The following is a 72089-nucleotide window of genomic DNA, read 5'->3' as shown; positions in this document are numbered from 1 at the left end:
TGTCAATTAAAATCAATTCAGCCAACGCATATTCAAACACACCCTAAAACAACTGGGATACTAGGTGTTATGAATACACTATCTCTTACCTTATAATTTTTATCTGTGTAAAAGAAACAGTTTCATTAAGTATTTAAGCACGAAGATTTTATTATGTGGTTTCTTTAAATTTTATAATTAAAATAATATAATTATTTTTGTTGGTTTATTTAATAAATCCATTTTTTTTAATATAATAACAAAACTTGTTTTTATAGAAAAATTGAGTGAAGTTACTATCATATTTTACTTCTTTGAACTAAGTTTGTAAATTTGAATTTATGTCATGAAATAGGAAATTTTAACCTTTTTAAAGTTCAAATTTCATTTCATTTCCGTGCATTGTAAGTGTAAAAATATTTACATGGTCCATCAATTGAATTTTTTGTGTGGGTATAATTTGTTTAAAATATAGGATATGCATTCACAAGAGAAAATAACCATTTTGAATATTTTAAAAAAAAAAATAATTAGATAAGTTCAATATTTTAATGTTATTATATGTGTTTATTCTTTTCCTACTTCAGAATTCTCTTTGCAAGTGAATATTGATTATTGTACTAGCAAAAATAGAGACGCCTTCATAAATCTGAGATGAATTTTACTTTGTGATCTTTTGATTTGGGATCCTCTTGTTCTTTGTTTTTGGATGCGGACGTCAGTTGGTGCCTATAAAGATACTTCAACAACCAAGTCAACGATTGTCAGAATAACAATAAATGTAGTGATAAAATGAGCAATTTTTTACCTCGTGAATAATGTTTATTTTGTACTATTTTAGTAGGCATTTACATGAATGTACCTAGATTAGTCACACCAATGTTCTTAATCGTCTAGTTAATCCTATATGTTAGTTAATTAAGAGTAACCTTACTCGTGAGAAATTCTGAATGGTGTCAGTCTTGTTAATGTACAATAGTCCTCGTACTCAAGGTGAGGCTTAAGGTCTTTGTGAAATAAAGTATTATTGGTGCATGATACATCAACAGGTAGAGTTCATTTGATGTATATTCTTTTATTAGTTGACTTAAGTTATATCTCAAAATTTAGTTGGGTCTGATTGTCTTAAGATATCTATATTATGCATCAGACTTAAGAATTAACTTCTATACAAATAACATTGGTGGTTGCATATTACTTTTGTTGTGTTGGGCATCAGAACACATTACTTCCCTTTTGCCATCTATTGAGCCATTGTCTTCTAAAGAGATCGCAATACTAATGGGATTATCACTTGCCATAAGGTATATTTTATTATATGCACTTACTTTCCTTATTTAGAGATTGAATGAATGTTAACTTTTCCTATCAAAATAAACACACATGTTACTTTTGCAAGGTGAACTCATGCACCAATGCAAAGGCAACACCGCCTACTAGTACAATTTATATATATAGTAAGGAACATGTTAGACTAGTTGCACCCTAATATAGATGAATAACTGAATGATATTTATAACCAAACACTAAAACCAATTTTTTACTCTTATTAAAGATAATTTTTGTAGTTTTTGTGGACTTTATATACCAAGGACGACGTAGTTGCTTGATTACTTTTGAGGTTTATTGTCAAGTTGATATGGTAATGGAAGAATATGGTTTCAACAAACTATTTCTATAGACTCGCTAAACTTAAATTAGCTTCATAAAGAAGATATGAAAGGCAAAACATACATACATTGGTCTCAATACCTTGCAAGGTGGATAACAATGTGAAATGACAAACAAAATTGTTTAGTTAAATGTATTCATTTTATCGATAATGGGCATCGACATGACACCACACCATACATGGAATGTCACATTAACCATACCATTCGCTACATACCACTTCGACAAAATTCATCCAAGAAAGATGTATGTCGGATTCCTAACTAATTTTGTATATCACTTATACTTATCTATAATTTTTCTTTTTTATACAGTATGACACACCGTAAGAGCCTAGCCAACCCTACCCAAATAGTCATATTTAGCATGTTGGCTCTTATTCGAATCATTAACGATTTCATCACCACTTATTTGGTCAGTTTAGTCATGAACAACCTCCAACGTCCACTTATATGGATTACCTTCAACACATGTCTTCTCATTCTTTGTTCTAGCAAGTTCTTTTGATAAGGAACATTTTTCTTCTCAATCAAATATTTTTTTTGTCGACTAAATATGTTAGTAATTTCAACATTAACATCTCCACTTTCATATAATCTCACATTATCCATGCATTATTATTGGTCCATGTTGTTGCAAGGAACTTATAATGTTGAATAAAATAAAGAAGACGAAGATAATAACGATGATACTCTTATTAAACTTCTTGAATTTCCAGAAATAAAACTTAGAAAAAAAGAACAAGATCTGTTTATAGCATGCAGTTTCATAAATAAATTTTATCTCCAATATAACAATGTCGGTATTAAAATTTAATTTTATTTACTTATCATTCTTAAATTTCTTCTTAATTTTTTAATCAAAACTATAAAAGTGACTTTTTCTCGATCTGCATATAATTATAAATTATTGTAACTTAGATTACTTCATTTATAATATATGTTATTATTCTTAAAATTACATATTTTATTTATTAAATAAATAAATAATAATATTTAACACTTATTAACATTTTTAAAATTTTTTTATTAATTCAATTTATATATTTTGAAATCAATAATATAAATGGTTAATTATACAATTTCGTTCTCTATTTAATTGAAATAACTACAAATATATAAAATGCATTTAAAGTTTTTTTAGGGCTAACATTGTACCAACCGTACTTTAAATAAAAAAGATAACCAAAACGATTTAAAGTTAAACAAATTCGTTTTAACGGCCAACACCAAAGTCATGGTTACCAAACACAACTTTAGTTTCACTAGTAAAATGATTTATCGAAATCTGTAATTTTTTTAAAACTTACCCATATATATAAAATTACTTTAGAGTTACACCATTTAGGTAAATTTGTAAAGTTAAATTGATGTTCAATAGAAAATCTGAATTTTTAAATTGTTTGATTTGTTAACTTTAATTTTATTTTTATGTATTGCAAGTGTAAAAATATTTACGTGGCCAATCAATTTAAATCTATGGTTGGTACAGTTTTTTCAAATATAGGTTATCTATTGAAAATAACCACTTTGCATTTTTTAGAAATATGAATATTTACAAAGAAACATTGAATTGTTCTTTTCGTTGAAGTCTTTATTTTTAACTTACAACAAAAGATAGATTAAAATGTTATAGGTAACTGTGATGGGTGAGTATTGTTATTCCTTCTGTTTTATTTTATGTCCAACTGGTTTTCATGGTTTCAAAATATTTTAACCATTAAGCTGAAGGGGTTTTCTTCCAGCACCCACAATATTTCTTATACACCTCTAAAGATTTGTGGTGTTGCATTTATGTTTTTCTAAATTAAATTAAAATTAAAAAATAAATAAGATAAGAGTAAGAATAAAATAATGATGAATTGTCAGAGGTTGGTGGTTGACTGAACAAACGAATTAAATGACGATAAATGTTATATCATGATCTTTTGTCCTTTCACTATAAGTCGACTTTCTAAAATTGTCTCAACTCCTGAAAACTGTTATCACTTATGAAAATATCAAACATAAAAAATAAAAAAATTAGCATAAAAACTAAAAAAAATTAAAAACTAAAAGAAAAGCTACCCAATTTACAAAAGTCGACTTCCGGAAAAAGATAATCGTAATCGACTTTTAAAATCCATAATTTTTTAATTAGAGATTAAAATAATTATAAATTAAAATTATTAAAAATTAAAATAATTACAAAGTAAAATAATTACAAATTACAATTACAATTCTTACAAATTAAAAATAATTACCATTTTAGATTAAAAAATAAAAACATTAAAAAAATTTACATAAAAACTAAAAAAATATATAAAAAATTATTTAAAAAGTATAAGAAAAAACTAAACAGAAGTCGAATTCCGAACATTCACTTAATTGGAAGTCGACGTCTAAAACTCATCGATTTCACTTGTCTCCACGTTTAGAAACTGCCCTTCTTCCAAAAATATCAAACATTAAAGTAAAAAAATTAACATAAAATCTCAAAAAAACTACCCCCACTTACAAAAGTTACCTTTTGTAAAGAGAGATAACCGAAAGTTGACTTAATTGACTTCCAAAATTCAGAATTATTTTCACACCCCTAGTTTTCGAAAAAAAAAAAAGCACTACGAAAGTCCACTTTCATTTTTCGTTTTCTAAAGTTTCTCCTACGGAAGCCCACTTCCGGTTTGGGTTTCTAAAGTTGACTTATTTCTTGTTTATCAAATATGCATTCCTAAACTACATCAAAAGCATGGCAGCAAACCAAACACAAGAAATACATAAACAAAACAATAAAGAGGTAGAGGATTGTTACATGAAGGTGTGCGTGCGTGTGTGTGAGAGAGAGTTGGGATGAGGTATAGGTCAGAATGTGTGGAAAAGTAGTTAGTTAGTTCTTATTAAATAGGAGAGATAATGAGCTTCAAATTTTGAAAAAATTAAAGGGTTAAAACTCTTTTTGGTCATTTAATTTTGGAATTCGTTCATTTCGAAACTTTAGACCAATTTAGTCATTCATCGTTCGAAATATGTAGATTTAGTCATTTTAAAAAAAATTATTAAGTTTATTTGATATTTCAAACACATTTCATAATAGTATTTGACTCAATATTAAAGCAAAAATGTATCAAAAAATATAAACAATTCAAATATAATCCTAAAATACGTATGAAACATCAAATAAACCTAACAAAATTTGATTAAAAATACTAAATTCACATATTTTAAAAAATGAAGGACTAAATTAGTCCAAAATTTCAAACTGGACTAATTTCAAGATTCACTAAAAGTTAAGAAATTAAAAGCATATTTAACCCAAAATTAAATGTACTGGTCAAAGTCATAGGATTACTCGTTGAATTTCAAAAATACTTGGAGATGCAGAAAAAATATTGGGGGTGCAGAACGAAAATCCCTAAGCTGTATATTTTGGGTCCAGAGTGGAGGCCCTGTTCCTCAAACGGCCCACTAATCGGCTGTGTAGGACCATTGAGAGGCCCATATTCGAAGCCCGATAATATCCTTACAAGATGCACAAACATAGAAGAAGGAAAAGAAAAGAGGTAGTGCAGCGCTGAGTTTTGTGGGGGAAAGAAAGGGTTTTTCATTTCGCGACCACCGGCCGCAATCTTGTCTCTAGGGATTCCATTATCTCTGCCCTCACTTCAAAGCTTTTCTTTGGGCTTTCAGGTTCCTACTCATTTTCGATTATCTAATATCTATTCCTATTATTTTTCTATTTTTTTGTTTCTATTCGTTGATGTTTGTGCCTAATAAAAATTTCACTTGATTTTCCTTTATCTTGCTCCTCGATGTCCAAAATCGGTGCTGATTATTGTGTTTCTTCCTCCATTTCCAGCTATACGTTTCGATGTGTGTTTCTGGAATTCCTTTGTCGCGTCTGTACGGTGTGCTAGGTTTTGAAATTTAGGGCGAACTGATCGCTTTCTTAAAGCTGTTTAGAGCGCACAATAAGCTAATTAAAAGGAACACGTAGTTGCGTTTGGATCTGTGAGTTTTGTAATTTCTGTAGATTAAGCTTCCCCTCGGTTCTTGTGCTCGAGTTGATAAGATTCTCGTTGTGCATTAACGATGGAGGTTTTGATTTTTTGTTATGTTTAATTAGGTTGTACTACTTGCTTCTTTTTAGAATTCAACTGCTCAATCAGCAAGGGCTGTCTTCGCTTTCTTTATATCCACTTTTTCCTTTTTTCAACTATTGGTTTACAGCACTTGGGAGTTCAGGACATTCCCTAGTAGCACAAAGTGTGTAATGGGTTCCCTATATATATATATATATATATATAATGGGTGCTTTGATAAAGTTTCTAAAATTTTGTAAGAAATTGATTTCGTTAATACCTTCCTTAATTGTTCGCTTTTGTCTGCTCGTTTTTTGTATGTCTTCCTAATTCTCTACTCATCTACAAAATTTTATTTTATGTGTTGCAGCAATCATGGCGGATGAAACACAAAATGAACTGAAGGAGGAGATTCCAGAAGTGAGTTCTTTGACCCTAGTTATCTATAATTTAAAAAATGCTTTCTTGCTGTCTGGCTTCGTTTATTGCGCATTAGGCCTAAAAATCAGGTTTTTCCGCTTATTTGTTATGATGATCATGTGTTGCATATTTCGGTCGGTCAAGTTTGTTAGTTGAGATTTCTGTTTGTCGTGGCATAACCATCATCTGATACCTGAATTTATAAATCACAGATTGTACCTTTTGACCCTACCAAAAAGAAGAAGAAAAAGAAAATTACAATTGTAGATCCTGCTGATGACCCCGTGGAGAAATTGGCTGAGAAGACGGAAAACCTCACAGGTATGCAAAAATAATACAAGTAGTTTCCTCTTCTGGTTTTATTTTCAGTTCTATACGGCTATTGTGCATAGGTATGATTCTCATTTATTTTGCATTTGCAGTTTCTGATGGAGTTGAGGCTGCATTTACTGGTTTGAAAAAGAAAAAGAAGAAGCCTGTAAGTGATCCTATATTTATGCTTAATTTGGTCTTTTTGTTTCCCCTGTATAATTATGTGTCTTCAGAGATTGTTTTTCATGTATCTAGTTTTTTCCAGAAACAATTTGAAACCTGATGTTTTTTGATTATAGGTTGAAATGAGTAACTTGAATGATGAGAGCGGAGATGCAATTGAAGATTTGGATGGTGAGTAGCATATACCTTTGTAAATATTGTTTTTGTGAATTGTGGAGGAGTATATTTGCTCTAAATGTATGTCTTGAGGGGAGCTTATTGACCACTTAATATCTGGTAAACTTTTTCTTTTTAGATCATGCTGAAGACGATGAGGGGGAAATGGTTGCTCCTCAGGCTCGTTATCCTTGGGAAGGGAGCGATCGTGATTATGAATACGAGGAGGTTTGTCATATTTAAGTATTTTACTCCGACGCTGCTATATGACCTCTCAATTTAAATGTTAATGTGAAACTTTCTTTTATAATTTTTTTTTTCTTTGTCACTTTGTTCAAAAATATTTTAGTTGATTTTAATTTTCTTCCATAGTTCTAATTGTTTATTTTGTAGACCTGCCTTGTATTTCTCAACATTGTTTTAGTAGGTTGATATTAGGGTGTATTGATTATGCTTCAGATTCATTTATATGCTTGAAATTTTTATTATGGTAATATTCATTTTTGTAATGATGGTCTATGTGTGCTCTGTAGTACATCTGATTATAAAGGGATTTTTACCGTTTTATCTTTCTTGCATCCAAGAATGTCAGTTTTCTATAAACCGTGAACCATTGTGGAATTTTTTCTGATAGTCAAAGTATAAGTCCATAAAATATTGGCAAAAGCATTTATTGTACTCTGTTATGGCTTTACTTGGAAACTCCTTGTCTTTCGTACCCCTTTCCTTACATATCTTTTATGGATTCTGGATATTTCCGTGCAGCTTCTTGGCAGAGTGTTCAACATTCTTCGTGAGAATAATCCTGAACTTGCTGGAGATAGGCGAAGGACAGTAATGAGGCCTCCTCAGGTTCTTCGTGAAGGCACAAAGAAAACTGTGTTTGTGAATTTTATGGATCTGTGCAAAACGTATGTTAATATTTTATTCAAAATGCTTAGTAGTATAGAGTGACATGATGAAAGTTCACTAAACACTAGGCCTGGTTTCTGTCTGTCTATGTTCTGTAAATTTTAATGTTATTATTCACTCATTTAAACACGTACACACCATTTGTGATTTATGATAAGCTCTATGACTTTGTTGGGCTGGAGGAGGATCAGATACTGAATCCAAACCCAAGCCCACCATCGTCAGGTTTACTCTAGGAATAACAGAAAGTCCTTGTGAACTTCCATGTTGCAGTTATTGCAGAAAAAACTGCCATTCAGAGAAATTTATTGGAGGAGCTAGTTCTGTTTTTATGTATTGGATATATTGTATGTGTCAGTCTTTGAACTGAGAACTAGTTTCTGGAGGAGCTCTAGTATCCGGCATTCAATGAACACCCCTTTCAATTTCTGTTACAGAAGTGGTGTTCCCTCAGTATGGCAATACTGATATTTTATGTTAGTGTAATTTCATGGTAGGGGGGATGAATTTTAAAAGGCATGTATTTAAAACCTTTAGTTTTCATTTTTCTTCAAATTAACCTTTCATCTAAGGAATGCAAAATACTTATCCAATCTATTAATGCCTGGATATATAGGAGTGAGTCTTTCTACTAAATTGTTCATTATCTTCAGCTAATAAGGACTATTACCATTGTTTTCTTATTTCCTTTATTGATGTATGTCTTATAATAAGAAAAGATTTTACATTATATAAACTTCTGTTTTCTTAATGTACTTCTATGCAATCTTTTAGGATGCATCGGCAGCCTGACCATGTCATGGCCTTCTTGTTGGCTGAGTTGGGTACAAGTGGATCGCTTGACGGACAGCAGAGATTGGTTGTGAAGGGAAGGTTTGCACCAAAGAATTTTGAAGGAATTCTGCGACGATATGTCAGTAAGTACTCATTTTGAATTTCAATTATTTGTTGTGTTTCAAAAATGAAAGATTCGTATAGGTATGGAAGTTGTGTTGTGTTGGTGTTTTTTGCTGTTTTTTATCACATGCGGCCTAACAGGCAGGGGCTTTAAAACTCCCCATTCATATTTGTATCAGTTGAAGTTGACCATAATTTTGTTTTTGTCAGATGAGTATGTCATTTGCCTTGGATGCAAGAGCCCGGATACTATACTTACGAAGGAAAATCGTCTCTTCTTTCTCCGTTGTGAAAAGGTTAATTTTCTTTACCCGTTTGCCTTTTTTTCTTTTTCCTCTTCTAGTTTCACGCCAAGTTTCTTACCCACATAGCAACAATCATATTTCAAACATGATGGTTTCTTGTAGATGGTTAATTTTCTTTTATACTTTTAGCATTTTATAGAGTTTATAATGATTTGCGTAAACTTGGAAATCTATTTCATGTAGCGTGGGTGTGATGGTAGTTTTATAATATTCCAATTTTATTTTTTCACAACCAATAAGTGGACGTCCAATTGCACTTATGGATTTTGATTGCCACTTCATTCTATTTTTGGTCAATGATTCTTCATCATAATGCTTAAGGATATTTTTTACCCACCTCTGATCTTAATTTTTGGTAGAAGAAATTATGTTTATGCTATACTGAAAAAAGTTATTGTGTTGGTCACATTTTATACATTTTCTCATTAAATATCATAATCTGGTTTATTATTTACAGTGTGGATCAGGAAGATCGGTTGCTCCAATCAAGGCTGGTTTTGTTGCTCGTGTTGGCCGAAGGAACACGGGGACATAATTGGTCCTACTTTAATAAATGTAATTGGCTGAGGATATGAACCTTTTTATGAAAGTTTTGCCCATGTAATGATGTATCTCTTGTCCTACAATTGAGTTTGTTGCGGTAACGGTATCTTTAGAGTCAACATTGTTATATCTTGTGTCTTGGATGCAAGTATAATAATTCTTTAGTTGAAAAAGATTGTCATACATCGTGAATCTTCATTCCATTCAGAAAATCCCGAATGTTATTACCATTTAAGTTAATATTTTTCATTTTATATGCTTAGGATTATTTGCATACACCATGTAGTGGTCATGGTTCTGTCATAGAAAACCACCCAAAATCTCGACCAAAAGTAGTGAGTAACCGCCTGTCTGTATATAGTAATCGTCATGATTGTATCAAATCCCTTGTAAAACCGGAAAATCCAGAGTTCTTCCACTCATTAATTATTTACTATGTTTGAATGGAGAAAGTCTGCGAGTCAAACCGGTGGAAAGAATTATACTGTCCATTTTCGAACATAGAAACTTATGAAATAAAAATTTTCATTTTAGTGAATTGTGACACAGGCATCCGTCAGAGGTCAACTAGGACATGCATGGTATTTGTGCGACACGAATGTCTTCAATAGGGTTGTTTATGAGTTATTAACATGAGACATTGTTTTATTTTTCTTTTGTTCAGGGGTTAAACTACAATATCCTTACACATTCAAAAACTAAAGTAATGGTTTAACATACGCAAATTCTTAATTTGGTTCACATTTGAAGTTCCAAGTTCGTTTTTTTGGTTGCTTCTAATTTGTACTTAAATAAATGTTAGTCAACCATGATTCATCCTTGCATTTGTGCAATCTAACTTTTGGTAATTTATTGAAATTCAGGTACCTTGTAACAAACATTGAAATGTGGTTCCGTTTTAGAGGTGCTTTTAGTTTTTTTAATGAATTTTATCCTATATTGTGATGAGCCAACTTCTACTATCCTTTTATATTGATGGTTACAAGTTGACAATTGAGAGTTAGATTACGAGGCCTTTTTCTTCCTGCACCCCATTGATTTCTAATTGCACCTTTATACTACAAGCAAAAAGACTATAATATCTTCCATTGCTGTACCACATCATCACTGTTGTAGGATTGCTGTCATTGTGGCCGTCATCACTTAAAAAGTCAATTGATTTTTTTTTCTTTTCTGAAAATCATGATCTCAATTATATTTTATATGTTCCAGAAAATTTGTTTCGAAAAGTTTATCTTCGAAAGTTCATTTCATAAAACATTCCAAAAATTGTTCTAGGAAGAAATTTTATTCTAGAAAACTCATTCTGAAATGTATTTTATGTCTCAAAGAAATTTTTCTTAAATTTTTGCTTCGAAAATTATGTTAAAGAAATCATATTCCAAAAATGATATTCTCAAAATTTTGAAAAATTTGTTTTTGAAATAATTATTCCACAAATAATTCACAGCCCACCTTTAAAAAGATAAAATCCATTTTAAAAATGGTAGAATTTAAAATTATGGAAACATACGATAAAAAGCCAAAAATGAGTCCTCTGAATAATTCTCTCAAACTAAAAACAAAACGCTAATGGTAAAAGATTATAGGAGATAGTGAGTCATTAAATCCAAATTCCATTAACAAATAGCGTGTTTTTCTTAATCTCAACAACTAAAGTTAGTTATTGAATGAAAATAAATACTTAATAGTCCAAGTGCAAACTAAAACTCCCATCAAACTTCTTAAGCTGTAAATCAAGACATGGAGATCTTCTTTAAGAAGATTGTTCACCAAATTCTTGTTTACTCATGTCAATTTACATTGATGAATTTAAAACATCACATTTTAAATATTTATACCATGTTATAAAGATATATCTTTTTATAGTTTTTTTAATTATATATTTTATCTTTTCACAAATAAAAATAGTTTTCTTATTTAATAAAACATGAAATTGGTCGGCCATATAATCTATCTATTCAACCGTAACTATATAATTTTTCACTTGAAAATAATTACCTTATATATTTTTCACTATAAGAAAATTTTTAAATAATGACCAAATTTTAGTAAGTGATAATAATTAGTAACTATAGTAAACAATCTATATACTAGTTAATAATTATTGATTATTAAAATAGTCACTATTATGAATAAAAAGTTATAATTGATTACTGAATAGGTTTCTAAAATTAACTACCATGTTTTATCTATCAAAGGAAATTGGTCATTAAATTTTTTTATTTAGGTTTTGGCTATAAAATGACTTATTTTTTAAATTGGTCTCTAATTAACTAGCGACCAATTTAATGATTAATTATAATTTTTTATTTATAATTGTGATTATTTTAGTAATCAATAATTTTTAATTTTGTAAATTTTCATTTAAATTAATCATTATAGTGACTAACTATTCTTGATTACTAAAATTGGTTGGTTTCTAATTGAGAATTTTATTGTAATGTCATTTGAAATATCTTTTCACTATTAGTAGATGATTAAATAACTATCAAATTTAATGAAAAAATTAGAGCCTATTTTATAAGTTAAAAATTATTGGTATAAAAAATAACTTCCATTATAAGTAAAAATAGTAATTATTTTATGATTTAGAGACAAAATTGATTACATATCGAGTTTTTAACTATTTATTATTAGTAAATAATTAAAATAATTATAATTTTTTACTTATAATAGATCTATTAATAATTTTTAGTTTATAAAATAGTCTCTTTTTTTTATATAGTTACAAATTTATTAAATTTATATTATTTTAATAAAATAAAAAGTTTGATATATAAATGCAAATGCAGCATGTTCTGTTAGTTAAAAAGAAAGGAATGGAACTAAATTTTACTCAAATATTCTATAAACGAAAAAATTATTTAAGCCTAAAAAATCATTTAAATTATATTAGTTTTTTCATTGTACTACCGTTGTAATCATAAAGGAAAATAGTATAGAGAAACTATTTATTTCATGAAATATACCCGAATTTTTTTAGAGCTACAATTATAAATAATTTTATATTCAATCGTAAGCTGAAATTTGTTGATTTTTACTAATCACATTAAAAGTCATACTAAAATCATCTCTCATTAATTGGTAATACAAATTTTTACATTAATTATTAAACTCTTTCTTTGAAAGAAAAACTATTATTGTTTCTAATTAATTCACAATGCAAAATTTATTGTGTAAGAATCTTTAGTACCCTTCACTTGGACCAACATAGATTGGTATTTTAGGAATATACATAATACCAAGTAATCCTCCTTATAATTAAATTTGTGTGTTATATTTTTGCTTATGGGGCTATGCTATGCATTACACCACTACTTTATTTATTTGTATGGATTACACATGAAATCACAAGACTCAACATCATTCAACTAAATTGTTCATTCCCATAAGACTCAGAAAACTGTCACACACCAAATGTGGCGATGAAAGCCATTGTGGTTAGTGCTGAAACAAGGGGCATATAAACTCTCCCATACAAACTGCTGCCACTGTTTGGATTATGATTAGTAACGTTTGTATTGAAACCTGCATAATCAAAACTCATCTTTAGTTTAATTTATTCTATGACTCATAAATTTAATTGTGTTTTTTATCCTTTATATTAATTTTTATTTTCTTAAAAGTGTGTGTGAGAAAATTGATAAAAGAATTGTTACCAGAAAGCTGAGTAGCGCAAGCCCTGGAAGTAACATTCCAGACATAAGAGACGGGTTGCTTGGTCTGGAAGAAGAAGTTTGATTTGACATCTTTGATGCAAGTTAAGACATATAAAGTGTGGTCATAGCATCCATTGTTGCAAAAGTTCTTGATATCAGAATCCTGCACATTTATCACACCCTCCATTCCAATTGTGAATCCATCTTTTATCGTGCAATAATATGATGTCTGCACATAATAACCATCATTATCAGATATAAGTATAGTGGTTAATAACCATTAAGACGAATTTAACATATATAACTCATTAATTACATTCTGCATGCAGAAGTAAGCACTCCTCCAACTCTCGAATGGACTTAGATTTGCATTTTTCCTTGGTTCAGTCGTATCTGAAAGGTGGCACACACAAAAAGTCATGTTTCTTTCGTTGTCTCATGATTTTTTCTACAAAATATAATCACCAAAATTAACTGTAATTAGGATCACTATAAGAAAATACTTTCTTAGTAACTAAGTTTAGTGATCAAAATTTGTTAGTCGCTACAGTGATCAATTTAGATACCAATTTAAAAAATAAAAAATTGTTGGTTACTAAAATAGTTACTATTATAAATAAAAAATTATAATTAGTCACTAAATTAATCAGTAATTAATTAGAGACCAATTTAGAAACTAAGTTATTTTGGTAGCTAAAACTAAGATAGCTAATTTTCAGTGACCAATTTTCTTTGGTAGCCAAAACCATGGTAATTAATTTTAATGACCAATTTAGTAACCAATTATAATTTTTTATTCATAATAGTGACTATTTTAATAACCAATAATTTTTTATTTTGTGAATTGGTGTTAAAATTGGTCACAATAGTAACTAATAACTTTTGATCACTAAAATTAGTTACTAAAGAAGTATTTTCTTGTAGTGGATTAAGGTTTGTGAATGTAAGTGTTTGAGTACAAGGTTGTTATTTATAATAATCAAAATTAGATTAAATCATTTTCATGCAAATTGTAATTGGTATGAATTTTTTTTCAACAATTAAATTTTGATAACTTTTTTTTCTAATTTAGGATGATATTTTTTAAGTGATTTTCTATTTTTTCATTTATATGTAATTCAAAACCACTTAAAAAATATCACAGTAGGCTATAAGAGAAAAGTTGTCAAAATATCATTGTTCAATCAATTATGTATCATTATATCTCTAATCTAAAAGCTTAAAGCAATAAATTTACTGTTATTTTTTACACGATTTTCAACTTTCTTATCTTTCCTACACTTACACTTGGATAATCCAATATTTTGATAACCCATTTTAGAAATTGAATAAACCGTAAACAGTTCCTACCAAATGCATAAAGAAAGAAAAAGAAAGTGAAAGAAAAAAAAAATACTAACTTTCAGCACAGACGTGGGTGAGTAGGAGAAAAAATGTCCCCAGAGAAAAGCTGAGAAGGAAGCTGCTTTTTCCATTCATCATGATTCCTTAATGATGAAATTATTAGGGACACTTGTTTGAGCAGTTCTTTTACGAGGAAATTCTGGCATTGCATGATGTTGTATTTATATGTCTCAGATATATAAAACTTGTTTGGATCAAAACTAGGAAAAATGTTGTTATGCTCAGCATATGATAAGAATATGGTATCAAGCATCAAGAATCAAGCATTTGACACAAACAAGGTCAGGTTTGAAATTTTAGAAACATTGCAATATGAAGGTTTTGCCTGAAGACAGAAGAATGAAACATGGGTTTGGAAGTTTGTGTCGGAAATAAAGAGGTGGAATACAATGATTGCATCGTCCTAGGCTCATTGGTTTTGCAATGTGTGTGCCACTGTGGCATGGAACAACAAACTAAATCTTCAAACTTGTTCTTTCTTTCTTTACTGAGCCAACTGCATAATTAGCTGGTTATATTCTTATTTTAAAGTTTTGTAAAAAGTATATATTTAATTAGATTTATTTCCTTATATTTAGAGAAAAAAAAAGAGATTAGAATTTAATGTCTTTTTTATCCTAGTCTAAACTTTCTTCTTAGACGTCTTTATAATAAATCTCAATCAAAATTTAAGTTCTTATTCTAATTTGCATTTAATCTCCGAACTTTAATTTCATTTTCTCATTTTAATTTTGTTTACTTAGTAATAATACCAAAACTCAACACAACTTTTATGCAAATATATATATATATATATATATATATATATATATATATATATATATATATTACTATGATTAGATGTGGTTAGTTATTTTATTATATAATAATATAATAATAAATCTATATTCGGGTCTAGTTTTATAAAAAATCACATGTGGAAAAGTCAAATTGACAAATTTAACCAAAAAATAAACTAAATAAATTTATATCCACTTTAATTGTTAAACTAAACTCATTTACGGTTCACATGTTAATAATTTAATACTAACTAAAATTTTACTTTTCGATAATCGAATTTTGACCAAGTTTCTAACATGAGAGTGGATATGTTGAGATTTCGGTGATGAGGGAACAAAATTCTCAACATGAAATTAAAGTACAAATACATTATTTTTAATAATATTTTTTAAAACAGGTTTATTTTGAAAAAGAAATATCAAATTGGCAGCAACAAAATTTGTGGCTGAAAATAGGAAGTGGCCATAAAAAAATCTGAAAGATGAGAACATTGTTATTCAATGAGACTTGCAGTTTTAGTTAACAATAGATTAATAGGTAGGACTAAAAGGTGAGACTTATGGGTGACAGAAAATAAAAAAATAAAAAAAAAAGTTGTAGGAAGTTAAGCATTATCTACAATGTAATTGACTTCTCAAAATTCTGGTCCCTCAATCAAAAGTGCCTTTTATATTTTGGAGTTTCTTTTTATTTCTGCCATTAAAAAAGACAAAAATAAAAAGGAGAAGGGCTTTTACTTTTGGCCAGGAATAATGCAAAAATGCACACTCTCACAGTGACAGGTTTTCGACATATGCATGAATAATGCATATAAATGAATAATTCGTCCTACCCGATGTTGGGTCACTGTAGGGTGCCTTAAGGCTTTGTATAAAGTTCCTAACTCAAATTATGAGGCAATAGATTTTTCAAATGTTTACATTTTTTTTTGTAAAATTCTGTAATTTGAGAGTATATATACGTGAATATAGTGTGGTTGTCGTTGTTGATTGTTTTAAAAGGTTTTATTATTTGTTTTTGTTAAGAATTCAAATCTTCTGAGTCTCATATTGGTTATAAATCGAAAAAGTGAAGTACTTTATAAAGATAAAAACTTATAAATTTATAATTTTTAAGATTTTGGATTAAGAGTGAATATTTTATATAATTGGACTTAAGTTTTATTAGTGTATCTTCTCGTTAAAACCCTCTTTGTAAACCCAATAATTTTGAACTCTAAAAAAAAAAATTGTATTAAAATTTGAAATACTTTAAGTGTGTACATGAAATCAAATTGGGGTATGATGAGAATGATGAAGCAGTGGTTGAAGCTTAAAAAGAGGTTGGGTTTGAAGTTATGCATAACGCATGATTCATGGTTGATGTTGGAGTATTGGGTCGATGTGAGTGGTTCAAGCACTCAAGGCAAAAAGAAAGGTAAACGAGGCAACACAACTACATAAAGTTCCTAAATTAAATCATGGGGTAGTAATTTTATTTTATTATTTTAAATTGATTTGTCAGTAAAATTGAGTAATTTAAAGGCTCCAAATAAAGAATTTTTTAATATTATTTAAAAATGTTTGTTAATTATTTCACAATGAGGAAAAATATTTTGAGGATATAACAGTAATACAATAACACATTTAATTGTGAAGTAATTGTTTTAGTCACAAAATTAAACTATTTTTTTAAACCTGTTTTATCATTAAAAATATTATGAATAATAAATTTTAAAATTCTACTTATAACTTAATGATATAAACTATAATTTTAATAATTTAATTATTTTTTTTTTAAATTCATACTTCTGTAATGTTTTTTTTTTTCAATTTTCTCTCTTTTATATTTTTTTGGAGTGATTTCTTTTTCTTAATTAGGTTGAACAATTAGGAGGTGAATACGTGTAGATTATTTTGAGGTAATTAAAATTTGATTTGGATTAAATTTCTTTTTTCTTTCCAAAGATCTGTTTTGTCGTTTTTTTTTTATTCATCATGAGTGTTTTGGGTTTCATGTGCTCAATTAGCTTATAAAGTTGTTATATAAATTAATCCAAGTTTTCGTCAATATTATGATTTGTTAGGTGAAGTTTTCCATATCTTTCAAAAGAGATTTTAGTATTATTTTATCCTTTGTTTTATATAGGATTCTTATTACTTGGAGATAGGAATAACAAATTAAACCCACACCCACTAGTTTATTTAAATTTGACTCTACTTTGATCTTTGATAAAATATTTTCATGGAATAAAAAAAATATATGAATATTTATAATATGTGATTTTTTGAATTAGGTACTAGAACGATGTTGAATATGTATATATATTTCATCTCTGCTTTCATTTTACATTATTAAAATACCTTTAATTTATTAAATAACTTAAAATGTTTATTTTCAACTTTTAGTTTCATTTTATTTAATTTCTTTTATGTTTTTCACATATCTTTTTAAATCTATTTTATTTTACAGAAACGGAATGTATTTACAAGCATAGGAAACAGTGGTACCATATTAGGTAATTAAATCAACCACCAATAACTCTTTTCCCACTACATACAACTTTTATCATTTTTGTGTCTCCAAGTTAAATTAAAGTGTACATTAATTATACCGCGTTTTTTTGAAAATTTTTGAATCCTACTATGGTCCCTTACATTATTAAAGCCTATACACATTAATCTAATCCAACTTTCTGGTCATACTTTGGTTTATTTCTTAAATTGAGCAACGGTAGGTACCTCTAATGAAACAAGCGTGCCACCTTCAACATTCATTCCAACTCGTAATTAATGGTATCTCACTTTTCTTCTATTTTTAAGCCATGAATCGCACCATTCAGCTTTTCTAATGGGGAATTAAGAAAAAGATTGATTACCAATGCCAACCTCCAACTACAAGTAAACCTTAACCCAAAGTCCATTTTGCCCCCATGGGGGAGTGCATTTAGAAAAAAAAATTAATTAATTCAACTTTGATTTTCAACGCGGCTAGATGTGACATGAACAACACGAAGTATTTCTGAAAGGCAAAGAAAATGTTAAATAATAATAATCAACGTAGCGTTTGAACCAATTCAATATTCAAGAAGAAATACGTGTATGAAAAAAAATCATATAATTACTCGTAAGAAAAATATTAAAAAAAATAATAAAAGAAGAACATGTGCGAAGAGTGGAAGCTTAGTGGACATTAAATGGAACAACCCCTTCCTTTCCCTGCACTTTCTTTTGCCTTCAGTTCCCACTCTCTCTCTCTTCTTCTTATTATTAACAACACTTCACATTTCACAACACAAACGCATCTCTCTCTTCAAACTTCTCACTCTATTCCACCCTTTTTACCTTCTCTCTCCCTTTCTCTGTTCCCAGATCCATTGCTTTTTCTCACAGTTTCCGCAACTACTTCCAAACACGCTCTTCTCGCATGTAAGAACATTTCTGTCATGTTCCTCGGATTACTTTCCATAATTCATTTTCATTTTCTCTAATTCTTTTTATTATGTTTGGAATTCGGTTGTGTTTGTGTTTATTTGGTTCCAAAGGAAGGAAGTATTGAGATTATTACATGTCTGACATGACATTTTGGTCGTGTGGCGGAGGATTCTCGTATTCTGTCTCTATTCATCGTTATCCTACCGCGGCTGCAATTTGTTTCTTTCGTTCTCATTATTGTCCTGCGACACCCGACTAGTTTTTGGACTCTTCGGAAATTTGAATTTCTGAAAAATAGCGTAATTATCGTGAATAAATTTATTTATTTATTGTAAATAAATAAAATCCTTTTCTTCGTTGGTTTTTACTTTTAAATAAAAATTGGTCAGAGTGATATTTTTTGTTGTTGCGTGTGTAATGCCAAATTCAACTACCACGTTTAAATGAGGCGATTGCGCTGCACGACGCGTGGATATAGCTGTAGCCAGTTGTCTGTGATTTTCAGAGAGAGAAGATAAAAATTTTGAAACACACGGTCAAAATTTGACTATTTTATTCATTTATTTAATTCGCTATTTAATTTTGGTTTTTAAATTTCTCCGCGCGCTACTCACTGACATGGCCATGTGCTTCTCGTTTCTTCGTTGGCCGGTTTGATTTCACTGTTGGTATCGGTTTTCCCACTTTGGGCCTGTTCGGGGAGGGTGATGGCCCACGTAGTTGGGCCCATATTTGTGATTGTGTGGGAAAAGTTACAGCATTCATATCGTAGTACTATCACATTAAAGACTTCGTTGTCGTCATCTTTTCAAGCCATCTTAAGGCGTTACGCTAACTAATTATTCCATCTTTTGAACTTTGAATGCTGATGTTTATTTTCTTCTTTGGGGTTGTTGTTGATACCAGAGTTTCTCGTTCGGGCTAGAACTTGCTCTCGCAAATGGCAGCTTCTGGGGTAAGTATTCCGGAGCTTAATTTTTGAGCTATACATGTATGGTTGCTTCAGAAGAATGATGGGTTCATTGGTGCGCGTGTTAATGGTGTTTTTTTTTTCTTTTTTTTTTTATTTTCAGGTTCAATCTAGCAAGCAAATGAGGAGGTTGGAATCGAGGAAGTCCCATCCTTGGTGGTGGGATAGTCACATCAGTCCCAAGAATTCTAGGTGGCTTTCAGAGAACCTTGAGGGTATGTAATTGCAATGGTCTTTATAGTTAAATTGTTGCTCTGATACTTGTTATTATTAAATGCAAGTTCTATTTATATGAAGCATTTTTGGGGCAAAAGCTTCAGGAATTTGTGAGACGCATTCTCTGTTTTCATGCGGCAAGGTTTAATGCGTAATCAAAACTACATGTATTAAGATCAGTAGAACTAAAATTTCTATTAATTTTGCAGAAATTGAACAACATTGTAGCACGGGTTACGAATCAAACCAGTTACTTTAGACAACTAAAATCGAATTGGGGTGTAAGTAGGTAATTAGGTGTTCCGTTGATTCCTCCCGATCTCTTTGCTGCACTTGAAATCAGGATCAACAACTTTTAACTGGTGGTCTAGGTTAAGTTCAGGTCTTGGAGCAACATCCCCTTCCCAACATCCACTCCTTTACGAAAAGAAGAAATGAACAATGTTTTTCAATTTGACTTGGATCAGGTTAATTGGTGGTGTAGGGTTGTCTTTTATATTATTTACACTTTGATTCTACCTACTATACTTTTTAACACTGTTATACTTCTGTCCTTTTCCTATACCCACAAAATACCACTGCCTTCCTGATTGACAAGCTTTTCTATTTCTGCCTCTTCGTTAATCTGGCTATTTGACATTTCTGCCAACTGGGACCAGTACTAAACATCTACTAGAGAGCCATGAAACGTTATTTATTAGTTGATATGCCATATTCAAACTTTTTGCTTGGTTCTAATATTCCGTGTATTAGGCAGAAAAGCTACAAAAAAAAAATATTTTTGAAACTTCGGGAAAAAGTGTTTAGAATGATAAACAGTTCGACTGATTTGCTTCTATCTTTAAGTGGACTCTACTACTGTAATTTGAAATTATTATCTCCTATAAAGAGATTTAGCATCTCTAGTGTGAGTGAGAGAACTTTAGAGGAGGAACTTTGTAGCAACCTTATACTTCATAGTAGTTTGTACTGCATGAATTTATATATTTATCGTAATTTCAGCTATTTATTTTCTAATCAATGGTTATAATTCCACACTTCTCTCTCCACCCTCACTTTAGAGAAGCCAGACTTTGCTGTAAGATATCTATGGATATTAATTATCTTTTTGTTTTGGTGAATGGAATGCTAATTATTTATCTTTAATAGACCATATAACTCTACTGTCTACTTTCATACCCAACTCAACTGTGAAACATATACGAACTCCTGTTTTTCCTAAAGGGGCATTAGTGTTCGGGTTCTGTAAAATCATTCCCATCCAAAAGTTGTTTCCCACTAGAATGATTTAAGCTAATAAAAAAAGTATTTTTTAAAGATATTCATGTCTTATAATTGCATATGCCTTGGAATAATTTTTAAAGGATACCTACCAAATACCGAAAATGGAAATGATATATTTAAGAAATACCGTTCTCAGGAACATCTATCCTGGTTATCCCCAATAGTGTAATGTTATTTCTTGAAAAAAAATGTGACCTAAATGTCAATTTCCACTCTTTTATTCCTTCCATGAGTGCACCTCTTAAACAAGCTGAACGATTCTTCAAAGAATTCCGTTTTCTACACTTTTATGATGCCTGTTACTCTTGTTAATAAAGTTTGCTTTTAGACTGCCAAGGTTACATTCTTCTGCTGGCTAAACAGAGAGAGCTGTTGACTTTTGTCACTTAGTCTAAGCAAGGGCAAGTTAAATCTGGTGTAGTTGTTGTCGTTGTGATATGATCATCTCATCTTTCCCATGGTTTCCTGGATAAGAATTCTCTAGTTTTTTTTTTGGGGGAAGGGGTTTTGCATTTTGTTATGTATAAGTCAATCCATTTTTATCATAATGTCGTCCAAGAAAATGACATGATTTTCAACTTCAGAGATGGACCAGAGTGTGAAGCGCATGTTGAAGCTGATAGAAGAGGATGCGGATTCATTCGCCAAAAAGGCTGAAATGTATTATCAGAAGAGGCCAGAATTGGTTGCTCTGGTTGAGGAATTTTACCGTCGTTACCGGGCTCTGGCTGAACGTTATGATCATGTGACAGTAGAATTGCGAAAGAATATACCCTCTGATCTCCAATCCCAAGGTTCTGGTATTTCTGATGCTGGCTCCGAACCGACCTCTGCTTGGCCTTCTCCTACTCCAAAGAGAGGGGGTCGTCTTAAATCAAGTAACCGAGCTGCTGGATTTGATTACTTTCTTGGCTCAAGTGGAAATGGTTCTGATGCACAAAAAGATGGGGATGAATCCTCTACTTTGACAGATTCTGAGAACGAATCTGATGATTCGTCAGTTAATAATTATTCTGGTTTCTTACAGAATGGAAGTGATCTGGTGATAAACAGAAGAATAATAGAGTTGGAAACCGAGCTACGTGAGTTAAAAGGAAAGCTATGGATGCAGGAAGAGGAACATGCAGAGGTTTCATCTAGGGGATCAAGAAATGAGAATTCTGAAGATTTTTATACCAAAATCAATGCCTATGAACAAGAACTGATGAATGTTAATGACAAGTTAAGACTATCAGAAGAAGAAATTACTAAACTGAAAATTGAGCTAGAAAAATACGGACCCTTTAATGCTGAAAATATGGAGGCTGGTTTTGAGTTTTCATCACCTAAAGAACACATCAGTGATGGAGGGGAAGCCCTGGAGCACAAGACGATAGAGGTTGAAGGAAGTGTCGATGGTGTGGATAAGGCATTGTCTGAGAAAAATGCTGAGATTGAGTCGCTTGCAAGGGAGCTAAGAATTACCAAAGAAAATCTCAAAGCTTCAGAAACACAAATTACTTCACTGAAGTTTGAGGCCAATAAATCGTCTGAAAGAATTCAGCAGTTGTTGAATCAGCTTGATTTGGCTACTAAAGACATTGCAACTTGGAAAAACAAATTCAACAGTGAGAAAAGAGAGAGCACCAAACTCAATGAAAGACTTGCAAGGTTAAGGACTAGTCTATCTGACCGAGACCAAGAGGTCAGGGATTTGAAAACAGCAGTATCTGATGCTGAGCAGAAAATCTTCCCGGAGAAAGCTCAATTGAAGTCTGAAATGTCAAAGATGCTGGAGGAACGGACTCATTTAGAAGAACATATCAGAGACTGGGAATGTCGAGGTCGTTCATTTGAAGAGGAAATCAGAAAGATCCAGTCTGAAAAAATAGAGATGGAGGAGACACTCAGGATTGAGATTCAGCTGTTGAAGGCGTACATTGAGCAGAGAGAGAACAACATAAAAGATCTCAACACTAGCCTTGATACTCTAAAACTAGAGAAAGATAAGCTCCATGTTGAAGTTGGTTTGCTTAAGGAAGAGGTGAACTCCAAAGATGTTAGGATTGAACACCTAAGCAACCATTTGAACCAGCTACACATGGAACATGTACAACTGATTTCTGGAATGGAGGAGGCACATAAACAAGTGGAAGAGCTAAAATCAAAAGCTAAGCAATTTGAGGAAGAGATTGATAGGCAGAAAACTGTGATCTTAGACGGAGCGGAAGAGAAACGGGAGGTCATAAGGCAGCTATGTTTCTCACTCGAGCACTACAGAAATAGCTATGATATGCTTAGACAGCACGTTATAGGGCAAAAACGGCTTCCCGTTTTGGCTGCCTGATGAATGAATATGAAGGTAATCTTGTATATTGTTTTGGCTATCTTCATTTCTCTGTCTTGGAATGTTTTTCTTATGCTTATGGCTCTAGTGTATACGAGTCAGAATCATGTGTAATATTATGGAGAAGTGATGACATGTTAGATACACTACACATTGCTGATGGCACTGCTAAGTTTCATCGATTTTTGTAAGACGCTGTGCCATAGGACCCTTCCTTAAGGGTTCATGAGAGATTGAAAATTTGCTTAGTTTGGTCTAATATTTGTATAATCCATCCGTCTGGTCTGATGTGAATGGTTGTGCAACGTTCTTTATTTTATTTTTTTCAAAGTTGTTACGAGATGAAATTCTCTTACAGTAATATATAATGTTGTTGGTAATATAAAAAAGGAAGCTTTATTATAATTGGGTTTTAGATTTTTGATTTTGAATTTCAACTGTCCCCTTCCCTAATGCCGCAATTAAATGTCGTCATGTTGGATTCGGACTAGTCTTTAAAGAATTTTTGTCTTCACAATGGGTGGGAGCGTATTCTGTATATATTTTAGTATTGCGGTATACTTTTTTAAGTTTTTTATTACGTCATTTGTATTATAAAGTTACGATATTTATTATTATTATTATTATTATTATTATTTATTTATTTATTTTGTTTAGTTCCATGGACATGTACTCATAATGTCAAGTATTTATACTATTACCTGATAATAGTTCATTGTCGTCGGCAACTTTAGGAAATTATGTAAAAGTTAAAACTTTATGTTTCTTTTAGTAATCATTATAATTATATTTTGAATGGAAGCAGACGATGATATTATACTTAGGTTGTTGTATACTTCATCATGGATTGAATATGTTTCATTTTAAAAAAACAATTTGATATGATTAGAATCACAATTTATATTATTAGAATCACAATTTATATTATGTACATATGTAAAAAATAAACATGTTGAAAATGTTTATTTAATATCTGTTATTTAAATTAGTTTTTTTAATATTGTTCACATAAAAAATATATTTATTTGTTATTTGCATTTAAAAAGTTAAAATTATAATATTGTTTATATTTGATATTATATTATATTTTGTTTGCAAGTTACTATTTTAATCTTTTATGAAAGAAGTGACTATCTAAGAACGGTAAGAATTGAAAATTGATTAGATTTAAAAATTTATCGAAGATAATCACAATGTTGATCAGCTTCTTGAAAGTTTCACCATGACTCAAAGCAAAATGTAAAACAAAAAAACAAAACAACAAAAATAAAAGTGAAATCATGCTTTAAAACACTACACAAATAAAATAAATAACAATTTTTTTCATATAACGTCTCTTATATTTATTTTTTTCAAAACCCCAAAATTCTATAAATATTAAAGTTATTTCACAAGTCACTATATCACTCTTCTATGACAAAAGTTATGATCTAAAAATAATAGAAATGTAAATTTAATTAGAAGAGTTGGAAAGTTTTGAAAGAAAATTACATTGTTAATCCAACACTTGAAAATTCCATAATAACTCAAATAAAAATTTAAAAGAAAAAAGTAAAAAAAGACAAAGAAAACAAATGATCTTTACTAAAATCATAATCCTAAAATCACAATTTGAAAAGAAAATAGGAAAGAAATAAGAAGATTTGAGCCATAAAAGTGTTAAGTTTAATAACAGAGTCTAAAATAAAAAGGTTGAAAGAATACAAAATAAGGAATCCTCAATAAATTATTAGGTAATACTAACATGATATATTTATGGGTAAAGATAACAAACTTTATGTGATTGAATATGTAAATTATCTCAAAGTTTTCAAAGTTCATGTGAAAAATAAAAATATTAATTTACATATTTGATGAAAAAGAAATTGATAACAAATAAAGATACAAACGGCGACTCAAAGTAAAAAAAAAAGAAGACAAATATCTTTTAAACATGTTTGATGTTGAAGAGAAGTTAGATGAAAAAAGAAATCAGTATCATTAAATTCATAATAGAAGAAATACGATAAAAATATCAAGATTGAACTAAGATTTGATAAAAAAAAAAGTAAGAGAAAACAAAAATGAATACAAGAAAAAAAAGGAAATAAAGCAAGAAAAATCAAATTTAAAATTTAAATAAATATATATAAAAGGAGGTAGGAATGTAAATATTTATTTACTATCTTTTATTTAAATTAATTTTAAAAAAATATTTATTTTTTAAATATATTTTCAGGAGATAATTTTGTTATTTTGATTTAGAAAGTTGAAACTGCTATATTACTAACATTTAACATTTTTTTACATTTTTCTCTCAATAAATATAATATATATTAGATACATATATGAAATAAATCACAAAACCCATCCTAATAATATACTTATTATATTATATTTATAAGGAACTTTATATTTACAAGATACATTTCAAAATCGCGAAATCTTAAAACATTTAATTAAATATTGATAGTTTCCTCAATTAAAATAGCATGATTAAAATTCACGAAAAGAAAAAAAATGGACGGCGAAGGCAGTGAAAAAGAAATAGGCGAAGGACGAAACAAAAGTTAAAAATACAATCTTAATTTATATATTTTGTTTTGCCGATCGTAGACAACAATTGTGGAACAAAGAAATTCGTAAACAAAAAATAATACATAAAAGTAAATTGAAAAAGAATATATATATAACAAATATCCATTAAATGTGCTAAAATAAAATACTCAGAAACATGTCCCTTAAACAAAATTACATATTAAAATATATGTATATGTTCAGAATTAAAAAACTTGAATATAAGAAAACCTTAATAAAATCCAGCACCCTGTTGTGGGTTTACTACCTCATTCCCATACAGCCAAAAACTAAAGCAACAAGAATCAATATGGGAAGCATATACATTAGAAATACTGATTTAAAAAGTAGCAGAATAGCAAAAATAATCAGAGGAAAAAACAATTCTAATGGAAAATTCCCTGAAGCTTGACTCTTCTGTAAACCATTTCCTTCACCTTCACCTTCTCCCTTTGGATCAAAATCACTATTATTACCCTGCAAAAATATTACAAATAATAATATTAAAATTATTTTTTATATGAAAACATAAACTTTCACATATAATAAAAAAATGTCTTTTCCTTCTTTAACTAGGTCATTAGGACACTAATCAACATTTATCAAAGATGCTTTAGAGTCTCTTACCTTGCTACAAGGGCTAAGTGCTGTTGTTGCTACCACCACCGTCAATAATAGAATTAAAACAATTGTGCATTTTGCAAAAGCCATGGTGTTATCTATATAAAATAAATAAATAAAAACAATTAAAACCAACAAGAAAAGGTACAAGAAATAGATGAATTATGCGATGGTGAATGCATTAATAAGCTAACCTCTTATAATATAGAAAAATCAATTTTTACGCATGATGTTGATAGTAAAAACTTTATAATGATCTTAACATGATTGAAAATTATAAGAAAACACATTGAAATCATATAAATGTAAAATTTAAAAAGAACTAACCTTCTCCTTTCTTCTGGATGTTTCAAATTCTTGTTCTGTAAATAGAGATGTTCGTGTGATGAAGAGAAGAGTATGAATTTTGAATGAAAACATAGAATATGTGTCGAATTTATAGAATTCTACACTAGTAAAGTTTTGATCATTTTGGAAATAAATGTGAGAATCATACACCAAATAATCTACAATATATTTGATAGTGGATTGCATCAGTATTAAAAAGGGTCATATATTCAATTGGGTGAAGAGAAAATCTAAATTGTATATACTCATTTCACATGTTATAAAAAAAAATAATGAAAATTCGAATATAAGGAAATTTGGTAACATTTCCCAAACATTATAAAAAATATAATGAACATTTTAATTGAGAAAATTTTGTATTGAGATTTGTTAATTTTCTACTTAGTCTATTTATTCAATTATCACTTAAAATAATACATGAATCATAGTAATATGTCTGTCACAAATCTCAATACATTTGAATTAGTTTTAATAATGAACCCATTTCAATTGCTGCCAAAAAAAATTAAGATTATTATTTACAAGTATTTGGTAATAATTTATGGAAGAAATTGTTGATCTATTTATAAATTATTACATATACAGATTTGTTAGTAAATTTTATTTTAATTATAAATGCTTTTTACTATTTTGATCCATATCTACATATATAGAATTTACCGATTTTTCAGTTTATAAGCTTAAATTAATTATTTAAAGAATAAATTTGTACTAATGTAAATGAATATTTACATACAAATATAAAAGTTTTAAACCCTTCTATATTTATTAAAAAACACATAAAAAGTAATAAGAAAAAATCAAGTAAAAATATATAAAATTAAAATAAAGTATTGTCAAAAATATAATAATGAAAATGTTAGTTGAGAAAATTTGTATTGATATTTTTTATTGATAGTGTATTGAATTAGTTTTAAAAAAGAACCCATTTCGATTGTTGCCAAAAAAAAATTATTATTTACCAATATTTGCTAATAATTTCTAGAAGAAATTGTTGATCTATTTACGAATTACATATACACATCTGTTAGTAAAATTTATTTTACTTATTTTTCACGATTTTGATTCATATGTAAATAAGAATTTACCGAATTTTCAGTTTATAAATTAATGATTTAAGGAATAAATTTGTACTAATGCAAATTAATACACACAATACAAATATAAAAGTTTAAAAGCCTTCCATATTTCTTAAAGAAAAAAGAAACATAAAAAATATTAAGAAATAAACAAAGTAAAAATATATAAAACTAAAATAAAGAATTGTCAAAAATAAAATTAAAAATTTAATTGAGAAAATTTTGTATTGATATTTGTTATTTTTCCACTTAGTCTATTATTCAATTATTACTTAAAATAATATATAAATCATAGTAATATGTCTTTCGCAAATCTCAATACATTTGATAATGTATTGAATTAGTTTTAAAAATAAACCCATTTCAACTGTTGCAAAAAAAAAAAAAGATTATTATTTACAAATATTTGCTAATAATTTCTAGAAGAAATTGTTGATCTATTTACGAATTATTACATATACAAATCTGTTAGTAAATTCTATTCTACTTATAAATGTTTTTTCACGTATATCTGTTAATAAATTTTATTTTACTTTTAAATGCTTTTTCACGATTTTGATCCATATGTAAATATATAGAAGTTACTGAATTTTTCATTTTATAGGCCTAAATTAATTATTTAAGGAATAAATTTGTACTGATGCAAATGAATATTTACATATAAATATAAAAGTTTAAAACCCTTCCATATTTATTAAAAAGAATATAAAATAATAAGAAAAAAAACAAGTAAAAATATGTAAAATTAAAATAAAGTATTGCCAAAAATATAATTAAAAATTTAATTGAGAAAAATTTGTATTGATATTTGTTATTTTTTCAATCAGTCTACTTATTCAATTATCACTTAAAATAATATATGAATCATAGTAATATGTCTGTCGCAGATCTCAAAAAAAAGAAAATTAAGAGTGTTATTTACAAATATTTGCTAATAATTTCTAGGAGAAATTTTTGATCTATTTACGAATTATTACATATACAGATTTGTTAGTAAATTTTATTTTACTTATAAATGCTGCTTTTTTACGTATATCTGCTAATAAATTTTATTTTACTTATAAATTAAGATAAATATATTATTATTAAAAAATATAAATTATTATTATTAAAATAAATTTACATACAAATATAAATGTTTAAAACCCTTCCCTATTTATTAAAAAAAACATAAAAATAATAAGAAAAAATCAAGCAAGAATATATAAAATTAAAATGAAGTTCTCACCGTTAACTTTTAAAAACTAAAAATACACGTAATGTTTATTTTTTTATAACCCAATCAATAACGGTTAACTATTTTTAAACCACAATTCTTATACTTCAAAAAAAAAAAAAAAACTAAAGAATTAGAAATAAAAAAACATATAAATTAAGTAATTGAGTAGTGGGCGTAACATTTTAAAATATATATAACTATCATTTAAAACAAGATGAATGTAATCGAAATATAAAATACCATAATAAATTTTGAGATGAAAAAGATAACTCTTAAATTTATAATTATTTTTATATTTTATAAGCATTCATTTTATCATCGTTTCTAATGTTAATTTGTTAAGTAATGATTTTTAAATGACTTTTATCTTGTAGTTAAGGTGCACTCTCTCACCTCATATAAATCAATCTCCTTATCACAGAAATAAAAAAAGTAATAAGGAAAATTAGTTAATACAATGCACGCGAAAGTTAAATACCAACTTTTCATTATTAAATGATGTAATAATGAAACTGTGATTATTATTTATTACAAATCATGAGTATTAAAATGGAAAAATAAAAGCACCTTGAGGTCAAATTATGTAGATACATATACAAATATAATCATGGGTTGACCAAAATGATAATTTAATTTACAAAAAAAGTACAACATAAAACTAGCTGGATTTGTGAAATAATCTAAATTAATTAAGAGTAATCAGAACAAGGGCATGAGTCTGATTGAGAATAAATATTAAGCTATTAGGAAGATTGATCACATCTTATTGAATAACAATTTTAATAATATAATTGTCATGATCCCACATGCATTGTGTAGTGAGCAATATTAGTGTAACCAAACTACACAATTATTTTTTGCATAAAATATTTATAAAAATTGGGAAAAAGGTTATATATAATTGAATTTATAAAGACTCATTTATAAGCTAATTTTAGTTTAAAAATATTGAGTTTTTTTTTTTCTTCTAATGCAAACATAGTATTTAAGACACTAATTGGTCTTTTTTCAAGTCTCCAATTGCCACTTTTTGGGTTTGGGCCAGTGCTAATACATTTTGCTTTTACATGCACAATTGTTAAGGGTTTTTGAAATTACATAGAGTTACTATTCGCACCACCTTTTTTCTTTTTTTTTTACCTGAATTTATCAAATCAATTAATCTTTAACTAATAGAATATTATAATGTGATTTATGGTGGATATTATATAACTTTTATTAAAGTATGTTTTTTGTTGTATAAGTAAGAGTTTAGTTTGCGTAGATGAAATATTAGGTGAAGAAATGGTGTAGAGTTGGTCGTGTTTTTGAAAAAAACATATGAACACTTGATATCTTGCACAACACTATGGGTTTGACTTTGAATAAAAGGCAATGTCAAAGTGTACACATCTATTTTGCTGCCTAGATAATATCGGACATAAATTTAAAATAAATTATTAAATATATATTTGTTCCTTAACTTTAAATGAAAATTAAAAATAGTCTCTCTTCGAAATTTTAAATTAATTTAGTCCTTCAATTTTCACTACACTTTCATTAAAAGGTAAAGGACCAAAAACATATTTAACCTTTAAAATAAATAATAATAAGAAAAAGACGTTTGAAACTTGATAAGTACCGTCCTATGCTGCATTCAAAATTGAAGGAACATACATATACAAAAGTAAAAGTGCTAGATATTATTTTATCCTCGATAATAAAAAATTTAAAATGACAGCTTAGTTTTTATTAAATGCTAAAATGTTAATCAATTAAAAGTATATAAAAAATTAGCGCAATTAAAATTTAAATAACTTATAAGTATTTTTAATTAATATTTTTTAAAAAATTATTATTAATTTTTATATATTTATTTATCCTTGTGGTAATAAGGCGAATACTAATTGGATTATCCTATTTCTATCTCTATTAGATATAGATAGTTTCTATTAGACAAGAAAACTGTTGGTTTATAGTTATTTTCAGTTTTTCTGTTATAAAATAATTTTCTGTTGCAGATTTTACGTCTTCTTCTCTAATCTTTATCTCTATACAGCTAAGCTTTTGTATTATTCTTCTTATAAAGTACTTGTAGCAGAATGTGGAAATGGTGTTTTTGCAGTGACATAGCATGACGTGGATTAATGTAGTTTTTGAAAACGTTTTGGAAGAAAGAGTGGTTGGTGTTGTAGTTGGTTGTAAGAATTGAGTCTCTGATTCGAGTTAGGTGTGTGTATGTGTTCGTCTTTTTCTATGGTAGTAGGTGAACCAACATCACACTCACAAATCACCACTTCAAACTTCAATTTTCAAAACATAATTAAACTACTTTATTCTCCTCATTCATATTTAAACCAAATTAACATCTAACCTTCATTCATATCAATCAACTATTTAAATACTCATTCAAAATAACTCAAACGCCGAAAAGAATGATTAGACCGATGAAAATAATATGAAAAGTTTCACATCGTCTAGGACAATCAAGAAAGTGAGTAATAGTGACTATATTATGGATTCTAAGTTCCTGATGTTCCTTGTTCCTACTCAAAGACACTTCAAACTTATATTTGATTCTTCTTATTTGTTAATACTCATGTAATAAGAACGTCGTGAGATTTGAGTTAAATTATTGCTTTAGAGAGTGTGATGTACTCGGAGGCAAAAAACATGTGTGTTATCTATATGTTTATTTTATTTCTGTATTAATAAAGTGATTCTTGAGATTTTTTTCCAACAAGAATAATTTCAAAATATGTACAAAATACTTTAAAAAGATTAGCAATTTGTCAAAAAATATTAGAGTAATTTATTTTATAAAAATAAAAATATTTATTTTTCAACTTGTAATGGTTGTAAGGTTTTTTGGTTATGTGAGATTTTGTAATGGAGATTGGCATTTAAATTGGGTTGTGTGACTTGCACTTGTACGAAGAAGACGTAGGAAATGAAGTAAGACTGATTCTAAAATAATCTCAAAATAAAAAGTCAGCATTGGGTTGATTATTTTTTTCAAAGGCAAAAGTTGAAATTTCAGAAGCTATCAAAGAATAATCATTTAAATATCAGAATAAGCAACATAGTCAAAACCGTACTGCAATGAAAGTAACATAATATGCACCTTCTAACATTTTTTTTTTCTAACCTTCTAACATTGTTTAATTGACTAAAAAAAAAAACTGAAAGAAGTGTTATAACTCATTTATATATTTTTTTTACAATTTCATTTGTGTCAATATCTTAAGAAGTGTTAAAGAGAAAAAAAATAGTCAATATTCTCTTACTCTTCAATTTTAAATTTTACATTTATTCCAATAGTGTTTGTTTTTATGATAGATTTATACGAAAATAAACATGTCTTTTCATATTAAAATTTCAGGATCAAAGAAAATTTGTAGAGATAATAGAAGCATAAGTATATGCTATTATGATAGAAATATATATGTTATAAAACTCAAACTCGTGGAAAAGATATATAATATATGTTGGAAGTCTTTGACTAAAAACAAAAAAGTTAAATAACATGTAAGAAAAAAACACTCAACACTAAATTTTAAAATTTTGAATTAAAAAATGATCTTTCAATCTTTTATACGTGTAACTCCAAACTTAAATATGATAAACTAGAAAAAGACTCACAAGATTTAATAAGTTTTTAGTCTTTGATATTATCATTTTAATAAAACATATTTGATTTGTAAGTAATTTATCTTATATGCATAGTTTCATTTAAAACGGATTTGATTGTGACAAAGTTTTTTCAAATTAGTGATTTTCGTCCTTAAGTTAAAATGACCTACATATAACGCGACATAGATACTAAACAATTATAAATATTTAAAAAATATGAAGTTTGTATCTTGTTACTTATGAAGTCCACTATATCTAAATGTCGTTTTGTATTTTAATCCTTCAATAATGAGAATGAGATATTGAATATCTACAAAACTATTATTTAATTTAATCAACAAAAACTATGATATATAGAAAAATATACATGTAAATACTTTAGAATATTTTATAAAATATCTAATTTATAAAATAATAATACTTTATTGATGATAATAATTTATAACTTTTTATGTTATATATGATTTTAGTTTGGATTTACACGATAACAATCGTATATTTACTATGTTTTTAAATTATTGTATATTTTTTAATATACATATATCACACATGTCGTATTTTATTATTTTTAAAATAAATATATCAATATATTGGATATATGTCGTATTCGATATATATATATATTATATATGTGCATCATAGACGAGAAATAAGATTTATATTTTAATTAAGTAAAATATTTAAGTTAATTCTATATTATTCTTCTCCTCCATGAATACAAAATGTTTACTGTAATTATCTGCATGGACTCACATTTACAGTTCTTCCGTCGATGCACTAGCACTACAAAATTATATAAAAATATATTTATACAACAATTTAATAATTATTAAATAAATAACTTAGATGTAATATATCCTAACTTTTTTTGTATTTGGTGAAAGGTCATGCAACCTCAAATGGACTTGTATAGCTTTATCGCAAACAATGCAAATTTAATTATATTAATAATTAAATTATCAATATTAAATTGTTTAACGAAAAAAAAGAGAGACTAACAAACTTACGAATCTATTATATTTATAGTAAGAGTGTTAGTTTCTTGTACAGTGAATACCTAAAACCATAAAAAAATAATAAAAAACAATTTCTAACACTTGTTAAATGTGTGAACAAGTTATAATAATATTACTAACAATTAAGTTATAAATTAATAAAAAATATCTCTATTTAAGTATATCTGTAACTCATTAGCTTTATTCGCTTGTGGTTTCAATGGTGATATAAAATTTCATAAATATAAATAACCTATTTAACATATTAAATTTCGTTTAACGTGAATAAAACCGTAATTACAATAACTAAAGCTGTAGTAGTGAGCAGGTATAGTATATAAAAAACATCCCTCGCATATAAAAAAATGGATGCTAACTGGTTATATACAAACCTAATAAAATTTTAAGAGCATATTTACTATAAATATAGACACAAAGGTGCAACATTACATTTGTCTTGAGGATCTCCAACTCATTTAGTATATATAGTAACTATAATAGATAAATATTCAATATACCATAAATAATGTTTCAAAATTTTCATCCTCACATAGTTACATCAATACTTACCTAATTAAAAAATTAGTCATCTAAAATATACAATTAATTTTTGGATTAAATATATTTTTGATCTTTTAATTTTTAGAAAAAATTGAAATTAGTTCATTTTTGAAACTTTGACTCAATTTAGTTTCTCAATCCTATAAATGCATGAATTTAGTTCTTTTAATTAAATTTTATTAAGTTTATTTGACATTTCATACGTGTTTCTCAACTAACATTGGAGTAAAAATGTGCCGAACAGTGTAAACAACTCAACTCAAATGTTATCATGAGATACGTTTAAAACGTCAAATAAACTTAACATAGATATGATTAAAAAAACTAAATTCATACATTTCTAAAGATATGGACTAAATTGATCCAAAATTTTGAAGAAAGATTAATTTTAATTTTAACTAAAAATTAAAGATCAAAAATATATTTAATCCTTAATTTTTTAATAATATTTGTAGAAAGTAATTTAATAAAAAAAAACATTGTAGTTCCTTTTCCTCCATTCCATTACCCATTCCATTATGACTATTACTTATTTAGTAAATTAATGACACACATCAACTATGCACCTATGCTTAGTAAATCTATCATAAAATAAAATATATCAAATTGGATAGATTTATTTTTATTTTTCATTTTTTTTATAAATTTTTATGAAATCCTAATGTTAATAAGAAAATGGATTATATATTTGTTTTCTCCCAACAATGAGATTGGTTGTGTGTGGATTATATATTTTTTTATTTGTTTTAAGGAATAAATTTTTTTGGTGATAAGTGGTGCATAGTTTTTTCCCATATCAGATTAGCAAATTTCATTGTATAAGCAGTGAATTAATTAGTTATAGGTCAAAATTGGTGACATATGTTTGAATAATAGCAATATAGTGGATGAAAATGAAAATTGGTGACCCATCGATCGTATGAAAAGAAAACGTAAACTGCACGCAACTTATATATATACAATTTGCAAATTGCATAATCATAATGCATTTTCTGTTAGATTCATTGGCAGCTTGCACGTGCAAACTACCATCTTTCAACCTTAACTTCTATCACGTCTTCTTTTCTTAACTCACCACTATTCTGTATCACCGTTTGACGCCAGTTACATTTAACACTTTTTTTTTTTTGTCAATGAATCTCTTATTATTATTATTATTATTATTATTATTATTATTATTATTATGTGATACAATTTTTTTATTGGTATAATTTATTATTTTATAATTCATTCAACTGCATACTACAACTCTTTTGTCCACCTTCATATTGTTTTTTAATGAGGACTGATTGTTTTATATTATGTTCATTATTTAAATTAATTAATTCGAATATATGTTAATTCTTAAGCCTAGATAATTCGTATTATTTAAATGTACTTCTCTGCAATATGTGACATGTGCTATCCTTTTAATTATCTTCAACAAGTAGTTCCATCGTTATGATATATTTTTGTTTTATTTTAGTTTCATTTTATTATTTTAATATTTATAAAATTATATTGAACAGCAATCACAAATAAAAAAAACACTTGATATATGTCTCTTTTAAATTGAAAAAAAAAGTTTCTTTTATAAAGGAAGATTTTCTTCTGAAATTTTGGTATTTCAATAGAAGAAATTCGATTGGGATCAGGCGAAGGTCGGAAAGCCATAATGTAGTGTATATTGGTAAAACAATAGAGGAAATAATGGGCTCTGGTTAATGACACTGTTTGGTAAAACTGGTGTATTCGTAGAAAAACTATGTATAGATATCAGAAATTTGAGGATGAGGTACTGAAGACAGGGGTGGGTGATACAAGTTTAAAGAAAGGGTGATTATAGATGGAATTTTTCAAAATCTATTTTACATTTAATCTAAATTGAACAAAATAAAGTAGATCTGTAATCCAAATTCGTTATATTGTTTCGATTCAATTTAAATAAGATTAAATATAAATTGAATCCACATTGTTAATTAGATTAATTTCAGTAAAATAAAATTAATATATTTGACTTTATTTGACATTGGGTCAGGCTGGTTCATGTTTGGACCTGCTCGATTTGAACTCGGTTCGACTTAGGTCTATGCCAACTCAATTTTACTTAACTTGTTGGACTGATGAAAATAACATGTCTTAAAAAGTTTCATATCGTCTGAGATAACTAAATGAGTGAATGTTAGTGACTATATAGTGAGCTCTAAGTCCATGATATTTCTTGTCCCAAGTCAAAGATACTTTTAGTTAGTTTTTGACTTTTCTTATTCTCTTGTAATAGAGTATTATGAGGTGTAGTTAAATTCTTGTTCTGAAATATGTGAGTGTACTTGTGGTCAAAGGGTTGAAAGTATTTTTTGTGTGTTGTACAAATTTGCACATTGTGATTATTTTCTATGATTGTGGTTTTTCTCAGTATTTGGAGTTTTCTTGTTATATTCTTGTGCTATCTGGGTTAATCTTATTTCTCTGTTAATAGGGTGATCCTTGGGAATAAAAATGGTAATGTTATTAGTTGATGATGCATTTTTTCCAACACAATTCAACCTTTTAACATGGGTTGATTAGTCTTGAACTTAGGTTTGGACTGGCTCATCTTGAACTTTGACACATGTTTATTTGTCTTGCTTGACCTTTGATCCAAGCGACTCGTTTTGATTTTCAACCCAAGTCGACTTGCTTCGATCATCGACTCAGGAAAGCTTTACTCAACCTTCGACTTAGGAAAATTCTACTTGACCTTTGACTGAGGTAAACTTATCTCGATTCTACAACAAGGTCGACTCATCGATTTTCGTATCAAGTAAACTTGACTCGATTCCTCAATCAAGACCGACTCGACTTAAACTTCACCCTAGACTGATTTGTCTCAATTATTTTGGACCAATTCCTTTTGACCCTCATACCATGCCAACTCAACTTGATTCTTCGGTCTAAGTCAACTCAACTTGACATTTATTTGGATTGATTAAACTAAATCTTACGTCCTAGTTAACTCTGTTCAATCTTGACCTTGAACCAACTTGACTCGAGCTGGTTGCTAGCCACATTGGCTCGACTTAGACAGTCCTTAATTTTAGATTATCAAAATCAAATAAATGATCTAATATAAATCTAATCCAAAACTAGTCAAGTAAATTGGACTTAAAATCCAAAAATATAAATTTTATTCAGAATAAATCTATTTATATAAACTTAAAACAATATAAATTTAAATTGTAATGAATTAGATTTCTTATTTATATTTTTGTTCACCTATAATTTAAAGTTTCAGGTTTAATTTAAAGTTTCATGTGGAATAAAAATAAAAAAGTTTAAGTTATATATATATAAAATCCATGAATATTAAGTATTAAGATTTTGTGTTAAAAGATAACTTGATAATGTCTGATACATTTAACTCTCGTGTTGATTGTTTATGAATCTCCCCAATTTGTCTTTTATGAAAAATTTCCAATACAGTTGGGAGGAAGAAAAATTAATGTGGTTTCCAAAAGGTTATGTTATGCAGTAGCTTACTTGCAGAAAGGAGAAAGTAGTGAAGAATAATAATACAGAGGCTATGAAATGTAGATGTAGGACTAAAGCATTTGAGTTAGATGATTAAATAGCGAGCATTTTGGATCAGTGAGCACCATTAATTCCTGATCAACATTTTGTAAAGACAACTCGGGGGTTGCACATGCTGCTGATTTAAATATCAAACTTATGTTTATATACATTTGGCTATAAAACAAAATATTCACATTACTTTACATCTTCAACTCTGTTCTACATGTGTATTCTTCTTTGTATTTAAGTTGTAATATTACATTAAAGAAATTTGCCAAATTCTGTACTTGTAGAAAGATTTTCAAACACAAAATAAAATGGTCAAACCTTTAACTTTGAAACACCAAATAAAAGATATTAAATTAAAGAGTTAAAATCTTTACTCAGACGAAACTTTTGTTACCATTATTCAATTTGATGATTTTATTTTCTTTCAATTAAGTATTAATTTTTAGGTTAACTTCGTTAAGTTAATATTGATGTTGCTTTTGTACGTGTTATGTGTATTAAGTTTTGATATTTTTAATTTTTTTAAACTAACTTAATACACATAATATAATTGTTAGATATTTTATTTTATGTTAATTAGAGAAAAATAGTTTCTATTATTTATTAGAAAAACATAGACATTGTTTAATATTAGTAGATATTGTTTATATTTTTTATTTACCATATTTATGTTTGAGTATTATATGTATATGTATTACTCTTTATTATAAATATATTTACTATGTGTATTTTAGACACAAGAAAAATTAACTATATGCAATTTTTTTTATATTTAACAATAATAATATAAAAATATAATTTTAAAATATATTTAAGAAACAAAATGAAAAAAATTTGGGAGTCATGATTTCCCTTGGTTCTTAAGAAGGATCGTCCTTGAACATTGATACGTGACTATGACGTGTCACTAACACGATTATATAATATTGACATTGTCACATGACACGACAAAGACATGACATATGACAAAAAAATAATTAAAAAATATAAAATAATTAAAAATACTATGGATTAATAAGAAACATGTACAAAGATGGCACAATCTATTTAAAATGACATAATTGAATTATTTGAAAAAAAACAGGGCTTAATTGAAAAAAAAGGAACTGAATTGAATAATTGAAATGAAAATTAGGATGATACGAAAATTTTAACATAAATTAGATCAAACTTAACTTTTTAAAAATAATTAAGGTAACTTAAATTCATTGATTTTTTTTTTCAGGTAAATAAAACATTTCAATTGTATTAAATATAAAAATAGATATAAATGTTAAATAATTGTTAATATTTAAAAATATTAATATAAATAGTTTTTAGGTGGATCTTGAATATTGATAATTTTTTTAGATCAAAATTCAATTATTTTTTATTAATATTAACAAAATATTTTCTCTCTCAACTAATTATTTAAGTTGATATTCATTAAGTTAATAGAGTTTCTTATATAACATTGTTGATTGGGCTTTTTTGTTGAATTTTCAATTCATATGAGTTCAAAATTTTCTAAGGACACTGGAAAAAAAATCAATACTACACGGTGTTTGCCAAAACTATTCTCAATCAACATTAATAAAAGAATCATGACAAATAATAATATGTTTTTTTTAATAAAAAAATAATTGCAAACATTGAGAAAAAATAATTGTGACAGATATCAATCAAGAAATTGAAGTTTCAAATCTCAAAAAATAGTCTTTCCAACATCGGGTAAAAAAAAAAAATCCTAACTTACATCGAGCATAAATTAAAGTAGTATTTAACAACAACAAATGGTAAAAACAACAAATTAAATTCTATCAACATCAATAAAAAAAAATCCAAATTAACATCAATAAAAAATAATGCTTCCAATTTTTTCTTTTATCAAAATTGATCCTAAAATTACTTTAATTAAACCAACAAAACAAAAATTTTTTATTAACATCTTCGATTTTGATGAAAAATCATTGATACATTTGAAGAAATTTAACAAAAATGATCAAATTGCATCAAATTTTCAAAAATCATGACCAAATTGAGATTAAAAGAAAACTAGAAGACCAACTTGACATTTTTGGACAAAAATAGGAACAAAAAGAGTAATTAAACCTAAATTTAATTAATTTAGAAAAATATTCATAATGTGTTTGAATGCGACAATTTAAGAGAATAATTCATTTATTTAAGAAATTAATTTTTATTTTATAGTAAAATGAGTTCTTTCGGTGCGGTAATTAAAAAAAAGTTGAAATTCTAGAATTTCATTAAAGAAATTGAATTAGTTAAAATTAAAGGATTCTAAATTCCAGCTAAAAGATGTAAGAATTTGAAATTATTCATATTCTGACATCTATATGCTTATTTATAATAATGAAATAAGCATTTTATAGTCATTTTTTTTCTTTTTTCTATTATTCAACATAAGACTTTGATGACTAGTCTTGCTTGAAAACAACTTACCTAATAATGAAAAACATTGATAAGGTAGAAAGGTTTACATCTAAAAAAGTTTACATGCTTCCCAAAAAGATATTGATTGATAAATGTATATATTCTTTCCAACTTATAGTCAATTCTTTTCAACTTATAGTCAATTCTGTTAAATTCTTTTTGCTTATGTGTTATAACTTTCACTTTGCTTTAAAATTTAAAAGATTTGTTAGGTTGGACTCTAATTATGTGTCTAAAAAAGTCCAACCAAGTCAAATTCATTTTGTCTTACTTATAAGTGGAGACGAATCTTTTAGATCAAGAGAGACGTTTATTTTGGTAGCTTTTGAAAGAGAGAAAATTTGTTGCAAATTCACCAAGCCACATCACTAAAATTACAATTTTAGCTTCTTTCACTGTTGGATCAGATTGAAACTTTACCAAAATAGGGTTTTTCATTTTGATCGTTGGGACCGTCAATTGGAGATTTTTGGTTAGAGAAATTAGTCTTGCACTGTTGCTCTATTTTAGGTTTATCTTTCTTCATTTTCATATTTGAGAGCATTATTGCTCTGATATAATTGATGGTTGTTGGAACTTGTTTGTGTTATTGATTTGTCTCTCTTGTATCCATATTTGATCTTAGTGGAGCTTGATTTACTAGTTTGTGCTCGTGATTTTTATTTCTCACATTAAGAGGGTTTTCCCACATTAAAACTATTGATGTTCTATTTTGTGATTATTATTGTCTTTTCGTGTTGTTGTTACTCCTAATTAATAGATTTTTGCTAGTTTGGAGAATTATTTTGCTGAATATCACAACATATTGAAAAGGAAGGTGCAGAAACGAAGAATGGACACACAAGAGGAAGAAAATCACGCTCTTATACCATCACAACATATTGAAAACGAAGGTGCAAAATTGAAGAACAAAAACACGAGAGGATGAAAAGCTAGAGAAGAAAGAAACAAGGGAAAGAAAGGAAAGGTTTATTTTAATTAAAGTTGTCATGTTACAACAAAGAAAGAAAAAGAAATATATACAAACATAAAACAGAAAAGATAAGCTAAATAATAGAATAACAGAGAAATGACTATGTCGTCGAGCAGAAAAAGTGATCATTGAGCGAAGAGAACAAAAACATGAGATTATCAACATATTTTGATATTTTTGGTTGTTGTTTTATTGTTTCCTTCGTCAAAATTCAACATCGTAGATCCTTCCTATAGAGAGCAAATTAATATAAAAATGTTAAACTAATATATATATATATATATATATATATATATTATAATTTCAATTTCATTGTATGTTACGAGTTCAAGATAAGTTAGAGGTCCACATTACAAAAAAATGAGAGATAACTTTTATATAAGTAGAAGGACTCATAAACTCATTGTCTGAAAGTTTTGGATTGTAAGTAGTGTCCTCATCTCTTATATATAAGTTTGTTTACAACTTATTGGTATCGAATCTTTCAGTGTCTCCCCTTATAAAAACCTCATAGTAGTATAAGAGCTGATGATTTATCTTGATGGCGTGGCTTGAACCAGTATGATATAAAATAGATGAATGACTCTAAAATTTAAGAGTTAGTTTCCTCTAAATATGCATGTTAGAGGGAGGTGTTCCAATATGAAAAAAGTCACACTTGAGGAGAGATTATTAATAGTTCAAGGTGAGCTAGAAGTTTCATATTAAATATAAATAAAAAAGATGAATTTTATATAAGTAGAATGACTCATAAATTAATTACTAAAATGTTTTGGATCGAAAATGACATTATGATATATTATATAAGTTTATTCATAGCTTATTTATATCAAATCTCCCTACATTTTCATGATAAAAAGTCTTACGAATTATTTAAAGTTATCTCCCATGTATTGGTTAGAAAGAGGAATACATGTACCAAGAAGAAGTAATTAATTTATTTTAGTAATATCATGACCAATAGTGACATGGAGAAAATTAACCTATATGTCATGTGAGCCAAATTCAGGTGATGGCTATGCGCCTCCTTATTTTGAACAATAATCTCTTTTATTATGAGCAGATTTTATTTTTTTCGGATACAACTGCATTGAAAAGTCAAATCTTTTCGGTGAAACTAATAGGCTCCACAGTTGAAAGGAAGTTGCACATACAAATAAGCCAAAAAGATAGGAGGAAGTAACACACGTTTATAACATTTTGTTAGCACTGGTTACTTTTATTGAGATTCTTCTTTTAAGTTTAAAATAAATTAAGAGGAAAAACCATTATAAGATGAGAATTACGGATATTCTTTTGAGAAAATGTATTTGTAATAAATTAAAAAATGAGAATGATCTATTTTACAAAACTTATATAGACAGGTATTTTTAATGCAGTTCTTCAATTTAGAATTTCTTTTCCATATTTTTTTATAAATACTTTTTATTAAATATATCACATATATATTATGAAGACAACACTATAAAATTGATTAAAGAATCATACCCTTAATGTTTATAATACCACATCTAACTGTGTTTTTGAAGATCACACTTTATGATATTGTTTGCAGGAAAGCAATTTTGCTCAAATAATTTAAGAGCAGTACTTTTAATACTTAAAGTGACTGTATATTCAAATTTTAAAATCAAAACTATTAACTAAACTAAATAATTTGTATCTAGTTCATACGGTAAAACTCATAAAAGAATAATTTATACTGAGTGAAAACTAACCCAAATAAATAAATAAAAAACTAATAATCATGGAAAATTATAATGTATTAACTCTAAACCCAAATTGGCCTTATGTAATAAAATAAATACATCCACGTTAATCGCCAAAAAGATCTGTTATGGAAACCTAAAAATATAATTATTATATTTAATATTTAGCTTTGAATATTTGAGTATTTATATATTTTGTGACTTGACTGGATGTTGGGTGATGCCAACCCGCAAAAGAGAAATATTATGAAATGAAAGAAGAAAGAATATTCAACAATGGCTGGTTGGATGGTTCATAGTCCACTTTGGTTGACACTTGCCAATATTATATATAAACGTTGACGGCTACATAATTTATCATCTAACTTACAACACTGCTTATATGTGTCTCTTTTTTTCTAACATCGGAAACTGAGTTTTCAATGCAATATTATATTCCACTTCTGAAGCATTCAGATTAGCCTGTGTAAAGTATACATATTCACAAAAATAAACAAATACAAACTGAGTTTCAGGATTTGAGTTATATATCGATTAAAATCTAGGTTTAATTACTATTTTAGTCTTCTTATTTGTTAGCAAATTTTAAAATGGTCCTTTTATTATTCAGAATCTCAATTTAATCTTCAAATTTTCAAAAGTGACTCAATTTAGTCCTCACTGTTTAATTTAAACAAACGCCGTTCAAATAGTAATGAGGTGGCACAATTGTACTGATATGTGTCAACGTTTTTAAAAGGCAAGGGTAATTGACGTGGCATATGTTGAAAATGTTTAACTTCCTTCAGAAATGGGACTCATGAAACCCTAACTCTTTACCAGCTACGGTGCATTCATCTCCTCCGCTATAGTGCAGGCATAACATTGTTGTAATTAATTTCGCCCCAGATTTTCTTGTTAACAGAGATGTCCGAAGCCAACTCTTGTAGGTCATGCTCATGTTCACACAAAGAAATTCGTGGTGTGTCTTCTCTTGGTGGTGGGTGGAAGGGGTTGGGTGTGTCTCCACATAATTCTAACTGACCACGTAATTCCAAGTCAGCCAGAGTAAAACAGCCATGTTACTGTTCCGTTATTGATTTTTGACGCTGTTAACTTTGAGGACTAAATTGAGTCACTTTTGAAAATTTGAGGACTAAATTGAGACTCTGGATAATAGAAGGACCATTTTGAAATTTGATAACAAATAAGAGGACTAAAACAGTAATTAAGCCTAAAATCTATTAAGAAAATATTTACAGTGTCAATGGATTAGGCAATTTAAGATATTAATTTATTTATTTGGAGAATATGACCGAGTTGGTCGTGACCGAAATTTGGCTAAAATCGGTCGAATTGACTGTGGCTGAAATTTAGTTGAGTCAACCAAAATTGAGTTAAGTCAACCTGACCGAAATTCGGCCAAATCGACCTGACCACATTCGATCTAGTCATCCCCAACGAAAATTGACCGAATGCAACGGAGTTGGTCTAACTGAAATTTAGTCCAATTCGATCAAGTAAAATCTGACTAAAATTTGACCAAATTGATCTTGGCCGAATTTGACGAGTTGACCCTAACTAAAATTTGGCCAAATTAGATTAAGTTTATGTCGGTCAAAATTTAGTCAAATCAATCGAGTTTGTCAGATCAAAATTTAACCGAATTTAATTATTTTAAATTGACAATTTTATTTTTTAAATTTAATTTATAAATTTTATATATTAAAATAAATATTATTAAAATAAAATTTTACTTGAGTAAAGAAATTTAATTATTTTATGAAATAAGAAATTGAAATATAAAGTATTTCAATTATTTTATTCTAACCAATTATTTAAAAAGTAAAAAAATTCAATTACAAAAATTTAAAATATAATCAATTTCGATCTATTAAAATTATTGAAATACTTTGTACGAACACAATATTAGACTGCATGTCGCAATTTAAGTTGAGTAAAGGAGAGTGATGGTCATGGGGTATGCCACTAAAGAGTGACACCTTTATTATTAATCTTCTTCGCTGTCTCTTGCAATCACAATTATTTAGACTCATAGTAACCAGTATGTACAGAGACACTTCAAATGTATTAAGATATAATTTGGACGTTAATTTCTAAATAGCCACACCCTTAAAATTTAATATTAGAGATTAATTTAAAACTTAATTTATAAATATTTTATTCATTATAACAATTATTTAAATACGGATAATATTTAGTTTATAAATTTATATTTAAACTAGTCATTCTAATGATTTTTTTTTTCTAAAACTGTTCCTATTTAACAACTTTTTTAAAGATTAGTTCTCACTGTAAATTAATGTTTTGAGTCTTATGAATAATTTATTTCTTAGTATGTTTAACTCTACGAGGAAAAGTAATTCTGGGACATTAATATTATTATAAGATTTTGGTTAATTATGGATGAAATTTTATTGATGAAAATAAATATATTGATAAAGAGTTTATCGATAGATTTTATTAATGAATTTTAAAATTTTCATTATAAATCAATTTGTATTGAGGAGAGAGTGTGATTTAACTTTAAGTATTATCCATCCACATAAGATATTGGTCCTCACTTTTTTGTTGTTGTATAGAAATACATGTCCTTTTGAAATTAACCAAACTCAGAATCCTATCATAAATATATACTTGAAACCAACCAACTCTCTCTAAGGAACAAAAAATCATTAACCAATGTCAAATAATGACATATGAAACATATTACTGTCTTATGTAAATATATATATATATATATATATATATATATATATATATATATATATATATATATATATATATATATATATATATATATATATATATATATTCCAAACCCATAATCTAGTTGAAACATATATGGAATCATATTTACTCAAAGCCATAACTAGGTTGTATAATCATACACTCTAAAAAAATAATTTAAACACAAAAATAACCTCTCAGATAAGATATACTTGAAATTGTCCACATCCAAGTCAATTCCAATCTCTATGAAATAAGTATAGTTCAAAGTGAGAGAAAAAATGTCGAAGAATATTAATATGAGATATGGCAATCTTATTATGTTGCATTTGGAAAAGTAATTTAGAAAAATAATTCATTTATTTAAAGAATTTAAAAATTTTCCCACTAAAATGATTTTTTTTTTATAAAATAACTAAATAAATTCAAATTTAATGAATTTTGGAAGGTATTTAAAATTAATATAATAGAAAATTTTCAAATATCCTCAAAATTACAAGAAATTTGAAATTTCACTCCATTGTTACTTTCTTCACTAAGGTCAAGTCGAAGGTCAAGCTTGGATTGAAGTCAAGTTGAGTCGACCCAATCCAAAGTTGAGTTTAGTCGAGCAAAGTAAACCGAGTTGACTCAGATTGAAGGTCGAATCGAGTTAGGTCGAAGTTTGAGCCAGTTGGCCTGTGTCGAAGATCGAGCTGGGTCAACCTAGGCTTACATCGAAGTCAAGCTGAGTTTTCTTGAGTCAAAGGTCTTGCTAAGTTGGTTCGTATCAAAGGGCGAACCAAGTTGACCCGTATTGAAGGGCAAGCCAAGTTGGTCTAAGGTGAAGGTCAAGCTAAGTCGGCCCATAGGTCTAGTTGACCCACTTTTAATGTACAAGAATCAACCCGCACCGAAAATCTAAATGAATCGTCACGTATTGAAGGTCATACTAATTCAACTTGAGCTCAATAATAGAGTTGAGTTTGTCTTAAAATAAAAATTAAGTTACTTTGTCTAAATAGAAAAGTTTAAATATAAGTTATTTCAAAAATAATTTATCCAAATAAACTAGGAGAAATTTTAATTATAAGGAACTCAAATACTAAATATTTAAATTTTTAAGTTGTTGAAATCGCCCAAATATAATGTTACATTTGGTTGTTGTTTCAGTATAAAAATTTTGTTGAATTTCAAAGATTTTTTAGCAATGGGAAACAAACGATGTGGAGATTTAAATAAGAGTAAAGATGTTTTTGCTTCTAAAGATGAATTTGAGGGTATGAAGATAGTAAAGTGAAGTTGTTTATTTCAAGGGACAGAGAGATGAAAGTGAAAAGATTTGAAGGTAAAATTTGTGAATGATTTGATTATTAAATAAAGGGTTAAATGCGTGAATTTTGGAATTAGTCCATTTTGAAATTTTAGACCAATTTAGTCATTCATCTTTCGAAATACGTGAATTTAATCCTTTTAATCAAATTTTGTTGTTAAGTTTATTTGTTATTTCAAGCACATTTCATAATAGTATTTGACTTAACATTAAAGCAAAAATGTGTCAAATAGTATAAACAACTCAAATATAATCCTGAAATATGCATACAAAATATCAAATAAACCTACCAAAATTTGATTAAAAGGACTAAATCCATATTTTGAAAGATGAAGGACTAAATTGGTCCAAAGTTTTAAAATAGACAAATAACAAAATTTCATATTTAATCCTTAAATAAATATAAAATAATATTGTAATAGATAACATTTTTATATTACAATTTTACTCCTACGATTAAAATGCTTAAAATTAGTATGTAATCAAATATACTAATAATTATTAGTTTTAGTATTATTATATTAGTAATGTTATTATTATTATTATTATAATTAATATTATCATTATTATTAATTATTCACAAGGTTTAATAATTATTATTATTAATTTTTTTAAATAATTTTAATATTAATTTGTGCATGTCATGTTTAATGTCATATTTAAGTATTAAAATTTTTATAAGAATTTTTTTTTTTGCATAAGTGCGTAACATAAGATCAGAAAATTTTTTTAATTTAAACAGCAGTAATTGACAGTTCATAATTATATATTACTCTTCAATAATTTACATTATATAACTGTTATTTCAAATTAATAAAAAATTAAATACGTTATTATATGTTATACGTAAAAAGAAAAAAATATTTAATTTTTTAATAATTTAGAATATAACAGGTATCTTTAATTTTTTTTATTAACAAAAAACTGTTATTAATAAAAAAATATATTGTAACCACATATAAATGTTATGGACAAAAATATCAAAGTTCACATGTCTTTATTTTTTATCTCCTTAAAATGAAAGAATGAGAATCTTATAATTTCCTTCAAATTCATCCTCTCAAATTAGTTGAAATCCATTAAAATAAACACCGGAAACACTCTTAAATTTATCGTTACAAATGCAAACAATATATTTCTTGAAGAAAACACACCGTAGTGCGTAACTTTACTTAGTTGCCTACAACATGAAAATCATTATTACGCATGTGCGGCATGAAGGCACTGGAACTATCATGACACTTAACAAAATATATCAAACATGTTTTATTATTTGAACTGACAAGACATACTAATAAAATTTGCAAATTTCCTTTTGAATTTTATTAAATTTAGAGACTATAATGGGAATCGTGAATAATATTTTTAATATGAAAAGAATATATTGTATGGCAACTAAATATATGAATAATGTAAAGTATATAGTGGTAAAATTTAAACAAAGTCTTGAAGTATTCTTAGTTTGTGACTACAAAAAAAAAAAAAATTGAAAACGCCTTAATGGAATAACCGGAGAAGGAAGATGAGAAATACACCACACATGAAATACAAAAGGATGTGGCGGCCACCAACCCCTCTTCACCTACTACAACCAAAACCTTCATCACTCTCTCTCTCTTCTATCTTTACCATCCACTCACCTTCCTCAAAGTCAGCGTCATTTAACGCCGTCACCGTTACATTCTAACTCAAATTACTTAACAATTTGGCTTCAAAATAAGTATAACCTCCTTTTCACTTTAATAAGACTCACAAAATTCATCTTGTCCCATTTTTTTTTTTTTATTTTTTTTTTCTCTCACCATCTCACCTAACAAAATACACTAGCAGTGAAAAAAGTCCATTCCATTTCTTAAACTTATCTTTCATTTTTTTAAAATAATAATTGGCTTCAGTGCTAATAGCTAACTAGACACGGTGGGCTCTTCACATCACATCCACTACTTAAAGAGTAATGCAATCACACAATTAAAATAATTAATATAGAAAATGGTCACGTCCACATTGAAAATAGGCATAATTTAGTGATTTAAGAAAATAATAAAAAATGATTTGGTTAATAAATTGTTAGAAAGAAAATAAAATGAAACGTATTCGTAGTACATAAGAAACACAGCGCACGAACCACAAGCTCCACCTAACACTCTTCCAGCTACCGTCACAATCCCTTCTATAAAACCCTCACAAACGCGCCACGCTTTCCAAATCACTCAACAAACCAAATTAACCAAACCGTAACACTTTTCTCAATTCACCACCGTCACGTCACCAAAATGGATCTCCTCCTCCTGGAGAAGACCCTCCTCGGCCTCTTCCTAGCGGCCGTGGTAGCCATTGTTGTCTCCAAGGTCCGCGGCAAGCGCTTCAAGCTCCCGCCGGGCCCACTCCCCGTGCCCATCTTCGGCAACTGGCTCCAGGTCGGCGACGACCTCAACCACCGCAACCTCACCCAACTCGCCAAGCGCTTCGGCGACATCTTCCTCCTCCGCATGGGCCAGCGCAACCTGGTGGTGGTTTCCTCGCCGGACCTCGCCAAGGAGGTGCTGCACACGCAGGGCGTGGAGTTCGGCTCCCGCACCCGCAACGTCGTCTTCGACATCTTCACCGGCGAGGGCCAGGACATGGTCTTCACCGTCTACGGCGAGCACTGGCGCAAGATGCGCCGCATCATGACCGTGCCCTTCTTCACCAACAAGGTCGTCCAGCAGTACCGCCACGGTTGGGAGGCCGAGGCCGCCGCCGTCGTGGACGACGTCAGGAAGAACCCCGACGCGGCCGTCTCCGGCTTGGTCATCCGCCGCAGGCTCCAGCTCATGATGTACAACAACATGTACCGCATCATGTTCGACCGGAGATTCGAGAGCGAGGAGGACCCTCTGTTCCAGCGTCTCAGAGCGCTGAACGGCGAGAGGAGTCGCTTGGCTCAGAGCTTCGAGTATAACTACGGCGATTTCATTCCCATCTTGAGACCCTTCTTGAAGGGTTACTTGAAGATTTGCAAGGAGGTGAAAGAAACCAGGTTGAAGCTTTTCAAGGATTACTTCGTCGACGAGAGGAAGTAAGTGTTTTGTTTCCTTTTCTTCCTTCGTTTTTTCACTGCAACACCCCTTTCTGCCAAATTCTAACTGGTTGTTAGTATTTTTTATAATTTTTTACTGTAATTCTTGGTAAATGGTTCTGAGAGAGGGAAACTTAAAAAATGGTACAAGTTTCTGGGAATTATTAATTAATAGCGTGACATTGCTTAAAATTTGAAGATAAAGCTGAAATCATTTTTTCTCTTGATTATCGTTTTTCCGATCCATGCTTTATTTTTTGTGTTTTCAATCATTTGGTTTCTTACTTTTCCTTTTAGTACTTTCTGTGTCCCTTTTAAGAATCCTTACCAGTTTTGCATCTTGGTGATTGGGGCACCAGTAGCTTTGATTGAGTCAAAAAGTTCCTCTCTCTCTCTTTCTTGGTTTATAATATTCTTTTAATGGGTACAAAACGTGCTAAACTTCAACTGAGGTGGAAAGTAAATTTTGTTATGCTTGAAAAGAACTCCTATTGCTTTTTTTGCTTTTTATCAGTGTGATCATTGATGAGACCGTCCAAAATTAAATAGCCAATTTTACTGATAGAAATTTGACGTTACGGAGTAACTAAAAAGCATAGTAGTAAGAATTTATTTGTGATTAATTAAATAAATGTGAATTAAAACAGGAATATTGGAAGCTCGAAGAGCACTAACAACGAAGGACTTAAATGTGCTATCGATCACATTTTGGATGCTGAGAAAAAGGGCGAGATCAACGAGGACAACGTGCTTTACATTGTTGAGAACATCAACGTTGCTGGTAAGATGCTCTCCCTTCTATTATTGTCACAAAATACTAAATAATTGCTTGTATATATTAACTTCGGCCATTATAGTTATCTTTTCAGCATCGTCAACTAACGCCCAACTCATTTGTTTATTTTCGAAAGTTACTGAACAACAACAATTTGACCGATTCTTTTTCACAAATTTAGCTTATTTATTCTCTACGGAAAAAAGAGTATGAGATTGATACGGATTACAATACTGATATATTATTCATTGTTCTTCATTTATGAGAGATACCAAACATAACGGTATTTAATAAGCACACGGGAAAATTTGCGTCGTGATTTAAAGGGGTGAAACGGGACACGTAGACATTTAGGTATTCATTGAATTTATCAAAATGGGTTAGGTGGAAGATTGAAGTGCAGGGTGGGTACTCCTCCCACGCTATGTGGGGACTCACTCATATATTTTGTCAACTTATTTATTCTGACGTGTCACCTTATATGGAGACTTGTTCTTATCTATTTCTCTCTCCTAACTTTTTACCATTTTTAATTATTTAATGGTGGTCCTAAATGTAAGTTGGGTAATAGTAAAATGGTGGTACCGGTAGTAGGTAATGACGGTGACCAAATTTGGGTAGGTGGGCCTACATTAGCCAAAAGTATAAGATTGTCTACTTGTTTTGCTTTTGAATTACAAGGTAAAAGAGGAAAAAGAATGATTAAGATGCAATCATGAAAATTGTTTGGTGATTTTTTTTTTTCTGATGTATGAACTGTGTTTATGGAACAGCAATTGAAACAACTCTGTGGTCAATTGAATGGGGTATTGCTGAGCTTGTGAACCACCCAGAGATCCAGCAGAAAGTGAGGGATGAGATTGAGAGAGTTCTTGGACCAGGACACCAGGTGACTGAACCAGATATTCAAAAACTTCCATACCTTCAAGCAGTGGTGAAGGAAACCCTTCGTCTTAGAATGGCAATCCCTCTCCTTGTCCCACACATGAACCTCCACGATGCTAAGCTTGGTGGGTTTGACATCCCAGCGGAGAGCAAGATTTTGGTGAATGCATGGTGGCTGGCGAACAACCCTGCACACTGGAAGAAGCCAGAAGAGTTCAGGCCAGAGAGGTTCTTCGAAGAGGAGTCGCATGTGGAAGCGAATGGCAATGACTTCAGGTACCTTCCGTTTGGTGTTGGGAGAAGAAGCTGCCCCGGAATCATTCTTGCATTGCCCATTCTTGGCATCACTTTGGGACGTTTGGTCCAAAACTTTGAGCTCTTGCCTCCCCCTGGGCAGTCCCAGATTGACACTAGTGAGAAAGGAGGACAGTTTAGCTTGCACATACTAAAGCATTCCACCATTGTTGCAAAGCCAAGGTCCTTTTAGACTTCATCACATCATCATTACCAATCCCCTTTATTATTTTTTCTTTCTTACTCTCCCTGTATCATCAATGTTTCAAAATGGGGTTGCTCCATGCCATGTATAATTGGCCTCCCATTGGGTATGTTGTGGTGATGTCTCTGTGTTGGTCCCATTGTAAATCTCTCACAACTTCAACTCATGAATGGTTTTGAGATGGTTTTGTAATAAAACCCACACTTTTGTCTCTAATATTCTCTGCCTTCCAATGCTTTACCCGCATTTCATCTATCTTCTTCTTCTCACCACTGTACTTTCCATGTTAGGTGTGATGTTACCTTTTCCTTCGATGATAACGTAATAGAAGAAAAATATTCAAAATATTACAAAATAGCATAACATTTAAATCTATCCAAAATATTATTCTTTGAATGGTAGGGTTGGTAGTTGTTCACTTGTCCTCATCCATCACTAATCCTTTAAACCAACTTGAGGCTACCACCCAACCATGTAGAAGTTGCACAGCTCATATTCATAAAAAGGACATTTCAAAAAAAATAATGACAATAAATAATTTGCAACATTACTTTTGTGTACCTTCAAAAAATTTATCATTAATTGAAGTATCAGTTTAATTTTAGCAGGATTTTGATGGAGACAACATTTTCATATCAATTGTTTGAGTAAACTTTTATGTACAAAATTTCAATAAATAAAAATTTAAAATTGTACCATCCCCACACGTTTTCAATTCCAACTCAATTAAGATTTGTCATAAAGTCATGAGTTTCACTGAAGATCTCTTAAAGTTATGGGATGATCTCTTAGGATTTGGGTCGAGCTAGGATTTGAATTCAACTAGGATTTGAATTCAACTACGGAAAGGATCAAATTAGAGGTAAAGATGAACGTGGATATGACTCAAAGAAGGTCATGTCTCATAATGCACTTACAGGCTCAGTCCGAACAAGAAAGTTTTGGACTGACTCTAAAGGGTGTTGGGCAAAGGAGAAAACAGAAGGTAAGATAAGTTTATCGACGGAGAATTAGGATAATATTGTTGGATATTTCTTGTAACGGGAAGATTCTTGATTGTGGGAGTGGAGTGGAGTGGAGATTATGTCTAACTTTTCTTTTTCTATAGATAAAACACTCACTTATTTAGAAGTGAAAGAACTATTTTAATCTTAGTGTTCTTAATTTTATCTAAATCAAGAAAGTTCTTACTTTTTGTCTTCGGTGAGGAACACAAATTTTTTGCCGGAACAGTTGGCACCACCGTGGATCTCGATGAAACAAGATCCCAACTCCACTTGCAGAAGATTTTGTGACCACGGATGATTCTAGGAGCCAAGGTATGGATATACAACAGGTAGTGCAAAGCATTGAGGAATTGTCGAAGGAAAATGAGGTTATATGGCAAAGACACGAGGAACATCATTTGTTTTCTCATTGAATGGTGTTGTATGCTCTATGCCATGTGTGCCATCAATGAATGTTTTAATAGCTTTAATCTGCCAGGCTTATAAGAAGGTCGAGATCGTCTTTTTTTTTTTTTTTGAAACGGATCTCAAAATTTGTTTTAGAAATTTATGAAACGGATTTCGACATCCATTTCGATATTTTTTTTGGTTTTTTATTAAAACGGATGTATTGATCCGTTTCGTTAAATTGCAAAACGGATTTCGAGATCTATTTCGTATTTTTTTTTGTGTGAAACGGATGTCGAGATCCGTTTCAAAAATTTGTGAAACAGATCTCGACATTACGAAATGGATGTCGAGATTCGTTTCAGGAATTCATGAAACGGATATCGACATCTACATCACAATTTCTGAAGCAGATGTCGACAAAAATGGCATCTTCAACAAGAGGATGAGCTTGAAGTCAGGGACCACTGACACCTTGAAGAACAGACAAGACCACAGACGAAAGTTCGAAAGCATTGTGGAACTAGAAGAAACTGTGGAAAAAATAGAAAGAAGAAAAAAGTGTTTTGAGGGGTGCAAAGCTCTGTTTTCACCCACTACCAGATAAAAAACAAAGAAAAGTGAAAACACAGTAAATTTCATTCATTACTTTCACCCACTAGTAGGTAAAAATTAATTAAGGGTAAAATGATAATTTTTGGATTTAACTGCTGATTTTTTAATAGTTTACTGCTACATGTACCATCTCATGCACAAACTGTCTTAGAAAATGAATGGGCCTATGGTGGCCCAGACCAAACCATCATATACTTTTAGCTACTAAATCAGTAATTTCAGTCTGAAGTCTGTTAATAAATACATTTATTTCAGGTAAGAAGTCTTAACTTATTATTACTCATTCATCCAAAAAAAAACTCAAAAATTATATATTAAAAAAATATATCAGTACTCTAAAATGTATTCTAAGTTTTGTAAATTTTTCATACACAACACTTTTCCCACTATGCACTTTATCTACTGATTTCTATAAGAACAATACTATATAGCATAACTGTTAAAGTTATAATCAAATCAACTAACCAAAAGAATATACTATTATATATTAAAGAAAAAGTAGGCTGAGTATTTTATTAAAATGTTGAAAGAATATACTATTATATATATATATATATATATTTACAATTTTTTGTTTATTATTACAACATAATACTTTAATATATTATAATATCGTTCAAATAAATATTTAATTTTTAATAAAATTAGATTCTCTGAATTGAGTACCCAATATTAGTGGATAAAATTTTTCATAGTTTTAAGTATTATATTATATATTTTTTTTCTTTTATTCATTTAGACCTTTCGTCAAAACAAATTTTTCAATCAATTATACCTTTTTAACTTTTGATATCCATTTCTTTTAATCAATATTGAAATATTATTATTTTTTCTTTTATTTTTTTATTTATCTTGTTTCTCCCTCTACATTACCAAGCATATCAGGAGACCACCACGAGGTGAAGGAAGTCACTACCACAGTGAAATAGTTGCAACGTTTTTTTCTATCCGACCAATAAAAAGTAGTTGACTTGTCTATGAGAAAAAACATGCACTTCTGCACAATAAACCTAAAATGTCGAACCCTAATTGTTCTGTTATTCTAATAAATAGATAAAAAGAAAAACAACTTAGCAATAGATATTAAAACACATAGATGAAAAGATTAAATCGAATAAATATTAAACAACTTGTTAGATTAAATATTCGAATAACACTAAATACACTCGAAGCATTATTAAACCTATTAATATTCACATATGAACCCAAACTAGTTTAAAAGATAGGTTAAAGTGGCTAAATTCATAATTTATTAAGATATAAGTGCAATAAAATGATCGTTAAAGTGTTTATAATTATTAATGATTGAATTTAATGTTTATTCAATACTTTCATATATATATATATATATATATATATATATATTTCTTTTTTTTTATCAGCAAAGAATTGATATAATTAAGAAAGAGCACTTAAGGGGTGCTCTATCTATACATATAAAGGAGAAATTTCTATTTGTGTCCTTGTTTTCCAAATTTACCTCTAAATTTTTTTTTAAATTAAAATTTTTATTTTATCAATCTGCTATTTTTTTTTCAACCTGACGGTCTTTTTAAATTTATTTATTTTTAATTATAAAACTACCTATGAAATAATAAAAACTATTTACATTAAAGTCATAAAAATGATTAATATTTAATACCATAATAATTATAATTTTTTAATTTTTTATTATCATAAGAAAAATAACGTACCAGTATGTATTTTTACTAATATTTCCTTAAAATTTTTATTGATACCGGTATATTTTGACATTTTTTATTTTATTTTTTTTAAAAAATTCAAATTCTTATAATTATTTATAGAAAAGTTATTTTAAGATATAACTTAAACAATACACCGATAAACAAACATATAGTTGAAAGTAAACAATGGCATTAAACTATTTGATCTATAAATAAAATTACAAGAATTTAATTTTACTTAAAAACTAAAATTAAAATTCTGTAAAATATACCATTTATCAACAAAATTAAATCAAAAACCTTTAAAAAAACATTTATGTGATGTCATTAATTTAGAAACTCTTTTTTTAGGGTTAAATATATTTTTGATCTCTTAAATTGTGAAAATAATTAGTCTATCTTTGAAACTTTAACCTAATTCAGTTTTCATCCTTAAAAGTATGTGAATTTAATCTTTTTAACTAATTTTGTTAAATTTATTTGATGTTTCAAGCGTGTTTCTTATTTAACATTGAAATGAAGATATGTCAAATGGTCTAAAAAACTCAAATGTGATCATGAAACGTGTTTGAAACATCAAATAAAATTAACAAAATATAATTAAAAAGATTAAATCCATATATTTCTAAAGTTTAAAGAATAGATTAGAATAAAATTTCAAAGATTGACCGATTATAATTTTTACGAAAAGTTAAGTGAAAAAAAATATATTTAATCCTTTTTCTTATGATAATTTACAAAACATAAATTTATTTTGTGAGACCAATAATCAAATGAACTTAATTATTATTTTTGGCACACATTCAAACCCAATAAATAGTAAACAGTTTTTTTTTATTAATATTTATTCATTTTTGTCAGGATTTGAGTATCATGCAAAAAGCAACATATTTCTGTTTTGAAAAATTAATTGTGACATAAATACATATATTTAAATTAATTGAAGTATTAAATAAGAGGAATTGGTGAGAGAGGGTGAGCGTTAAAGTCAACCTGGAGAAACAGTAAGCTTAGTGTGAAGAGAAGGGAAAAGAGAGTGATAAGGAAAATCTGTTGTTAAGGTTAGCGGTCTTCTGCATGCCTTTTTCGCACTTCTCTTCAACCTTTATTATGTAAAACCGCGTTCTTTTCCAACTTTGCATGCACTCTCTTTCTCTCTCTATATATACTCATTCACTTTCTCTCTCTTACCCAAACACAACAACAATACTTCACGTTTCCAAATTCCTTCGCCACTGTAAGTGTATTGTTGTTGCAGCACACAGAAAGCACCTCAGACTTGTTTTGTTTTTCCGAGGTTGGTTTTGTTGTTCCTATTTATCTCGAAATCTGTCTGTCATTTTAATCCGTTTTTGTGTTGTTTCTAGGGTTTTGCGTTTGCAGTGGATGGAGCTCGATGTTTGCATGAATGGTGCTTGCAAGAATGGGTATGCGAGAGAGTGGAAGAAAGGGTGGCCTCTGCGATCGGGTGGATTCGCTAGGCTCTGCGATAAGTGCGGGTAAAATTTGATTTATCTCCTTTTTTCTTTTTCTGTGCTGAATTTTGATGGATTTTTTCGCTGTTGGGCGATTTTGTGAGTTTGACTCTTTTAAAATGGATGAGTATTATTTGGTCACCACAGTTTCTGAGGTCAAGGATTTTACAGTGTTTGTGACCGTAACTGTGACTGCGTGAATTTCCTTAATGTGTCACTTTTTTTGCTTTAGATCTGCGTATGCCAATTCAATTTTCTGTGAAAAATTCCACCTGCATCAAACTGGTTGGAGAGAGTGCAACTTTTGCAACAAGGTAAGCAGTAAAATATCTTTTTTCTATTTAAATTCTATTCAAGTCTTGGCTTTTTCTCCTTAGTGTATTTTTTGACTTGGTTTGCAGTCTATCCACTGTGGATGCATAATATCAAGGTTTTCTTTTGAATACCTTGATTTTGGAGGTATAGGTTGCTCAACCTGTTTGAGGGCTTCTCAAATTCCTCTGGTAAGGTTAATCTGAGTATTTATTTTTGAAGGATGATTTCCAGGCTTCGAGTTTATTTCCTTAGTAACTAATATGGTTCTTGCTATGTATATTTTAGTCAATCTCATATTTTTGCCGAATTGTATTTCTACAACAGTACATTCATGTCTAAATTATCACAAAAATTACTCTCTCTCAAATGTGAATACTGTTGCTGAAATCGTAAGGATCGAATGCAGCCTTGTTACCTTTCAAACAATTGTGAAGTTGTGATTGTGTTATAAAACAGAAAATGTAATGCCAGATGATGCAAATTTTAAAAAGAAGCAAACGTACTTAATGTCACTCATGTAATGTAATGTTACTTGTTCTAATTTTCCCCATTCCTAATTTCTGACTGTCTCTCCTTCTGTCATACTGTTAATTTTCCAATTATGTTCTTCATCTTGCTTCTAGTCTTGATCTCCTATTGTTTTATGTGACAAAGTCTTTTATAGCTTGTAATAATTTTCAACAGTTGATGAATTCCTACTGCTATATTATCTCATTATTATTTGATTTGATGTTTTTGTTGCAGATACAGGAGACTGGAAGGTCTATTAGATCAGCAAAAAATCATGCAAGTGATCGTCATACTGAACATATTGATGACAGACTATTCCTTGATGGTTCTAGCAAAAGAAAATTTATGCAGATGCGCAGAATTGTTGATGGTAGAGAATCCAGCCGTTGGCCTCAAGCTAAGAGAGATGACATAGATTCATGTATTGATCTAAACAGAGAAGAAATGAGATTTTCAAATATGATGAAACCGTCTAATTATTCATTGAAGTTTAGTGCATTAGAAAATAACAGACCAACATGGGAGAGTAGAAGTATGCAGAGATCAAGTTCATTGAATATGTCTCTGGGAGCCTCATCAGGAAACTCTGTGGTACCTTCTGCTTCAGAGATTGCAGAAAGGAGATTTGATGGTAAAACATCATCTTCTTCCTTTCATCAAGGGAAAAGACCTCTTTCCATTATGCCTAAACCATTGATGAATGCAATATCCATAATGGAATCAAGCAATGGAATGATTTCTCAAGAGCGTGTTGCACGGCCACCTACTGATGGGAAAGGCAAGAATATGTTACTTTCTCGATACTGGCCTAGAATTACAGACCAAGAGCTTCAGCAATTATCTGGAGAGTATCCTTTTATATTTATGCTAAATAGTTCCTTTTAGCCTCTGCATTACATATCATAAATGCTTATTTTTATATAATTAAAATTCACAATAAACAATTTTTAAAAACAACAGATTTACAATGAAAAATTTAAACTAATTAAAGGTCATTGAAAAATTTATGTAAAAAAAGCATAGGAAAAAATACAATAGAATAGAGACTTACTAAGTAAACAAAGATGAAAGAATTAGTTTGAGTTTGAGAGGTTTGAGAGAGAAATATTTTATGCTGTCCACTGTCGTCTAAAAGGTTGAATCACCCACCAGAATTACATTTTTTATTAGGGATTTTTTAACTTCATTTGACAAGAGATATACAAATTTGTTGGGAGTAATATTTGCTTACTAATAAAATGTTTATAAAAAAAATATAAATAAGTTTATTTATTACTATAAATAATTGAAAAAATAGAAAAGTTATGTAATAATTTATTTCAAATTTTGTGTTTTAACTAAGTATATATAGTTTATGATTATATATATATATATATATATATATATATATATATATATATATATATATATATATATATATATATATATATATATATTTGTGGAAAACTCTTTCTCACGTTACATGGCATTATTTGCTGATTTTAATAGAAACAACACAATATATATATATATATAGAAGTTAATAAAATCTATTAATATAGAAAGTTTTGTTGTAGGTCCAAAATAGTTGTTATATCAAAATTGTATTAATGGTAAAAAAATTAGATACTTAATAATGAAATCAATTCATTAAATGAAAAGTGAGTGAGTATACAATTGTATTCCATATGGAAAAGAGATTTCTTTTGCCTATACTATAATGTTATTGTCTAATTTGAACAAGATCGTCTATAATGAATAATACATCTAAAAGGTGAAATAAATTAATAAAAATGTTAGGAAAAAATTTAAAATAAAATAGCTTTGATTTTTTTATCAGCAAAAATATAATATCTTACTACTTACTACCGTTTATATATATATATATATATATATATATATATATATATATATATATATATATATATATATATATATATATATATATATATATTATTCAATATGGTTCAATAATTTGTTATATAATTTCTCTATACTACTACTAATATTTTTTTTAATAATTTTTAACATCTTTTATATACTATTTCAAGTTTTTTTATTTTTAAAATTCCAGTTTTTTATATTTATTTCCTTCTTGTCCATAAACTGTCTATTATTTTTCTTCTACTTTACATAAGCTTGTTTTTTCTTTAATCAGCATCTGCCCTACAAAAGGTAATATATTATTATATATTAATTTTCTATTCTTTTATTCATACCTGTTATATATAGGATTGAATTTTCATATTTTTACCCTTTTATCGCATAAGTTTTTGATAACGACAGATAATAAATTTATTGCATTTAACTATTAGTTTTTATATACTTTTATATAATTCTATTTGTTATAATTTCTATATTATTAACAGTATTTATTTTATTATTTCAACATCATACTTTAATATATTAATATTGATATATGAACTTTATTTTTGTTACCGTAACCGGAACGCCGAAAAGATAATTAGTAATTGAAAACCGTTAAACTGCTATAGTTCATTAAAATATAAGTGTTCAGTAAAATTATCCATTAAAGTGCTTAATAATTATAACGTGATACAATTAAAAATATTTTTAATTTTATGTTATCAATAAGAGTATATTTTTATTAAAAAAAAACTATAAGAAGCAAAAAAAAAATTGAAAGAGGGTTGATTGAAATAAATAGATCCTCAAGAGGTTTAAGTATAAATAAAGATGAAAGAGACGTAGTAGTTGGAGTCTGTGAGATGGTTGAGAGAAAACTATTTAGTAAGTTGGCAACAGCAGTGTGTGGGATGCACTTGAAAAAGAGAGAAGAGAAAGAATACTGAGAATCTCTGATCAAATTCTAATTTATGAATTCTAATTTACAATATTTACACAGCATCTGCATTAAACTCTGTTATACAGTTAATTCATTATACCCGTTTCCTTAACTATATAATCACAGCTTGAAATCTACTATAGTGCCTTTATTTGAGAAGGTACTGAGTGCCAGTGATGCAGGTCGAATTGGTCGTCTTGTTCTGCCAAAATCTTGCGCTGAGGTAACCCTTTATTCATTTCATTTCTGTCTCTATCTGTTTGTGCACATGTTCATGCATGCAACATTCTTGTAAAAAGTTTTCTAATAAAGAAATATGTTACCACCTTTTAATTGCAGCATATCTGATGTAACAATTTGCACATGAATTTCAGGCTTACTTTCCTCCTATTTCACAATCAGATGGTGTTCCTTTGCATATGAAAGATGTGAAGGGAAATGAGTGGACATTTCAGTTTAGATTTTGGCCTAATAACAACAGTAGAATGTATGTATTAGAGGGAGTAACCCCTTGCATACAGGCCTTGCAACTAAATGCTGGCGACATTGGTATATAATTTCATCTGGGCACTGATCTACGCACATACTTGTTTCGTTGCTGTTTAATACTTTACTGAAAAAATTTATTCGGTTTTCTGATTTTGTTTGAAAATGTGATCAGAAGTAAATGTGTTTCATGGCTGTAAACTTATTCTGCTGCAGTGATATTTAGTCGGATAGATCCTGGAGGCAAATTTGTTTTGGGTTTTAGAAGGGCATCAGATTCTACAGATACACAGGTTCTGACATTATTTTCTATTTCACTGTTCGTTGTCTCTTCTTTTGATAATGCGTGTATGATGTATTTTTTTTTTCATAAAATTAACAAATGATTATTATTGAAACAGGATGCTTCTGCTGGTAATTCCAATGTTTTTCCAACAAAGGAAAAAACCTTTTCTGGTACAACTGCAGGAAATAGTTATCATGATCCTCTCCAGACAAGGAAAGCGAATGGTGATGCTTACTTAAATAAATGTTCAGAGCATTTCCGTTTGGGTACTGGAATTGCTGAGTGTCTTCGAACTGAAAATTCTGAGATGGTAAACAACGATTTGGTACAACTACCAATTTCAGTTTCAGAAAAGACTCAAAATATTGGACCTATGTGCAAGAGGTTGCTCATACATAATGAAGATGCCATGGAGTTGAGAGTTACATGGGAAGAAGCTCAGGACTTGCTTTGTCCAGCGCCTAGTGTCAAAGCCAGTATCGTAGCAATTGAGGACCAAGAATTTGAGGAATATGAGGTAAGTATGAGTGCCACTGCCATGGCTGTGCATCTTTTTATTATATTGGTTTGCTTTGAAGCATTACATTAAAATTTCTGTTATTCAGCTAATATATGACTTCATTTTCATTCATTTAGGAACCCCCGGTCTTTGGAAGAGAACTACAATCAATGCTCGTTCATCAGGGTAAGATTGAACACATTGCATAAGTCTTATTTATATTTAATCCAGCAGAAAATTTTGATTGGGGAGTGACAGTTTTATCACTAGTTTTTGTAGCTTGATCTTGTCTTCAAAATTTTCATTCTGTTTTCTTGCATTCGATATGTTAAAGAAAGTGTAGTAGATTACTCCCATTGGATTCTGTGGTGAAAAGGAATAGTGGTCCTGAGGTAATTAAGGAGGATAAGTGGTTGATGAAGTTCCTTGTTTAGTGTTTGTATCAGAGTTAAAAAATAGGCATCAAGATAAAAAATTTTAAGACCGAAAAAGTAGTCCTTCATAGAAGAAATAATGATATATCCTTTTTCAAATTCAAATTCTATTATGCTCTACTTGCATTTCATGCATGGTCTATGGTTCTTACATACAATGGCTTTTCAGTTCTTTGAGCTTTGCATCAGAAGAAATGAGTCCAAAAGAATCAGATAATATTACTGTAATCGACAAAGGTGTGATGATCCTACTCTCCACTTTTTACAATTCTGTAATTACTGTGTATATTTAGATTCTAAAGCTGTAGAGCTCCTGCATTTTTGTTAACATTGAAACAATAGGTCATCTTTTAAAATATCATGTAGTAATCGAGTCCACATTTTTTATTGGGTTTTTTTCGTGCTATCCTTTGCTGGATAATAAAAATATACTGATATTTTAAATATCTTTTTAATATATTTTAAGACATCTTTTTAATATATTTTAAGACATTGAAATTAGTGGTAATTTTAAATATCTTTTAATATATTTTAAGACGTTGAAATCAGTGGTAATCAGTGTATTATGAAAACACAGTAAAAAAATAATACACAAAAAAATCAGCAGAGAATCCAAATTCTGTAATAATCTCCATAGATTCAGTCTTTATTCCAGTTGATTAAACTGAAACTTAGACAATTAATTGTTGAACGTTGAGGAGTTTTGGATGATAATGTTGCTGACCCTGGTGATTCATCAGCTGGAGACAGCACCAAACATCCGAGGCACCGTTCTGGATGCACTTGCCTTACCTGCATCACTGTGAAACACCGTTTGGACACCCTTTTGACGCGTAAGAAGCAACTCCATGGTATCCAGAATGATGATGATATTTATGACAGAGATGAAGGAGATGGTGCATGTCTCTCAGAGAGAGAGGGAAGCATAAACAAAGGTTGTGTTAAGAAGGGTGAACGCAGTGCAGGAGAAATAGACCTGAATTGTCGTCCCAATCTTGACGAAGACATGCAAGTGGATATATGAAACCAAAAACTATCCTTTAGCACAGGAATTCATGAACCAAAATGGCCTAAAACTTTGATCCTGAACTGCAGTTTACATCGCTCCTTTTCACTTAATCTTCTGTATGGAATCTAAAAGGATGACTTAAGTTAGATTTCTCCTTTATGCAAACTCAACACAGTCTTGTTGCTTTCCTTTTCAAAGGAGTGGTAGATGATTCTATTTTTACAGTTAAGAAGTAGAATTTTGAGTCTGGTTTATTTTGAAGTTTTCTCATTCGCTTTCTTTAGACATGGGAAACTTGCATAAAGTTTTCTCCTCGTGTGTCTTTGCTTCCTTCGGTTCTCACAAAAGCGTTGGACCTTAAACTGTTACAAGATACGAAAGTCATTTTTTAACAAAGTTTTGAGACTCAATTGGCTCAAAAAGAAACTCAATTGACATGAAAAGAAAAATTTGTAAACAAAAACTTTTCAAGTATCAAAATCCTACAAAATACCTATATTTATAATCGTTATAAACTTAACCACGTTTCCTTCTTTAAGGTTATTCTAAGATTATTATAATGGATCTATAATTGATATTTATAGAAGATGAATGCAAGGTTTTCTTAATTCTTACATTTGAAATAGGTTAATCATAAAAAAAAATAGAATTTTGACTGTTAATTTGAATTTTCTTCTGATCCGTCTCCAGAGACGCACATAAAGACATTCGTGGGCTTCTATCATATCTTACTATTGTGCACTCTAATTTACATTCCATTGTTTTGTACTATGAAACCAATAATCAAAAAACAACCTAATCTTAACCATGGTCCCTTCCCTAAGGGTATAATGGGTCTATGCATGTGATGCTATCCAAACCTACCTAACCCAACTAGAAAAAACACTCAAAGCTTAACAAAATACCTTTCTTCACTCAAAGCTATTAGCTAAAAAGACTCGAGCGAAGTTAAGTATACAATCGCGTTAGTGCTTAAACTATTATCACAATAGTAAATAATTACTTCCATTGAAAATTGCAAAATTTTCAGCACACTAAAATGAGAACAAATAAATCGCACACCATTTAAATCTTCACCAATCAAGAATAATAACTTGGTGTTTTCCCATGGTTGGTAAAAGCATGTGAAGAATTTAAGACACAAAATTGATTCACTGTATGAACCAATCAAAATTACAAAGTGACCCGGTCAAGCTTTTCATCAAACATGTCCAAAATTCTAGGCCTTACTCATCAATTTCAATCATTTCAATTTATGTTGTGGTGGTGGCAAATAGGTGTTGTGAAAAGAGTTACTTAGGTAGCAATGGCAAAGAAAGAGAAAATAATAAAAAGGTGAATGACAAAAAAAAAGTAATAAAAGGACAGAAAAGGCGTTAGAATATTTAGGTTAAATTACATTATATATATATATATATATATATATATATATATATATATATATATATATATAAATTAGAAAAGGAAACTAATCAATAACAATTCAGAGGCAAAAGAACATAAAGTTGATGTTAAGTTGATTAATCACCATGGTTAAGGTGAATACATTACAGAAGAATCTTAACAATTATTTGACACAACTATGAAATTCATACTAATCACCATTGTTTGTGGGTGTGCTGAGATAACAGAAAAACCAATAATGCCACAAAATTTTGGCGATGCTATGAAAATGTAAATTACATATATAATCTTAATTTATAGAATATAAACAAAGAAAGGTATGCAAATTAAAGAGGGTGAATTCAGTGATTTTTTTTGAAAGAAAAAAATGGAGTAGGTTAAGATATTATTAAAATGAACAAAAGTTATATAACTTTTTCCTTCAAAAAGTTATTGAATCTGATCTCATCATTCAAGACATGAAAATAAATTAAAATTAAATAATTTTTTCTTCCACAAAGTCATTGAATTAAATCTCTTAAATTAAATATATGTAATATTAAAAGACAAAAGGGTACATAAAGGAAATGTCATATATAATGTCACATGACAAACCTCAAGCCCTCCCTTGGTTTCACTTCAGCAACATCTTGAATAGATAATCAACCCAGCTCACACGTGTTGGCTCACTACGAGTCGGGTTGAAAATGAGTGAACCCAATCCAGCTCACTGTATGGTGAGCCAAAAGTTTTGCAATCCGGCTCAACCCACCACAGGTTGGTGAGTTAAGTGGGTTGACTCACTAACCCACATAAAAAAATATTTATTTATTTATTTTTATGTATTCAAATATTTAAATAATTTTTTAAGCAACCCATGAGATGACAATCACAATACGAATCAAGAACCAATGTCTTCATCATTCTCACCACCAATATATTATAAATTGTTTTCAAGAAAGTATCCATATAGTCCAAGAAAACATGACTAATATTACACATTTTCTGTCATGCTATTCAACAAAATATAAATAAAAAATTACACATTTTTGTCATGCTAATTTAGAAAAATTTGTTTATAAAACGGTTGCTTGGATAATTTACTACAAAGATTATAGTTAAAAATTAAAGTATGAACATATATAATTTGTCAATCAAATTAATTAAACATTCAAACTATTCAAATATTATTAAACAACATTCTAACATCTGAGCTTATATAATTAGGAGTAGTAAATAATTATTAAAAAAATTAAAAAAAAGGTAAAAAAATGTTGGTGGGTTAAGTGGGTCAACCCATCTTCAACCCAGCTCGAACTCTTTTAACTCATGGGTTAAGTGAGTTGGGTTGAATTCAACCCATTTTTAAAAAAAAATTAATTTTTTCTCGACCGAACTTAGTTCGAATCCATAATAAATCAAGTTGGCTCACAAATTGAAACTCATTTTGAAATTTCTAATCTTGAATCTCTGTCATTAATAAACACAACAAAAACAAAAAGGGTAAAGATTTTATGATGTTAAATAATATGATATGAAACAAAAAGATTATTTTATTGCAAACGATTGTTGGTTCAATATCAACTTTGAATGGCAAGTAACTTGGTTCAATATCAACTATGAAAGCAAATCAATCCCTCACATGTGAATGAAATTCATTCTTTGTATCTTTCACAGTATGTTATATTTTTGTTTAGAATGAAACTAATTCTATTTTGCTCTTGTTATGCTTTAATCAATCATTGAATTGAAAAACTTGTATTCAATGTGAAAGGTTGAGCCGAATCAAGTAACGTAACATGACTATTACTGGAAACATACGAGAGAAAGCATTGCGGGAAAAGAAAAGAAGTTTGACGAAAGTCAAGTTTGAGAGGTTAACTCTCTTTTGTATATATATTATGCTGTCAAATCTTTATCCTTTAAAGAAAGAAATCAAATTAATTTTTTTAATAAATATTAGACCATATGGAATAAAAAATAAATAAATAAACACATAAAATAATTATTTCAATATTAAAACCAAAATACAATTAACCCAATCTCAAAACAAAATGCACATAAAAGAAAAGCAGACTGCAAAGCATTGGACAGGGTAAATAAAAAGAAAAGAATAGGAATGGTTTGGGTTGGTAAACCTTGGACATCAACTCTATCTCCAATTTTAAAACATTTTACATATATTCCTTCCTTATTTTGAATGGTTCAAACACCTGATTGGACATATCTCTTAGAAAATGGCTACAACCAATGAACATGAAACTTCGAATATCTAATGTCTCTACACCAGACAGCTTACTTTCGACCGGCCTCAAAACACGTAAACCTTGGCCACATTCGGTCGTCCTTATTTCCAATACGACCGAATTAACAACCATCTTCCCTTGTCACTTTCTTTCATCCTTTGCTTAAATATATGTTGCTTCAAACCTATACCTATGTAAACCCTTATCTCATCTTATCCTCAACCTCCAACTCTACAATGGATCATGATCACACTAATAAGGACATGCAGGAAAAACCAATCTTAGTATCTCTCGAAGATCTGTACCAAGGAATCCCAGATGAATCCGTTAACCTCACCTTTCAGCATCTTGCTCAAGTCAACACATCAGAGAAGAGAAAACCCGCAACAACCCTAACACCTTCACGCTCTCTCACCAAACTACCTAGTCTTGATTTCACCAAAGGCTTGCAAGGTTCTGCTCATCACCATGATCAACACCACGTACAAGATTTTGGCCATGGAGGATCGTCACCGTGGGGCCATCCTGGTCATTTTAACCACCATTCTGGTGGTGGTTCGCAAAGAAGTCCTCATTGCACGATCAGTGGAGATGATCGTTCCAAGTGTGGCGTGAGCTTTGATGGTATGAGTGTTGCTTCAGGAAGAGGTAGTCGAAGACCTCGACCTGGGATTCCGCACTCTAAGATTTGCGCAACTTGCAATACCTATATTTATATATTCCGCACCAGATGCTTGGTACGTACTTCGATATATTAACTAAGTAAATTTCTGAATTTTGTATATTCAATCTTTTATGACACATATGTTATCTATTTTATCTTTATAAACACATGTGTGTTATAGATAATTAATTAATATAGCTGTTGCACCATTCAACCTTTCTCCTGATAATGATTCTGATGCATGCAGGTATGTGGGAGGGTTTATTGCAGACAATGTGTAGAAATAGGAATGGGGGAGATGGTAGAAGGAAGAAAGTGTATTGAGTGCCTTGGATTGAGATTCAGCCATAGGTAACGATTTTATTCTGTTTTACTTAAAAAAAAAAAACTCTGTTGTTTGAACTAGGTAGTGGATGAGATTGTAACTGTCATAGTTTTTTCTTTGCTTTATATGCAGAGTAAGGAATTTCTGTGTATCAAGTGTTTACTGAAAATTATATGCTGCTTAAATGAAAATGGCTGCTTTTTTATTTTTTAAAAGACAGGAAAATATTATTTATTTTTTCAATTACAAGGAAGAAATTACTATAGTTCTTGAACCACCATGTGATGATGTAACTAAACAATATCTTATTGTGTCATTTGTAAATGGAACAAACCACGACGATTTGGAAAGATGTTACAGTTTTTCGTAAGGTACTGATATGTACAAATGTGACACCTAAACTAGATAACAGCCCCAAAGGAAAAACATAGGCTTCCCAACACATACTAATATGCTACCCCACCTAAACATATATATAAATTCTAGAGGGCAATCATAAAGTTATTTTTTTCCTTACTAAAAGATGATGATGTTGAATCCTGTAAAGATGAAAAGTTCTGTTATAAGTGTATTTTCTGTCTTGTTTGTTTTCTTGACAGCATTATTTATGCTTTTTGTTTGCCGTCCCATTAATTTGTCTATATCAAACATTAAATAAGTCATACATCGGAATCAAAGTTGGTCTGAATCACTATTTGCACATGCATACTCCTCTTAACACTAACCAATGGATAAGCAAGTCACATTCATAACTATACAATGCCAAATAGTATGATACATTTTCCATCTTATCACATAACTTTCTCCCAACTTTCTCATATTAAGAATATTCATGGAAGTTAAGAGTCTATGTCTAAGTATCATTTTTCAATACTTAATCCTAATCTTAATTCCCTTTCAACAAATACATCACAACTAATGTTGTTATCCATTAGTATTACATATTACACTTAAAAAATATCAATTAGAGATAAGACGAATTTATGTGGATATAACATCACAAGTTAATTTTGTGGAGTTGAGTCAAACTTAAATTTTACTTTTTAATGTGGTATCAGAATTATCCTAAGTTTATCGTAACGAGACGAGTTGATTGTTACCCGCTATCTAGAGATGTGTTATTTGTCGAGACTATTATGTCATCCACTATTAGACCGCAGTCAAACTACTCACTAGTGTTTAGTCCCACATTCAGGATGTATATGCCTCAGCATGAAGGGATGTGTTTGAGATTCCACATCAACTAAAGACATGGGTTTACAGTATATAAGAAGTAGGTGCAAACTTAACCTCACCTTACAAATTAATTTTACGGGATTGTGTTAGGCTTAAGTATACTTAAGAAATAGTTTGGAGTTTCACCTTCTTCTTTTTTTTAAACATAAAATCTAATTAAAGAACACCGCTCACAATACTTATTATATTTGTATATAGTTTTGTTCTGAATTTAATCTTTATACATTAAGATACATATGATAGTTTGGTTGAAGGTAATCTAAGATATTTTTTTGTGACATAGGTATATAGAAAGAGCAGGGAATGTAGGGTGCTGTAGCTGGAGGTATCCAAAGACATTGAAACAGGTGGAGCTGAAGTGTGCTGAGAAAGGACCAAGAAGGAGTGGAAGGTATGGTCATGGAGGGATGACAAACTCAAGATCACGAAGTCCTGTTAGCCCAAGAAGGAACCATGGTGTTGCTAGCAATGAACACTCTTTCATCAATTCTTCATCCTTTTCTCCTTTCTCACCACATTACAGCCTCCCTCTATAAAGGAGTAACAGTTTAATGGCGACAGTATGTCCTAGGTGGATCAGCCATGCATTCACAATTTGTTTTGTTTAACTTTATTCTATGTTTTTAACTTCATTTGTTCCTCTAGTTTAATTGAAAGCTTATTGTACTCCTTCTTAAAAAATATGCTTATAATGGCTAGTAATATTAGCACTTCTAATTTATGATTTTAATTTTTATTTATCATTGATTCTAAACATGTAGATAATATCTATTGGCAATACAAATAGACACTAACTTTTTTTTATTCAAAATCTTAGCCGTTAATGTTAAAAAACGATTTAGAAATCGATTCATATAAAAATTATTTAGTTACTAAAACATTTATAATAGAAAACATATTATTTTAGTTACTAAAATATTTTAATTATTAATAATTTTTAATTTATAAATTAATATTTAAATTGATCATTATAAACTAATTATTTTTATTATTAAAATCGATATTATTCAAAGATTTTTTTATTGTTAGTGATAAATAACATTCAATTTTACATTATCAATGTAAAGAGCGGCGATGAAATCATTTTAATGCAAATAGTCTTTATAGTTGTAATAACGAAATATAAAATAAAAAGACTATAAATCAATTATACTGAAAATATATTTATTAAATATAGAAAAAAAATTAAATAATCTCAACAACGAGTTTTGTGTGATGATAAAATAAGATATTTTAAAAAATGAATAAAATATTCATTTAAAAAAATGGCTAATCATCTTCATATTAAAATTCATAAAAAAGGTAAAGAAAATTTCAAAAAAAGCTAATGATATTTAAATATTATTATTTTTAAAATAAAATTTACTGAAAAAAAATAAATCATATTATATATATATATATATATATATATATATATATATTAAAAAAATCAGTGGGCCAAGCCCTAACCACGTTCTTAGTTCCGTTTCTGGCTACCGGTCAATGAATAAGGTGCCATTAAATCAAATGTATAAACATTTAGACAAGTGGATCTTCAATAAAAAAATTATTAGTGTCAGATATTCTTTAATGTATTTGTATTTTAGATGAAGATACAATGAACATCACGTTTAATTTTCATAAAAGGATTGAGATGGATTCTAAACGATCACTTTCTATTTTTTATTTCTTTTAATTGTTTAACTTGTCATAAAATTTAATCTTATCTTTCAAGATATTTTTCATCTTACCACAATCTTTTATGTGATTATGTTCAAATGATGTGGATCAATTAAATATTTTGTAGAGTTAAATATGTTTTTGGTCTATTAACTTTAAGTGAAAATTAAAATTAACCCATCTTCGAAACTTTGGCCCAATTTAGGGTCTAATTTTAAAACTGCGTGAATTTAGTCATTTGAACTTAAGTTATTGTTAAATTTATTTGACATTTCAAACACGTTTCATGATAGTTCCTTAGTTAATGTTGAAGCGGAAATGTGTCAAACTGTGCAAACAACTCAAATGCTAAATTTGGTTAAAAGACCAAATTCATGTCGTTCTAAAGTTGGAGGATTAAATTGGACCAAAGTTTCGAAGATGAATTAATTTCAGTTTTCACTTAAAGGTAAGGGATCAAAAACATATTTAAATATTTCTACCTTTTAGAATATTGTTTAGTTATTATATACTTTATTTTCACATGAGAATGTTCAACACTCCTAACTTAAGTGTTCAATAGCATAAACTTTACATTTACTAGATAATATAAAAGATTTATCTTCTTTATTCTATTACTATTAATTTTTGTTTCATTTGAAAAACTCTTTTGTTTCGCTAAAACAATTTTCATCATCTCTCAATCATC

General features: G+C 28.9%; 5 protein-coding genes across 8 annotated transcripts; all 5 read left to right on the top strand.

Moving 5' to 3' along the window:
• Nucleotides 1–5150: 5150 nt before the first annotated feature.
• On the top strand, nucleotides 5151–9689 carry LOC114195452 (eukaryotic translation initiation factor 2 subunit beta). 2 transcript variants are annotated; one of them, XM_028085933.1, is made up of 11 exons: nucleotides 5172–5315; nucleotides 5485–5636; nucleotides 6078–6127; nucleotides 6340–6448; nucleotides 6550–6605; nucleotides 6739–6793; nucleotides 6918–7006; nucleotides 7544–7689; nucleotides 8465–8607; nucleotides 8798–8883; nucleotides 9350–9689. In XM_028085933.1, the coding sequence occupies exons 3-11, from the start codon at nucleotides 6083–6085 to the stop codon at nucleotides 9425–9427; spliced, it is 807 nt and encodes a 268-aa protein (XP_027941734.1). In that variant the 5' UTR covers nucleotides 5172–5315; nucleotides 5485–5636; nucleotides 6078–6082; the 3' UTR covers nucleotides 9428–9689. The 2 variants fall into 2 exon arrangements, with proteins under 2 accessions (XP_027941733.1, XP_027941734.1); XM_028085932.1 differs by lacking the exon at nucleotides 5485–5636 and having other exon boundaries at nucleotides 5151–5315.
• Nucleotides 9690–18446: 8757 nt separating this feature from the next.
• LOC114193152 (protein NETWORKED 4A-like) lies at nucleotides 18447–23851 on the top strand. Its single transcript, XM_028082858.1, has 4 exons — nucleotides 18447–18688; nucleotides 19601–19649; nucleotides 19768–19879; nucleotides 21749–23851. Exons 2-4 carry the CDS (start codon nucleotides 19635–19637, stop codon nucleotides 23488–23490), a joined length of 1869 nt encoding a protein of 622 aa, XP_027938659.1. The 5' UTR covers nucleotides 18447–18688; nucleotides 19601–19634; the 3' UTR covers nucleotides 23491–23851.
• A 25600-nt stretch (nucleotides 23852–49451) lies between these two features.
• Nucleotides 49452–52611, top strand: LOC114193905 (trans-cinnamate 4-monooxygenase). The gene is made up of 3 exons (XM_028083891.1): nucleotides 49452–50236; nucleotides 50884–51017; nucleotides 51785–52611. The coding sequence occupies exons 1-3, from the start codon at nucleotides 49452–49454 to the stop codon at nucleotides 52381–52383; spliced, it is 1518 nt and encodes a 505-aa protein (XP_027939692.1). The 3' UTR covers nucleotides 52384–52611.
• A 4512-nt stretch (nucleotides 52612–57123) lies between these two features.
• LOC114195467 (B3 domain-containing transcription repressor VAL1-like) lies at nucleotides 57124–64089 on the top strand. Of its 3 annotated transcripts, XR_003606500.1 has the most exons (12): nucleotides 57124–57386; nucleotides 57457–57588; nucleotides 57797–57878; nucleotides 57966–58067; nucleotides 58624–59237; nucleotides 61301–61397; nucleotides 61549–61723; nucleotides 61877–61953; nucleotides 62062–62463; nucleotides 62583–62631; nucleotides 63049–63116; nucleotides 63620–64089. XR_003606500.1 is itself a non-coding variant. In XM_028085949.1 (11 exons), the coding sequence occupies exons 2-11, from the start codon at nucleotides 57476–57478 to the stop codon at nucleotides 63054–63056; spliced, it is 1719 nt and encodes a 572-aa protein (XP_027941750.1). In that variant the 5' UTR covers nucleotides 57124–57386; nucleotides 57457–57475; the 3' UTR covers nucleotides 63057–63276. The 3 variants fall into 3 exon arrangements, 2 of the variants coding, with proteins under 2 accessions (XP_027941750.1, XP_027941748.1); XM_028085949.1 differs by lacking the exon at nucleotides 63620–64089 and having other exon boundaries at nucleotides 63049–63276; XM_028085947.1 differs by lacking the exons at nucleotides 63049–63116; nucleotides 63620–64089 and having other exon boundaries at nucleotides 62583–63035.
• Nucleotides 64090–67553: 3464 nt separating this feature from the next.
• LOC114195530 lies at nucleotides 67554–70451 on the top strand. Its single transcript, XM_028086035.1, has 3 exons — nucleotides 67554–68254; nucleotides 68429–68532; nucleotides 70026–70451. The coding sequence occupies exons 1-3, from the start codon at nucleotides 67688–67690 to the stop codon at nucleotides 70276–70278; spliced, it is 924 nt and encodes a 307-aa protein (XP_027941836.1). The 5' UTR covers nucleotides 67554–67687; the 3' UTR covers nucleotides 70279–70451.
• The last annotated feature ends 1638 nt before the right edge of the window (nucleotides 70452–72089 follow it).

Source organism: Vigna unguiculata, chromosome 8 (assembly GCF_004118075.2).
Source record: "Vigna unguiculata cultivar IT97K-499-35 chromosome 8, ASM411807v1, whole genome shotgun sequence".
Taxonomy (NCBI): domain Eukaryota; kingdom Viridiplantae; phylum Streptophyta; class Magnoliopsida; order Fabales; family Fabaceae; genus Vigna; species Vigna unguiculata.
Note: the sequence above shows the minus strand (reverse complement) of the source record. Positions and strands in the feature narration are given on the sequence as shown.

Bases quoted from the DNA above. Each gene is read 5' to 3' on its own strand.
- LOC114195452 (XM_028085932.1), top strand. From the start codon at position 6,083: ATGGCGGATGAAACACAAAATGAACTGAAGGAGGAGATTCCAGAA. The intron at 6,128-6,339 runs GTGAGTTCTTTG...TATAAATCACAG, and splicing joins TGAAGGAGGAGATTCCAGAA to ATTGTACCTTTTGACCCTAC. The intron at 8,884-9,349 runs GTTAATTTTCTT...TATTATTTACAG, and splicing joins TCTTTCTCCGTTGTGAAAAG to TGTGGATCAGGAAGATCGGT.
- LOC114193152 (XM_028082858.1), top strand. The intron at 19,880-21,748 runs GTATGTAATTGC...TTTCAACTTCAG, and splicing joins GCTTTCAGAGAACCTTGAGG to AGATGGACCAGAGTGTGAAG.
- LOC114193905 (XM_028083891.1), top strand. From the start codon at position 49,452: ATGGATCTCCTCCTCCTGGAGAAGACCCTCCTCGGCCTCTTCCTAGCG. The intron at 50,237-50,883 runs GTAAGTGTTTTG...GAATTAAAACAG, and splicing joins TACTTCGTCGACGAGAGGAA to GAATATTGGAAGCTCGAAGA. The intron at 51,018-51,784 runs GTAAGATGCTCT...TTTATGGAACAG, and splicing joins TGAGAACATCAACGTTGCTG to CAATTGAAACAACTCTGTGG.
- LOC114195467 (XM_028085947.1), top strand. From the start codon at position 57,476: ATGGAGCTCGATGTTTGCATGAATGGTGCTTGCAAGAATGGGTATGCG. The intron at 57,589-57,796 runs GTAAAATTTGAT...TTTTTGCTTTAG, and splicing joins AGGCTCTGCGATAAGTGCGG to ATCTGCGTATGCCAATTCAA. The intron at 61,954-62,061 runs GTTCTGACATTA...TTATTGAAACAG, and splicing joins CAGATTCTACAGATACACAG to GATGCTTCTGCTGGTAATTC.
- LOC114195530 (XM_028086035.1), top strand. From the start codon at position 67,688: ATGTTGCTTCAAACCTATACCTATGTAAACCCTTATCTCATCTTATCC. The intron at 68,255-68,428 runs GTACGTACTTCG...TGATGCATGCAG, and splicing joins TATTCCGCACCAGATGCTTG to GTATGTGGGAGGGTTTATTG. The intron at 68,533-70,025 runs GTAACGATTTTA...TTTGTGACATAG, and splicing joins GGATTGAGATTCAGCCATAG to GTATATAGAAAGAGCAGGGA.